Below are 72,089 nucleotides of genomic sequence, written 5' to 3'. Positions count from 1 at the left end.
CTGCTTTGCAGGTGGATTCTTTACCCACTGAGCCACCTGGGAAGCCCTGCTAATTGATTCAGTTCAGTTCAGCCACTCAGTCATGTCTGACTCTTTGCAACCCCATGAACCTCAGCACACCAGGCCTCCCTGTCCATCACCAACTCCCGGAGTCTACCCAAACCCATGTCCATCAAGTTGGTGATGCCATCCAACCATCTCATCCTCTGTCATCCCCTTCTCCTCCTGCCCTCAATCTTTCTCAGCATCAGGGTCTTTTTCAATGAGTCAGCTCTTTGCATCAGGTGGCCAAAGCATTGGAGTTTCAGCTTCAACATCAGTCCTTCCATTGAACACCCAGGACTGATCTCCTTTAGGATGGACTGGTTGGATCTCCTTGCAGTCCAAGGGACTCTCAAGAGTCTTCTCCAACACCACAGTTCAAAAGCATCAATTCTTCAGCGCTCAGCTTTCTTTACAGTCCAACTCTCACATCCATACATGACCACTGGAAAAACCACAGCCTTGACTAGACGGACCTTTGTTGACAAAGTAATGTCTCTGCTTTTTAATATGCTGTCTAGGTTGCTCATAACTTTCCTTCCAAGGAGTAAGCGTCTTTTAATTTCATGGCTGCAATCACCATCTGCAGTGATTTTAGAGCCCAGAAAAATAAAGTCAGCCACTGTTTCCACTGTTTCCCCATCTATTTGCCATGAAGTGATGGGATGGGATGCCGTGATCTTAGTTTTCTGAATGTTGAGCTTTAAGCCAACTTTTTCCCTCTCCTCTTTCACTTTCATCAAGAGGCTCTATAGTTCTTCTTCACTTTCTGCCATAAGGGTGGTGTCATCTGCATATCTGAGGTTATTGATATTTCTCCTGGCAATCTTGATTCCAGCTTGTGCTTCTTCCAACCCAGCATTTCTCATGATGTACTCTGCATATAAGTTAAATAAGCAGGGTGACAATATACAGCCTTGACATACTCCTTTTCCTATTTGGAACCAGTCTGTTGTTCCATGTCCAGTTCTAACTGTTGCTTCCTGACCTGCATATAGGTTTCTCAAGAGGCAGGTCAGGTGGTCTGGTATTCCCATTTCTTTCAGAATTTTCCACAGTTTATTGTGATCCACACAGTCAAAGGCTTTGACATAGTCAATAAAGCAGAAATAGATGTTTTTCTGGAACTCTCTTGCTTTTTCCATGATCCAACGGATGCTGGCAATTTGATCTCTGGTTCCTCTGCCTTTCCTAAAACCAGCTTGAACATCTGGAAGTTCATGAACTGCTGAAGCCTGACTTGGAGAATTTTAAGCATTACTTTACTAGCGTGTGAGATGAGTGCAATTGTGCGGTAATTTGAGAATTCTTTGGCATTGCCTTTCTTTGGGATTGGAATGAAAACTGACCTTTTCCAGTCCTGTGGCCACTGCTGAGTTTTCCAAATTTTCTGGCATATTGAGTGCAGCACTTTCACAGCATCATCTTTGAGGATTTGAAATAGCTCAACTGAAATTCCATCACCTCCACTAGCTTTGTTCATAGTGATGCTTCCTAAGGCCCACTTAACTTCATATTCCAGGATATCTGGCTCTAGGTGAGTGATCACACCATCATGATTATCTGGGTCATGAAGATCTTTTTTGTACAGTTCTTCTGTGTATTCTTGCCACCTCTTCTTAATATCTTCTGCTTCTGTTAGGTCCCTACCATTTCTGTCCTTTATTGAGCCCATCTTTGCATAAAATGTTCCCTTGGTATCTCTAATTTTCTTGAAGAGATCTCTAGCCTTTCCCATTCTATTGTTTTCCTCTATTTCTTTGGATTGATCACTGAGGAAGGCTTTCTTCTCTGTCCTTGCTATTCTTTGGAACTCTACATTCAAATGGGTATATCTCTCCTTTTCTCCTTTGCTTTTCACTTCCCTTCTTTTCACAGCTATTGGTAAGGCCTCCTCAGACAGCCATTTTGCTTTTTTGCATTTCTTTTTCTTGGGGATGGTCTTGATTCCTGTCTCCTGTACAATGTCACAAACCTCCATCCATAGTTCATCAGGCACTCTGTCTATCAGACCTAGTCCCTTAAATCTATTTCTCACTTCCACTGTATAGTCATAAGGTATCTGATTTAGGTCATACCTGAATGGTCTAGTGGTTTTCTCCACTTTCTTCAATTTAAGTCTGAATTTGGCAATAAGGAGTTCATGATCTGAGCCACAGTCAGCTCCCGGTCTTGATTTTGCTGACTGTATAGAGCTTCTCCATCTTTAGCTGCAAAGAATATAATCAATCTGATTTCGGTGTCAACCATCTGGTGATGTCCATGTGGTTAATTGATTACCAAGCCAAAAAGAAAAAAAATCACACATGATGCTATTCTGTGAAATCCTCTTTTGTAAACGCAGGTAACTGTGTCAGCAGCTGGGCGGGGGAGGGGAGACCCATGGTGAAAGTCTAGAATTCTTAAGCCATACTTTTTCTTTTGCATCCTGAGACCAGAGTCATGCTCGTGCCCCAATCCTCGTCCTCTTTTTCTATTCCAATCAGCATAACATTGTTTGGATCAATGGTCTTGGCAGTAATGTCTGCTTGGACCTGCTCCCTGCCGCCCCCCCCCCCCCACCCCCCCCCCCCACCCCCCCCCACCCCCCCCCCCCCGCCCCCGCCTAATCTTCCTGACCCCTGTTCATGGTCCAGAATTCCAGCTGGAGGAAAAAAAAGAGAACAGGGAAATCAACAAGGAAAAATATGTATGCTCATGATGAGCAGATACAATTTATTTTAACTCTTTTCACAGTTTACTTGTGATAATCTCCTGAGGCTGCCTGTACTCTAACCCAGATCTTTGCTCTTAAAATAATAAGATACCCCGTAGAGGTGGAGGAGAATGTTTAAATCCCATCTGGCCTCTTCTACATGCTGAGGGAAAATGATTTTTACTTGGCCTATGTCCAAGGATAGGCATGGGCATTAAATTAGCAAGTGAGAGTGTCTTAGTCGCTCAGTCGTGTCAGACTCTTTGCGACTGTAGCCCACCAGTCTCCTCTGTCCATGGGATTCTCCAGGCAAGAATGCTGGAGAGGGTTGCCATTTTTTCTTCCCAGGGATCTCCCCAACCCAGAGATCAAACCCAGGTCTTCTGAGTTGCAGGTGGATTCTTTGCTGTCTGAGCTACCAGGGAAGGTATGGGGTTCAATTAGCAAAGATCAGAGTTTTAATTTCCCCTGGCTTTCAGTGCATCCACCATCACTGACCTCTGGACAGGCTGGCTCTGACTTCTTATACTGGCAATGCTGTGACCTTAGAATCTCCAGACTGCTTACAGTTCCAGGGCAAAATATAAAATTAACTCTTGACTTTCTTCCAAAATCAATTAGATGCTGCCCAGCAATTGAGGAAGTTTTGTCTTTCCTTAACGGCACTCCAGTTTTGTGTTTATTTTTAAAAAGCATGCTTGTTCTGATGTTAATCTTTGGAGAGGGAACTATAATTAGTAAATTCTAAGTCTCCATGATTTAGTAGTGGAAATAGTCTATTTATGTTCACATTTTCTTAGTGGAGGGTCATGTTATGGATTCAAGTGTATTACATACTACTAAATGTTTATAAGATTCATCTTCATAGTCTAAGTTTGCATGTTAATACAACCTTGAAGAGTCAGATTCACAATAAAATGCCACTACTGAAAAACTATATACTATTAGATATAGTCCCTTTTGTGGTGCTAGTAGAATCAGTAGTGGGCTTCCCTCGTGGCTCAACAATAAAGAATCTGCCTGCAATGCAGGAGATGAGGATTAGATCCCTGGATTGGAAAGATCCCCTGGAGAAAGAAATGGCTACCCACTCCAGTATTCTTGTCTGGGAAATCCCATGGACAGAGGATCCTGACAGACTATAGTTCATGGGGTTGCGAGAGAGGGACACGACTCTCTGAGTAACTAAATCATCACCACCAAAGTGAGTAGTAGTATATTCATGGTGCATTAAATACAGGCAAATGACCTTCCCCTTGAGTATCTTGCATCCAGGAATGAACTCTAGGGTGAAAAATGCCTTTAATATATTACCTTTAAAGTTTCCCATAATCTTGTCATTTAGGCAAAATGGACCTTATTGTCATTAGAGTGTTGTCACTTAACTGGTGAGGAAGTCAGGGGTCTTCCTAGTAGCTAATCCAGGACCTGGGTCTTCTGGTTAAGTCCAGCATATTCTTAGTTCTGTAACCTCAGAGCACCAGATTTATCAACAATAATGCTACTTGCACACACTCAGCTCCTGCTGCAAAGCCCTGTGAAAGACAATTTATATACACGGTCTAGTGAATTTTATTTCATCCTCACAGCAACTCTATGCGTGGTAAATATGCTGACTCTGATTTTATAATGTCAGCACCTGAAGGTTCAGAGAGGTTAGGCAAAGTGTGCAGGACCACAGTGTGGCAGAATAGGTGGGATCTGAATCCAGAGCACCTGACCCTGAATTCTATGTGCATTTCAAAGCATCAGGCTGGCACCAAATCAGCAGCTGGAGGCTCTGAACCTGCCTGGCTGGGTTAGACTTAGGCATTCTCCTGATGTTCAGGATTCTCAGGGTCATCTTGAGAGGAATTTATTTCTTACTTGGTGAAAATAGAACCACCGAGGGGGAAGGATCTTAACCATGTCCTCCCCAAACTGTTTATTCTTATTTATACTGTAGAATGCAAAACTTGCACCTTGAACATGTTTCTTTGTAATTGGTACTAAAGACTTCAATCTGCAACAAGGGAATAAGATTATACTCACTAAACAGTTTCCTCATAAAGGAAATTGCTAGAAACGCAGCTCCCCTCCCCCACCTTATACAATCTGTTCACTGGTTTCCCCAGGCCAGCACAGGACTTTTTTCCAGGCCCCTCCCGTCCACCTCAGTATTCTCTAATAGTATCTTCTGCCTCCCCGAGCAGTGTTTAACATACTCTAATTCACACAATCGGCAGAACCATTAGTTATAATAGCTGTCATATTCAATCACTGCTATTAAGAAAATCTAACAAAATGCCTTATAAAGCTCACTTTGTTTTTCCTAATGCCTGCCATATTATAAATTTTGCACACTTCCCAAAGGCCTATATTGACGATGAAAGTGGCTGGAAAAAATTATGGTAATCAGACAAGAACGGCAGGCAGTAAGGTGGTTCCTTAATGATCCTAATAATAAATTCCTCTGCTCTGAGCTAACTAGTTGGTATTCAAGACTCAAGTTACCTTCTACAAGGTCCATTCTCAGAATTAAAGCAGTGTTAGCTGATTATTTCCTGTATGAACCTTCCAAACCTTCCTAGGTTTTCTTTAAGTCCATCAGCTTCTTCACATGCTCCTTCCCACATGACTTCTGTGCTTCAGAAGGTAAAGCCTCCCAGGTGCCCCACATTTCCTGTCTCTGGCCTTGGAGATTCTTATTTTTGTGCTGGTTCCTTTGTTCCATCCTTCCTGCCTTCTTCACTCCTGTCGCATCTTCTCCCTTCATCAAGGCTCCTTTTGGTCTTGAAACTTTCCACAGCAGTTCAGCCCATATGGGCTTCCAGACCTTAGAGGTGGTGTTTTACACATCTGTGAATTTCTAATGTCTAGCTCAGTGCCTGACACTAGCATTCCAGGTTTCATTGTTCTTTTCAGCATCAGACTTTACCTTCACCACGAGACAGATCCACAACTGAGTGTCATTTCTGCTTTGGCCCAGCTGCTTCATTCTTTCTGGAGCTATTTGTAATTGCCCTCTGCTCTTCTCCAGTAGCATACAGGACACCTTCTGACCAGAGGGATCATCTTCCGGTGTCATATATTTTTGCCTTTTCTTACTGTTTATGGGGTTCTTTAGGCAAGAATACTGGAGTGAGTTGCCATTCTCTCCTCCAGGGGACCATGTTTTGTCAGAACTCTACTCTATGACCTGTCTGTCTTTGGTGGCCCTGCACCGCGTGACTCATATCTTCATTGAGTTACGCAGGCCCCTTCACCACGACAAGGCTGTGATCTACGAAGGGGCTTATTTGTGTGTGTGTCTTACTTTCTCAAGAAGACTAGAGGCTGCTACGGAGTGAGAACTAGTCCTCATTATGCTTTTATTTTTTCTCCATTACTGTTCACTTAATAGGTTTTTAGTGAATCTTAGTTGATTGATTCAGATGCATACATTTGTTTTCCCCTGAGAGTCTCAGTGCCTTCCACTGTAAAATGAATACAAATGTTCGAGGCTTTGATTTTTGAATGGAGGTGTATGGATGCAGGCGCTTCCCCAGTAGCTCAGATGGTAAACAGTCTGCCTGCAATGTGCAATGCAGGAGATCTGAGTTCAATCCCTGGGTCCAGAAGATCCCCTGGAGAAGAGAATGGCTACCCATTCCATAAATGTAGATGTATGACAGGGCTTGGAACATAGTAGAAACTATGGAAATAATATTTATCTTCCATTTTTATAAAAATAGTTGATTTTAAAATCTACAGTTGAACCCATTCTAACTGTGTATGTGCCACACATCTTTGCATGAAACGTAGAGATTTAGTCCTTTGTTTATTTAGTCTGAACTAAAGTAAACCCCTTAAGCTGGTGAGCAGTGATCAAAACACCAAGAGACCCTGGTCCTCAGCCTGTGGAGACTGTAGTTGGACAGGAAGCCCCTGGCCACTGCCCACTTCCAGCTGGACTCTAAGGGGCCTTGTCATCCAGCCAAATATGACAGTCCTGGAGCTTTACAGTGAGAAAGGACTCAGAAGGTTATCTCAGCCAACTTCTGCACAGAGAAATAAGGACATCAGAGCCAAGAATTTAGTCGATCATTTACACTGTTACTGGTGGCAATCCCAAGCCCTCTGACCCCCAGGCATCACTCTGCTCACCGTCCCATCCCCCATCCTCTCCAGGAATTAGGATGAGGTCAGAACAGAGTTGGTTTCTGGCATATGAGTACCTGAATGAACTAACCTTGCCGTATTCAGCATCCACATAATAGCCATTGACTTTGCCCTGAATTTATCCACTGAACAAACCCTTAGAAAGGCACTGCTCCAAACTGCAGTGATACAGTAGTGGACAGAACAGACTAAACTCCTTGTCCCTGTTAAACTTTCACCTCGGGGTAAGAAAACTGCCCAGGCTGCTGAGTGATGGGATGGGGATCCAAGCTCAGGCAGGACAGCACTGGTCCCCCAGCCTGGGCGCTGGGCTGCTGCCCCCAGGGCACCAACATCAGTTCACCCAGGGAGCCGGATGAGCTCCTGGGAGTGGAGCATCTGCTGGGGCTGAAGGTGAGGACCAGGGGCCAGGGACGAGGAGAGGAACAAGACTTCCAACCCTGCAGGGAGAATATTTTCAGGAGTGAAGATGGAGAAAGGAAAGCAAAGTTAAACATAACGGAAGAGAGACTCCCAGGTTGTGATGAGTGACAGGTGATGAGAGGGGGCCTCTGGTTTCAGCAGTTCCTGAAATCTTAGGTTTCTGGAGACGGTGAGCAGATCAAGGTGATCAAGAAGAACTAAACGATTCTGTTGAATATTTGGCAAGCTGAAACTGAGCTGAGTCTGTCAAAATCAGCCCAGGGGTGTGGACAGAAGCTGACGCGATGAAAGTACCCAGATACTGAATTCTGCTCACCTCGGCTCCCCTGGCACCTTCATTACAGTCTCATATGTTTCCTAAACAAATTTACAGTCTTGCTAAAATGTGATAATATAACCAATGCATGCCTTCAAAACATCTTTAAAAATACTTTTCTGTGCTTCTTTTCATGAGGCATTTTATGATCTATTGTGGATCTCTGGATTTCTGGAATCCTGCCTTGGCTCAGGCCCTTAGCAATTAAATGTTGAGAACAGTCTGTGCTCAAGTGTCCATGGTTTATTCCATCAAGGAAATATTGGTGTTCTTGCACCCCAGAAAAACAAAACTTTGTTGCCTAAGCATCAGCAGGCATTTTTTTCTCATCTACATACTTCCTTTGGCTTTAAAATAATTGTTGTTCAGTCACCCAGTTGAGTCTGACTCTTTGTGACCCCATGGACTGCAGCACGCCAGGCTTCCCTGTCCTTCACTATCTCCCAGAGTTTGCTCAAACTCATGTCCATTGAGTCAGTGATGCCATCCAACCATCTCATCTTTGTTGCTCCCTTCTCCTCCTGCCCTCAATCTTTCCCAGCATCAGGGTCTTTTCCAGTGAGTCAGCTCTTCGTATCAGGTGGCCAAAATATTGGAGCTTAGGCATCAGTCCTTCCAATGAATATTCAGGGTTGATTTCCTTTGGGATTGACTGGTTTAGTCTCCTTGCTGTCCAAGGGGCTCTCAAGAGTCTTCTCCAACACCACAGTTTGAAAGCATCACTTCTTTGGCACTCAGTCTTCTTTAAGGTCCAACTCGTGAAATATTAACTGTTGGCACATGACTGACCTGACAATACTGCTGACCACATGCAGTAGATGCTCACAAGGCCAGAGCTGCAGTGGCTACTTCCATTGTTGTTGTTCAGTTGCCCAGTCAAGTCCAACTCTTTTCGACCCCCTGGACTGCAGCACGCCAGGCCTCCCTGTCCCACACCATCTTCTAGAGTTTGCCCAAGTTCACATTCATTCCACTGGTGAAGCTGTCCAGCCATCTCATCCTCTGACACCCTCTTTTCCTTCTGCCCTCAATCTTTCCCAGCATCAGGGACTTTTCCAATGAGTCCTGTTTTCATCAGGTGACGAAAATACTGGAGCTTCAGCTTCAGCTTCAGTCCTTCCAGTGAATATTCAGGGTTGAGCTCCCTTCAGATTGACTGGTTTGATCTCCTTTCTGTCCAAGAGTCTTTCAGGAGTCTTGTCCAGCACCACAGTTCAAAGGCATCAATTCTTTGGCGTTCTGCTTTCTTTACAGTCCAGCTCTCACAACTATATGTGACCACTGGGAAGACCATAGCCTTGACTACACGGACCTTTGTTGGCAGAGTAATGTCTCTACTTTTCAACACACTGTCTGTTTGTCATCACTTTCCTGCCAAGAAGCAATCATCTTTTGATTTCATGGCTGCAGTCACCGTCCGCAGTGATTTTGGAGCCCAAGAAGAGGAAATCTGTCACTACTTCCACTTTTTCCCCTTCCATTTTCCACGCAGTAATGGGGCCCTGGCTACTTCCATTGCCATCACGATAAAGGCCACATGCTCAGAGCAGCGTGCCAGGCTCCCCCAGCTCAGCTCCAGCCGCAGCCTCACCTCTGGTCCTGCCTTTCCTCACACAGGCAGATGCTTCACCCAGATCAGTTGACCTGCTTATTCATGTCCCCAGACGCTCCCTCCTGCATTTCGCTGTGCTCAGTCTGTGCTTTCCTCCTGCCCTCATTCCCTAGATCTCTGTGGTCCCATCCCTCACTCACCTCCCCCTTCTTTCAGAACAGACCCAGCTGCATCCTCTGCCTCCTCCCCAGCCACACAGATCCAAGCCCTCCCTCCGGTCCTCGCAAACACTTCTGTACACCCAGGTCTCTCCTCGCCCTGTGCCATCTCCAGCTCCAGGCCATCTGTAGATGCTCACAGACCCTCCCGGCCCCTGTTCCTGGAAGGCGATGTGTAGGGGAGAAGAAAGCTGGCTTTGGAGTCTGTTGACTTTGCCTCCAGACTCAGTCACTCTCCATCATCCACTCACTATGCCCTTAAGACGGGCAAGTGGTTTAACATCTCTGAGCCTTAGTTACTTGACTCATAACAAGCATCCTTGTAGAGTTTTTGTGGGAGTGAAATGCAGTTAAGTGAAATGAAGAGTCTGGGAGTCCTTAGGTGGCACCTACCTCACTCAGGCTATGTAACTGAATCTCAACAGTTTACAGAGTTTGACTTGGTATATCTCCCTGATGATGTAATAATTTTGAAAGCAACAACTATTCCTAAATAGATCTGTGGTTAATCGCACTGCTTTGTATTTTTTGAAAAGCCACTTAGTAAACTTATTTGATTTGTTTTTAAATTGCCTTTTAAAATCCTCATCAAAGTTACATAGAGCATACTGATTTCTATTCTTTTTAATTTTGTAGAATAGAACCTTGATCTTCATGGTATTGTAGAGGGAAGCTTTCAGATAGTTTGAAAATCAACTCATCTTTATAAAACTTGTAAAGTTTGAGGGAAAATACCCAACTATTTGCCAAAAAGATGTAAACAGAGCTAAAAATTGTTCTTTCTTTTCCATCTTATTCTTTGCAAAATGACTCTACTGTGCACAAGTGCCTCTGGCATCCTGTGTGGACCAGCTTTCTCTTCTAGAGGCTCCCTACTTAGGGCCAAGTCCTCTTTCTACCATCACGTTCTTTCTTAAAATAATGTAGATAAATCCTGATTTTATACAGATATATATACATATATATGTATGGAATTAATAAAAATATTCTACATAGTTCTATGCATGACCAAAGATGCATACGAGTTGACAGACTATGTTATAATATGTTGTTTCACGGATTGTTCTGAATGAACCCCATAAGGCAAGTACTGTCCGGGTTTGGCAGGTCAGGAAGCTGAGGCCTCTAGACTTTCAGCTCTTCACTATGGGCCTCCCACCCAGGGAACAGGGTGAAGACAGGGACCCAGGTTTTGGGTGTACTGATACCTGTCTGTATCACAGCAGAGTAACTACCTGGGACTAGTATGCACCACAGTGGCTGTGTGGGGGTCCTTCTTTTAAGACCCGAAGATGGGATTTCAACAGCAATTCTTTCTCAGTTAATTGCTTTTTTGATTAAAAAAAAAAGTCTTCATGGTTAAAAAAATATCTGACTAATAGAATGTATTTTTACATGACATACATGTTTTTGGAGGGCTTTCCTGGTGGCCCAGACAGTAAAGAATCTGCCTGCAATGCAGGAGACCTGGGTTGGATCCCCGGGTTGGGAAGAATCCCCTGGAGAAGGAAATAACAACCCATTCCAATATTCTTGCCTAGAGAATTCCATGAACAGAGGAACCTTGTGGACTATAGTCAAGGGGTCTGAAAGAGTCTGATATGACTGAGGGACTAACACAAACACACACACACATACACACACACGCACACACACGCATACACACACACATGTTTTTAGAACATGTAGATAAGATTGCCTCAAATTATGTACCAGTTGGCCTTCCCTGATGGCTCAGCAGTAAAGAATTCGGAGACGTGGGTTCAATCCCTGGGTCAGGAAGATCACCTGGGCAAGGAAATGTCAACCCACTCCGGTATTTTTGCCTGGGAAATCCCATGGACAGAGGAGCCTGGTGGGCTACAGTCCATGGGGTCTCAAAAGAGTCAGACACAACTAAGTAAGTGACTAAGTGATAACCATGTACTGGTCACTTAGGTTTCTGTGTAAGATTTAGTAACTGAATCCATGTCCTCATCCAAAATGGAAACTGAAATAGTACTAGAATGTCCACCTGAAAGACTTTTCAGTGAGAATAAAACAAGTGCGTGGTTATCCAAGTGCAACCAGAAAATATACCTGCAAAGCAAGGTGTTCTACTTTTCATTAAAATCTTAAATATTACAGATAAATTAATCCATCCTCTCAAGTTCTGACCACCTACAGTTAATTACTAAGTAATTAGTGACACTGGCAAAGTTTCATTTTAGAAACTTCCACATTCATTACAAACTATGAGCCTCAAGTTTTAATGAAGTTCCATGATGAAAGATTTGCAGAATTAATCCTCACTGTATCCGGGAGCATCTTAAAAGTTAATTAATTCTCTGACATTCAACAGTGTAACTAAATTACTTTGTACAGTTGTTTGAGCACAATATCTATAATCTTCTGATTAAAATAAGCACAGAAATCATCAGGAGCAATTATTATTTACCACCTACCACACCATCACCTGCGATCATTTGTAGCTCTTCCTCAGAATCTAAAGATTATTCTCCAGAGACTTTTAGAAACTTTTGGCTACAACAGAACCAGAGGCTGGGGGCTTTTCGAGTTTCAAGTTTCAAAGTTAGAGTTTCTGAAAAAAGATATATTTTTAAATCTTAAACTGGAGAAGACTTCTAACAAGGCTCCATGCTTCAGAATACCTATTTCACCATTGTTTACCTGTGATTTCTATTTAAATTTATGCTGCTGTCATGATTTATTCCTGCTTCACAGGATAATGAATCCAGGTTTTATTTTTATTTTTGTTCTCTGCCCAGACTTGTACGGCAGACAAAGTGCTTGAAAATCAAAGGAGAAGAAGATATTGACTTGGATACACTCCCCAGAGGTAAAACCAAAAGCACCAGCAAAAACACAGACTCTGATTTTTGTTCGGAAGGATGCCTTGTTTGTGTGTTCGGTTGGTGTTATTGTTCCAGAAAGGAGTGATTGGTAAAGAAGCTTTCAGATGCCAAGAGACTTGTGCTTTTGTCTTGGGAACTTATCCTAACCCTGCTTCACTGCTCTGACCTTCATCTTCTCGTTTTTAAAGCAAAAGACCCCGTCATCTGCCTCTGTGGTCCTCTCTGATGACAGGATAGATCTACACCTATAGGAACACCTGTCTCAGTGGTAGAGTCTCTCTCTGCCATCCCCACAGGGCATGGGGAGAACCAAAAGCGTGTCCTTGTATCCTTATAAGTTGGGGGATTGGGAAATGAACTTCGTGAGCAAGACAGGCAAGAAGGTTGAACAAACTTAAGCATTAAAAGCTGAGGGATTACTGATAGTGAAAATGTTAGTCACTCAGTTGTGTCCAACTCTTTGCGGCCCCATGGACTATAACCTGGCAGGCTCCTCTGTCCATGGGATTTTCCAGGCAAGAATACTGGAGTGGGTTGCCATGCCCTCCTCTAGGGGATCTTCCTGACCCAGGAATCAAACCTGCGTCTTCTACACTGCAGGCAGATTCTTTACCTCTAAGCCAAGAGGGATTATTAGACTATAAAAAAAAGAAGTGCATATTTTTACTGATTGGGTTTCTTTGCAATTAAGGCTCAATAGAGACAGATGCCCTCTGTCGTTTTGAGGTTATATAGTAGCAAGCTAAGGAATCAATTTCCCCTTGGGTGTGTTAATCTGGTGTAATAATTTCTATTTGGTCTAATGAAAATGTTAATAATTTGTAATTAGTATGTCTTCAGCTACAGTAGTTTTATGTTTGTATCTTCCAGAATGTGATAGGAGATATGTTTATCTTCTAGAGGAAAAGAAAATTAGTGAGTTTTCTTCTCATTTAACTAAAAGTTCAACAAATTAGCATAGTTTGATTGCACTGTACTTCACCTCCAATACAATTACCTGTTCAACTTTTCTTAAAAGAAAAATAGGTGCTTTGCAGTCATTGATCAAAAGGGCTGTGACTTTTGTTTTTTTTAAATGTAGTTGATGTACAGTATTATGTAAGCTACAGGTGTACAATATAGTGGTTCCCAATTTTAAAGATTTACTCCATTTATGGTTATTTTAAAATGTTGGCTATATTCCCCGTGTTGCACAACATATCCTTATAGCTTATTTTATACATTATTATGTATAATAATACACTGTACCTCTTATGCCCCTCCCTCTTCCCATTGTGTGTATACACCACATGTTCTTTATCCATTCATCTCTTGATGGACATTTAACTTGCCTTCATATCTTGGCAAATTGTAAATAATGCTGCCATGAACATTGGGGTGCATGCATCTTTTTTAATTTCTTTTTTTCTGAAGTATATCAAGGAGTGGAATTGCTGGGTCTGGTAGTTCTGTTTTTAGTTTGTTGAGAACATTGCATATTGTTGGATAAGGAAGTAGCACCCTACTCCAGTATTCTTGCCTGGGAAATCCCCTGGGCAGAGGAGCCTGTTGAGCTACAGTCCATGGGGTGGCAAAGAGTAGGACCCGACTGAGAGGCTAAGCGCACACACCCCATGCTGTTTTCCACAGTGGCTGCATTGTCTACATTCCCACCAACAGTGGAAGAGGGTCCAAAAGAGCTGTGACTGCTATGGGTTGATTTCAGGCAGAGCCCAGGCTCTGCTTGTAGCTGGAAGAACGCTGGATTTTATCGCATCCACAAAGTGGGGAGGAATCTTTTCCTAGGAAAATGGAAGGGAGTTAAGTTGCTCTATTTTGTTTATGCATCTATATGTGTCTCCCTTGCCTGAAGAATTTCCATGTACTATAACTAGATAGGGACATTACTGTAAATAAAATATCTCCTACTTCATTTCCAATGAATATTGAGGGTTGATTTCCTTTAGGATTGACTGGTTTGATTTCCTTGCAGTCTGAGGGATTCTCAAGAGTCTTCTCCAGCACCACAATTTGAAAGCATCAGTTCTTTGGCCCTCAGTCGGAGTGTGGTAATCACAGTCAACTCAAGCAGGGTGTTCTAAGTAAAAGGAAACTGGTGACCTAGTAAGAGGACATAATGAATATTCTCAGTGTTAGTGCAGAACAATTTCAGCAGCCATCTTGCATCAACAGTGCTGTAAGACAACACGAACGGAGTCCTGGTTCTTATGATAAGCAAGTCCTATAACTGTCAAACCCTCCTGCCGGCTCTCTGCTGCTTTCTGCAGGTGTGAGTCAAAATGTTAATGATAAGAACTTAGAAGATGGAATGAAATGGAACTCACGTTTCTCATTAAAAAGGAGAGTTATTAGCTTTGTGCGTGCATGCTAAGTCCCTTCAGTCACGTCCGACTCTTTGCGACCCTATGGTCTGTCGCCCGCCAGGCTCCTCTGATCATGAGATTTTCCAGGCAAGAATACTGGAGTGGGTTGCCATGCCCTCCTCCAGGGGATCTTCCAGACCCAGGGATCAAACCTGTGTCTCTTACGTCGCCTACATTGGCAGACAGGTTCTTTACCACTGGTGCCTTACTTTGCTTAAAATAACAAGTAGCAGCCCTGTATCCCAGAGTCAGAGAGGGGCTGAGATTCAGAGGGTTGAGCTGGAGATTTGGAGGTGCTGAGATTCCAGTAATTAGTTCTTTTCCCTGCCAGATGCTCCGAGACACCTACACTTGCAGGCCCGCCAGAAGCCGTCTTGGTGGGGCCAGTAAGGCTCAGAGCAGGAGGATCTGCTTTGGATCTAAGCATGGGGTCTGGACGCCTCTAGACTCCTTCCAAGGATATCGTGAGCTTTTCTTCTTTTTTTCTTAGTTGATTTTTAGTATATTCTATATTATCTTTCATAAAATTCCCTTCGTCTTTCTTTTCAGAGCAAACTCTTTTCCTGTTGAGTTCCAGAAACACGTGAAAATGAGAAGCCAGTTTTCTTGCTGAAATCAAGTCATAGTTTATAGTTTATGGATTTTAAGGAATTGTAAGCCTTATGGACAAAATATTTTGAATATTCAAATGTGGAGAAAGTTATAGTGCACGGGTGGAAAAGTCTAGTAAAAATAAATCTGCTTTAATAAGGAGATACTTATTTTTAGTTTTGAGGCTTGAGGGGCTGACAGTTCTGGAAACTCAATTCCACAGCACCACGTCTGGTGCGGTGTGGGCAGCCACGCCGTGAGCTTCCTCAGAGAACTCCAGAAATAACCCTCTGGGACTGGAATCTGCTGCTGACACCTCCTCTGCCGCATCTGGTTGTGCCAGGATGCAGCTTCACCTGTCCAAGTCACCCAGCCTGGGGGCTTCCCAGGTGGCACACTGGTAAACAATCCACATGCCAATGCCGGAGATGCAAGAGGCACAGGTTTGAATGCTGGGGTGGGAAGATTCCCTGGAGAAGGGAATGGCTACCCACTCCAGTATTCGTGCCTAGAGAATTCCATGGACAGAGGAGCCTGGTGAGCTACACTCCATGGGGTTGCAAAGAGTTAGGCACGACTGAGCAACTGAGCACATCACCTGTCCAAGTCACTCAGCCTGCAGGCATGGTGTCCCGGGATGCAATCAGACACAAGTCGCTAAGCTGAGGGCCCTCTATGTGCTCACTGTCCAGGGTTTGGGCAGAGTGGACAACCCAGTGAGCAGTGGAGAAGTGGATCTCTATTCTGGATGAGAATTACAGCTTCATGTTCCAACTCGGAACAGCTCTCCTCCTCCTGGGCTAACACGCAAGTCCTCGATTCTTAGATCCTCCACCCATCCTCCCAGGCCAGATGATTTTGTTGTTCAGTCTTTCCCAGCATCAGGGTCTTTTCCAGTGAGTCAGATCTTTGCATCAGGTATTGGCCAAAGTATTGGAGCCGCAGCTTCAGCATCAGTCCTTCCAATGAATATTCTGTGTTGATTTCCTTTAAGATTGACTGGTTTGATCTCATTATTATACACAGTAGTGTATATATGTCAGTCCCAATCTTCCAATTCATCCCACCCATCCCCTTTTTCCCTTGGAATCCACACATTTGTTTTCTATGTCTATAGTGCTTTATTTTTAATGCCTTTTTATGTAAATTCTCTCTTTTGATCCACCCAACTACCGCTTTGAGTAGGGAGATCCTCTCCACCTGACAGGCCAGGAAGCAAAGGCTCACAGTCTCAATGGCTTAGCCCTTCAGGCAGCATGTGTGTCTGGATTTGAAATCATGTCCCACCACCCTTCTGCCAGGACCCTCCCCTAAGCCACAGTCAGAAGGACAGCCCGCTGCAGGGCAAGAGATTTGGAGTGTCCAGGAAGAGCTGTGCTCGCTCTCTCTGTCCTTCAGCAGCAAGTGACCTTGGACAGGTTGCCCAGCCTACTCTCTATCACGTTAATGGAAAACGGTAACCACAGTTCCTGAGACAGAAAGCAAACATGAATCTGCTTTATGACTTGGGAAGTACTGGATGAATATGTTATTATCACCATCACTGTGATAGCCAGCATATTAAGGAAAGTGCTATTATTTCATGCTACTGCTAAGAAATGTTTTTTTTTTTTAAGTGTCTTTCCAGAGTTACAGACTAAAAACTAGGCAAAGTATGTTAATAAAAATCCACTGCCAATGGGGGAAATTTTTTTAAAGCCTTATCTTTCTAAAGGCAAATAAAAGAAATAAAAAGTCATCAGAGTAGCTACATGTAGAATAACTCAGAAATCTTTTCTTTTTTTTAGTTTAGTTTCTCGTTTCCTTAACTATGTATTATTATATTATTTACTTTATCACTGTTTTATAATCTGATTTTTTACACATCAAAACCATTAAAGGTCTGGCAGCCAAAATTTGAAGGAAATGGCATCATCTAAAATTAATAAAGGAAAACAAGAAAACAGTGAATGATGGAGAACCATGTAAATAGTAGAAAAACTGTTGTCTTTGCTAATAAATATTGTCTATGACATAAATGATATGCGATGTACCCCCACAAGGCAACAGTAGCCATGGCAACAAGAAGAGATGCAGTGCACTCGGATTGACTCAACCAGATACCCAATTGGCACCCTAAATGCATTTCAGGTATATTTTCATATGGTGCTGAAGTATTTTTTATTCTTACTTATGTAAGATAATAGCCCCCTTTAATTCATAAAGAGATTAAGTCTTCTTGTATCTCCCAACTTATGTAATAGATCAAAACAAAAGCAGCCCAAGTATACCAGGGCTGGCAGCAACACACATTCTACTTGGCAGTGGGGATTTCTAGGCCTGAAGAATTTCAGTTCAGAAATCATCTAACATAGTGACTATCCAGTGATCTAGCTAAGAATCACTTACATGCATTCAAGATGTCAAATTCTGATTCTCTCTCTATTTAGGCATGAGGTGCTTGGCATTCCTATTTGAAGTCTGCTCTCTGCAATAATGGAATGTCAGAATAGCGGTGATGTCTGGATAGAGAAACTCAGAACCATGTTTGGCTGAAGGTCTTTTAAGAAAAGAAATTACACTACCTCATTCTCTCAATTGCTCCAGGATCTCATACCTTCTGTCCTGTCTTACCATTCTGCTCTGCCCTTTAGGACAAGCTCTTCTTGTCCTAGGACTGAGCTCTTCTTCACTGGCTCTCTTTATGACGTGTAAACACCAAGTTTAGTAAACTTGTTCTCATAAAATAGGCACTTTCTCTCCAAGCAGGCTGTGTATTAGGGCAGTTTCTTTCCAAGCCCTCAGTACTTATCATGGAGGCAAAACAGCATCTCACACCCTCCACCTGATGGAGAGGCATGGGTTGTCTCTCTTTGATCCTGGAATATTTGAGAGGTGAAGATTCTTCTCTCTGTGGCCTGGAGATATTTCTCATTAGCACTGGAATTAGAGACGAGGAAAGCAGGCCTGGCAACACCCTGGGCCAAGCAATGAATAAAGGAGACAAATGCTTTGCTTTGGGGGTGTCCACTCCCCAGAGACGCCCACACAGTTCTCATGTGTTCATAGCCTCTGAGAAGGAAGATGTCCATACTGGGAGGAAGATGAAGTTATTAGAATTCCCTATCATGTATGGATGTGAGAGCTGGACTATAAAAAAGGCTGAGTGCCAAAGAATTGATGCTTTTGAATTGTGGTGCTGGAGAAGACTCTTAAAGAGTCCCTTGGATAGCAAGGAGATCAAGCCAGTCAATCCTAAAGGAAATCATCCCTGACTATTCATTGGAAGGACTGATGCTGAAGCTAAAGTTCCAATACTTTGACCACCTGATGCAAAGAGCTGACTCATTGGAAAAGACCCTGATGCTGGGAAAGACTGAAGGCAAGAGGAGAATGGGGTGGCAGAGGACTAGATGGTTGGATGGCATCACCAACTCATTGGGCATGAGTTTGAGCAAACTCCGGGAGATAGCGAAGGACAAGGAAGTCTGGTGTGTTGCAATCTTTGGGGTGGCAAAGAGTTAGAGATACGACTTAGAGACTGAACAACAGCAATGAGAACCTCCTGCATAGCACAGGGAACTCTGCTCAGTGCTCTGTGGGGACCTAAATGGGAAGGAAGTCCAAAGGGGAGGGGATATGTGTATATGTATGGCTGGTTCATTTTGCTGTAAACAGAAACTAACACAGCATTATAAAGCAACTACACTCCAATAAAAATTAACTTAAAGAAATAAAGCACTGTATTGTTGAAGGTATAACCAGTATTCAAACATGTCTTTGTAAGTTCATCAGAGTGGATTCACAGCACCTTAGATTTAACCTCTTCACCCACCTCCCAGTGGTGGGCGTGTCCTAGACACTGTGTGACTTTTGCTGCTTCTCTGACCATTTGCTCAGGTCCCCTTTCAACATAAAAGCAAACTTCTGCAGAAACTTTGGGGACTTTACTTTCTGTTGGACAGATTGGCATTGAAGTCTGAAGTGAAAAGCCATTTCAGCATCTCTTGACATTCTTATTCTGTTCAATGACAGTCTTTCCTTTCTTGTGAAGAATGCTTTCTGCTTGGCCAGAAATTTCTCCTTGGAGATGACAGAATCACTGTCTTACCATTAATGAATGTTACAGCCCAAATCCTTTTCATTTGAAAGAAATATGGACATGTCTGCCCGAAGCCTCGCTTTATGACAAACCAGAGGGAACCACTGCTGTCCCGAGACCCGAGGTCTCCTCAGCCCCGCTGGTAATGCACATTCAGACACAGTGCCTCCTGCCCACCTGGGGAAGCAGTCCCATTCACAGGTGATATTCGTATGTTTAAAAAAGAAGCTGCTGCATGTGGAGAGAAGAATAGTCCCGTCATCTGTGTTTCACACAAGTGCCCTGAAGTTTTGTGGGAGACCCTTCCCTGAGGGACGGAGAATCTGGGTCGAGTCACTCTTTCTGTGGCATCAGGCGTCTGTCACATGATGGGCTGTATTTGACTAAACTGTGGAGGTAGCCGCTGTTTATTTCTTCATGATGTTTACATCAGAATTTTTTTTTCACTTCTGTGAACATCGTTGCTTTTGTTTAGTCACTAAGTCGTGTCTGACTTTTGGCGATGCCATGGACTGTACCCCATCAGGCCCCTCTGTCCATGGGATTCTCCAGTCAAGAATACTGGAATGGGTTGCCATTACCTTCCTCCAGGGATCTTCCCAACCCAGGGCTGCAACCTGAGTCTCCTGCATTGCAGGCGGATTCTTTACCACTGAGCCACCTGGGAAACTCTCTGTGAATACAGGGGTTGAGTAGTAAGTTTCAAAGGAATCCTTGTTTGAGTGTTGTTTCACTGTTTAGCCTTAAAATGAGAACATTTCCTGAAAAATCTTTCTAAATCAGCTCTCCCCAAATCCTGCAGAACACACACACACACACACACACACACACACACAAAACAAGTTGAAGGAAAAATGAAGCTATAACAGGAAAGAAGATGAAACAGGAGGGAGCAGAAAGGGAGAACAGAACTTGTACCGCACAGAGCCAGGGACACAGAAGATTAAAAACACACACACACCATGGAAGAAACTTTACTGTCAAGTATACCTGCTTTCCAAACGTGGTCTTGACGGCCATGGCACCTGTACCCAGCACTCAGCTCCTTGTAAGCCCAGAGACTTAAAGGCATCCAGTGTGGATGAAAAGAACATAATACCAGATGTCAGTAATCAAGAGAAGTTAGTCTTGGAATGAATGCCAAAGTGTTAGAAGTTTTATTTGAGGTCTCCACGCGACCAAAGGTAGAACCTCTCTGAACACATCCAGAGAATTCCTTGGGGAAGCGCAGGAGGTGAAGTGGTCCCCGTCGTGTGTCCTGGGTGATAAGCAGGCCAGGTGTGCAGGTCCGTACAGGCGCTTCCGCAGTAACAAGCAGCGGGGAAGTACACGGCCACAGTGTCTCTCGAACCCTGAGGCAGAAGGTGTACGTCCTAGGAAAGAGCTTCAAAAGCAGAGAGAACAGCATCAAAACATGTATATTATCTAGGGTGAAACAGATCACCAGCCCAGGTTGGATGCATGAGACAAGTGCTCAGGCCTGGTGCACTGGGAAGACCCAGAGGGATCGGGTAGAGAGGGAGGTGGGAGGGGGGATCGGGATGGGGAATACATGTAAATCCATGGCTGATTCATGTCAATGTATGACAAAAACCACTACAATATTGTGAAGTAATTAGCCTCCAACTAATAAAAATAAATGGGAAAAAAAAGCAGTCAGCTTTTAGACTGTATTCTAGTGCCTTCCAGGGGCGTCGCGGTAACCCAGAAGTGAACAGATGAAGGCCCCGCTGCGGGAGGGGAAGGTAGCCACGCCCCCTGCCCGGTGCCACACCCCTAACCCTGCAGGACCCTAGCGGCCCTTCCTCGGAACCATTTCTCCTGAATCCAGTCCTGCCTCTGTTCCTGTGGTCTTTCAACACATTCTTCCTACTCATTATTATTCCGGTGTTATTCCAGGTCTGGGGAGGGCGAGGTGGACGAGGACAGAGGACAGAGGACAGAGCCACTGACAGCAGCCAGCGGAGAGGGTGCTGGGAGGCACAGGAGGGTGTCTCTGAGGAAGTGACAGGGGCCCCGCATCCATCAGAGCATCAGCAAGCAAGAGACCTGTGTGCGGAGGACAGAGCTTAGCTGACCTGGCCAGTCAGACTTTGCCCCTGCATGACCTGGGGCTTCCCAGGGGATGGTAGTAGTAAAGAACCCAGCTGCCAACGCAGGAGACGTAAGAGATGCAGGTTCAATCCTTGAGTTGGGAAGATCCCCTGGAGGAGGGCAAGGCAACCCACTCCAGTATTCTTGCCTGGAGAATCCCATGGACAGGAGCCTGGTGGGCGACAGTTCATGGGGTCACAAAGAGTTGGACATGACTGAAACAACTTAGCATGCACGCACTGCATGACCTGAGCCCTTTTGCAGTCGCTTCGTGAATAATGCCGAATGCATCTTCCTGACTGTTTATGTGTCCATGAGACCGTGAACTCATGGCGCTGGGCTCTGCTTGGTTTTGTGTCCTCTGGACCTGGCCTTGTGCCAGTCCTGCAGGGGACACTCTGTGCATTTTGTCACATTTCTGGAACTAAGTCTCTTGCCCCTTTCTCTGTAGAAGATTTGTTGCCTTATCAAATTTATATGTCAGCTATGCAAGCAGTTGTTTTACTAATACACATAATTAGATTACACATTGTCTTAACTCTCCCAGCCTGGTATATTTTAAAGAGCTAACACTTGCTGGAAATAGATAAAAAAAATCTCCTTACACCATTTGAAAATAGGAAGACATCATTAGTCAATCCTAAAGGAAATCAACCCTGACTATTCATTGGAAGGACAGATGTTAAAGCTGAAGCTCCTATATTTTGACCATCTGATACGAAGAGCTGACTCATTGGAAAATACCCTGATGCTGGGAAAGATTGAGGGCAAGAGGAGAAAGGGGCGACAGAGGATGAGATGGTTGGATGGCATCACTGATTCAATGCATGTGAGTTTGAGCAAGCTCCAGGAGATGGTGAAGGACAGAGAAGCCTGGCATGCTGCAGTCCACTGGGTTGCAAAGAGTAGGACACGACTGAATGACTGAACAACATTAACAAGGACAGAATGATGTTCGAGTCTTCAGACCCCGGCCTTGTTCTTCCAGATACTGAACTTACTGTGGGGATTGTAAATGGACAGAACTTTCTAGTAAGATTCCCTGACTGTAGTTGGTTTTTGCTAGTTGTCCAGATGTGCTATAGGATCGGATTGTGGCGTCCAATTTGCATTGTCCAATTTCCCACCTCGCCGTACATTTTCCAGTATGTTGATTGTTTCTTCCTCTAAAAACTAAAAGTGTCAGAACCCTTTATGCCCATTAACCTACTTACTTGCTGGATCTTGAAAGAGAAAATTCTTCACTATTGGTAAAGTACCAAAGAGTCAGCTATTTGCAAAACTTAAAAATGGAGATTCTCTCTTTTGCTTCAGAAGGTTAGATGGGAAAAAAAAAAAAAAAACACATGTAAGTTTTGGAACTCACTGTCCTTTCAGCTGCAAAGGTCAAACAAGGATATTTTACTTTTTCCTTGTCATTTGCTTAAATGTCTGGAAACTGATGCTTATTATTCCACAAGAGGCTGAGAAGGTACAGGAAGTCCTGCTTGTTCGTCATGACCAGCATCTGGCAGGGACTAGGCACTGATTCACAGTTATTGTAATCCAACATATTGAGTAATTGAGACTTAGGTATGTGTCAGCTGTCTGCCATACTCTGAAAATTGCAATAAATTTGATGCTGAATATATGCTTTATTGCTTTATGATTCAGACAGCCCTCCAGAGACTTTGTAAAGTTCTCAGTCATTGTTTTAACATCACTTTAAATTGAATTGTGATATGATGGCCCCCTTTAATAGGAATTCCCAGTCAATAACATAATCTTAGTATTAACCTATATCCATAATTTTTAAACTGAAACATCAAAGAGAAAGTATTTATGAAGCTGGCTTCAAGGCAGCTTTTTAGTATACTTTTGGAACTACCTCTGATCGCTTTTCAGAGAATGCTGAGATACACGTTTTATAATTGAACAGTGGAGTTGGTACAGAGAAGCCTTGAAGGAGGTCCATCGTGATCATGCAGACAGCCACTGGCTATCTGTATTGAGTGGAACATAGAAGCTCGCTGATGGGAAACATCACAGGACTTGTCCAATGCCTGTGCAGTACCTGCTTCTTCAGCCACAACTGCGCCTTTCAACCATCCTGATGATGAACTTGTGTCCTGTACAGCCAGGCATTTGTCATATCACATAATGCAAGCCACTGGGGCTTCCCAGGTGGCGCTAGTGGTAAGGAAACTGCCTGCCAATGCAGGAGATGTCAGAGATGAGGGTTCAATCCCTGGGTCAGGAAGATCCCTGGAGGAAGAAATAGCAACCCACTCCAGTATTCTTGCCTGGGAAATCCCATGGACAGAGCAGCCTGGCAGACTCCAGTCCATAGGGTCACAGAGTTAGACACCACTGAAGTGACTTAGCACACTCGAACAGTGATAGGCGTTGCTGAAAAGTCAGGCACTTAAGATGCCGATGTCCTTCACACCACGTGGTACCCTAGGGGCACCTTTCATCAGCACAAGTCCCCTGTCCTGCAGAGTTCCAGCAAAATACAGACTGGTGGGCTGGATTTCTCCACCAGACGTTGACCCTTTGATGGTCAGTGTCTCCATCAAAGTCACAGAGTGAATTCAGTCCACAACGGAAATTTTCTAGAAATGGCTGAATTCATCCACTGAGTCTGCCTGACCACAGGAATGTGCCAGGATTTCCACCCAGTTCTCCAGTGAAGACATGAATGCAGACTCTGATGGCCTCCATGGAGTCTCGTTGCCCCAAGGCCTGCAGGCTTCATCAGAATCCTCACACACTGGCAGCCTAGCCAGTTAGACCTGCATGGTGTATCCTATTGACTTGTGTATGTTGAAGTCGCAGCAGGGTGAAGACCAGAGGGAACATGACCAAGGATGTTCCCGAAGGATGCCCCGCCACATCCAGGCTGAGAGTCCCAAACCAACACCCAGGGCCCTCATGACCAGACTGAGACCCTGGAAGCAACAGCCACCATGGCCTTTGACGTTCTCTTCCCCACCAAGACCCGAGGCAGGAGGAAAACAAGCATCACATCCTGGAAGGAGACTGAAGAAGTTACCAGCTGTGTTGGTATCACACGTCTGCGATTCTCTAATAGGCAGCATGTTGAGAAAACTTTTAACAATTTAAGAGAAAAATCAGTATGAGTTCTGCAACAGAATTTGCTATGAAAAATCCTTCCCATTTTGAGCAGATCACTTACTGGGAGGAAAAAAAAAATCCTTCCCTCTACTGTCTCTGCCTCTCTCCAGAACTCATTTCAGACCCATGTTATTGCCCTAAGAGGAAAAAAAAAAAAGAAACCTCCATTAAAAACCAGAAGTTGTACCCTGCGCAGCAGCAGCCCAGAGCCTCAGGGGGACTACGTGATTCTTATTCAAACAGAGAGTCTGAGGCTGCCGTGCTCCCTGGAGTCAGGTCTTATTTGCATTTTGGAAACTGTTCGGTATTGATTTTATTGAGTTATTTAAAATTAGATACTTTAGAAATTAATGTGCACAGGTATTGGTCATGGAGAATATCACCACTTATAAACACTGAGAAAGTTTGCTCTTAATTTGCAAGAATGGCACAGCGATAGTACTGAGGTTGTTGTTCAGTCGCTCAGTCGTGTCCAGCTCTTTGTGACTCCATGGACTGCAGCACGCCAGGCTTCCCTGTCCTTCACCACCTTCTGGAGCTTTCTCAAACTCATGTCCACCGAGCTGGTGATCCCATCCAACCATCTCATCTTCTGTTGTCCCTTTCTCCTGTCTTCAGTCTTTCTCAGCATCAGGATCTTTTCCAATGAGTTGACTCTTCACATCAGGGGTACCAGAGAATTGGAGCTTCAGCTTCAGCATCAGTCCTTCCAATGAATATTCAGGGTTGATTTCCATTAGGATGAACTGGTTTGATCTCCCTGCTGTCCATGGGACTCTCATGAGTCTTCCCCAGCACCATGGTATTAATAGCTTCATCATTTTGGAGACTACAAGGTTAATTGCCTTTCAGACTGGTGAGCATAACTAGTTTTCATTTAATTTCTACCTAATGTAAGAGGCTAGGACTAGGATAGGCAGATGTTATGTGGTCCTGGAGAATTTCCCTGACACACTTTGGGGAAGTGTTGAGGAAAACAAGATTTGATGAGAAGTCAGATTATGCACAATTCTTCATCTTGAGGAAAAGCATACAGAGAATTAACAGAATTCATAGGCATACAGTCCATCTTTTGACCTCCAAATACTTTGTCACTTTTTGTAGTATTTATTGAATAAAGTCTTATCTTTCTTAGTGATTTTTTAAGAGTTTGTCCCTTAATAATTATTTTACCAAGTTGAATAGCAAGAGTGTTGTGGAAAATAGTTTTTAGTACTCAAAATATTTCATTTACTGTCTTCCCAGACTCATACCTGTGTTTTTCAACAGAGTTTTGCTAGTTCCCTTCTTGACTGGTTTTAAAAAAAAAAATAAGTACAGAACATTATGGTAGAATTCCATAGGTGTAATTACATATTAAGGGCTTCCCACGTGGCACTAGTGGTGGCCAATGCAGGAGTTGCAAGGGATGTGGGTTCGATTCCTGGGTCAGGAAAATCCCCTGGAGTAGGAAATGGCAACCCACTCCAGTATTCTTGCCTTGGAAATCCCATGGACGGAGGAGTCCGGCAGTCTACAGTCCATAGGGCCGCAAAAAGTCAGACGCAACTGAACACAGTTACAAATTGGGCTTATTGTGCAAAATTACTTTTCTGAAACTGCTTTAATAACACCAGTCAAAAAGTTCCCATTGTTTTTGCTCTCTCCTCCAAGGAATAATCAGGGGTCATGTAGAGGAAGGACCAGGGCTGGCCAAGCTGCAGTCAAGGCCACTCTCACACTGTAAGAAGAGCTCTTAAATTAACCAGAGAGCTGCTGGGGGCCCCAGGGTCTTCTGGGGCTTATCAAGACCATTATCAGGTCTTCTGGGGAGATGTAAGCTCAACTCACAGGCAAAGCTATTGTCAAGACTTAAACTGGAAAAAAAAAAAATAGGTAACTGGAAGCAAAGCCCCTCCTGTGATTTTAGGGACAACAGTGACTTGTGTGATAAACCACTTAAGGATGGGAAAAAGCCTGGGCGAAGGTGAGGGTGCTCGTCCTATGGGGTGCCAGCACCTGCTTCTCCCACTCTTCACCATAGCGAAGTTACGTTGTGTTTTCTTTCTTTTTAACTATGGAGAAACTGCAGTGCACGGAGTGTGCATAACCTCCCAGGGCACACAGCCAGTACATGGCTGGCTGGCACCAACACCACTAGTTTGTCTTCTCCAGGAAGGCAGGAGGGGGTGGGGGGGTTGTGATGCCCTGATAAGTAGTTTTGGCAGCAGAAGCTAGGGGCTCCAACCTGTGTTAAATCTGCCTGAGAAACCCCTTTCTGATTCCACTTGGAGACAAAATGAGAGTGGATTGTCCAGCTTCCCACAGTCATCTGTGGTCATAGCATGAACTCAGTCGAAGGATGTGTGTATTTTCATCAAAGTGTAATGAATCAGCAGAGTGTCCTAACTCTGCTTCAGAGAACAGGTGCCGTATGTCAATATCCACTTCCTTTCACTGCTTTCTTACAGGGATTTTTCTTAAAGCTGTCACCTGAGCGTCTACATTCCAAACACAAATCAAAATCTTGCCTCCTCCAAGCATCACCTGAAAACAAAATTGGTTGTCCCTTATGAGTGCTCTTGAGAAAACATCCATATTTAACTCCGAGTCAATGAAAGTAAGTTAGAAAATGCTAAACCTACTAAAGGATCCTTTTGCTCTAAGATTTGCCATTCACCAAACATTTTACAAGGCAATCATTGTGTTTCCAGCACTATAAACTTCAAAGAGTCAATCCAATTGTAGCTGGATCAGAGGAAAGAAATACAGAGCACAAAGATTTTTAGTTGACAAGCTCTGGAAACCTCTGGTCATTGGAAGTGAGATAAAAGAATTCATTGCTCTGTCATTTAATTCAAAAGCTTCGATCTCTATTTGTACTATGGTTAAAAGCACAAGTCCTGGATCATTCATTCATTGACTGATTCTGTTTTACAAGCACTGGGTGGACGTGGGGGTATGTTACTTCCCAAACCAGAGACAGTTCTTCGTGCTCAGTCGTTCAGTCATGTCCAACTTTTTGCAACCCCATGGACTGTAGCCCTCCAAGCTCCTCTGTCCATGGGAGTTCCCAGGCAAGAGTACAGAAGTGGGTTGATGTTTTCTTCTCCAGGGGATCTTACCCTTCCCGATCCAGAGATCAACCCTACATCTTCTGCATTGGCAGGCGGATTCTTTTCCAACTGTACCACCTGGGAAGCCCCCATCTCCAAATATCATCAACCAGGGGCTTAGGGCCTCAATATATGAACTTTGGGAGGACAGAAATATTCAGTCCATAACACCTACTTGATGAGAACATGCAAAAATGATGATAGAATTGCTTATTATTTATGAGGCATGACTGATCAAAAGCTCCTCTTTTGTATTACCCTTCTTTGGTGAGATGTCATTTTTGTTGTTGCTGCTGTTGATTTCTCTCTGTTAGATGCCCCCGCGACACTGATGTGCCCTTGCTCCCATCTTTTATGTAAGCATGCCCACTCCCCCTTCCATGTTGCTATCTCTTACTAGATGACCAAGTCAGGTTAACAGTCAAAAACTGACCTGAGACACTGATTTCTAGTATCCTCTAGGATTCTAGTATCTCTGTCAAAAACATGTTTAAGTAACTTACTTGTATCTATATTGATATTGGTTAAATCTCATTGGGGGCACACATATTCGATGCAGCAGAATTTCATTACAATGAAAGCTATTTGCTCGTCTCTTGACTCCATTGTAATGAGATCAGAAAAAGAGTATAATTCTGAAGAATTTGCATAGTGTTTGTATGTCATAGAGCTTTGTATAATACCATACGCCTTTGCACATGTCCATTCATTTACCAAGACAAAAGTAGAAAGCAGTAGAAACACAAATTACCAAAACACTGCTGGGGAGGAGAGAGAAAGCAAGTGTGACTATAGTGAGTAGAGGAAATAATTCTATAGCCAGTATTGAGGAATAGGGAGGAGGTGACAACGAAACCAAAAAAAATAAGAGAGAGATATTTTGAATCATTTCAAAAATATACTTCCCATTCTGGAAAACCTGCCTTTTCCTTGATATGCAGATGAGTCTCTCCCCCTGGAGAAACCACCTGTGGCTATGACACTCGTTGCATTTTCCTTATATAGAACTATGTTTTTCACAGAGAGCCAAGCAGCAGAATTACTTGGTCCACCCTCTAGTCTCTCTTTCCTCAAATCTGACATGATACTTGGAGTCAGTCTGGGCTGAGCTTGGGGTCCGCTTCCCCAGGCACAGAGCCCGTCACCAGCCTCTCCCGGCCTGAACAGGGTCATAACCTCCCCCCGCTTTGACCCCAGTAAGAGCTGATGCTGAATCAGCTGCAAAGTACAGTGCTTTTATTTATTTATTTATCTTTGGCTATGCTGGGTCTTTTGCCGCACTCGGGTGGCTTTCTCTAGTGTCAGCGAGCTGGGGCTACTCTCTGTTGTGGTGCATGGGCTTCTCGTTGCTTCTCTTGTTAATGTTGCGGAGCACAGGCTCTAGGCACTCGGGCTTCGGGAGTTGTGGCACACAGGCTTAGTTGCTCTCAGGCATGTGGGATCTTCCCAGACCAGGGATCGAACCAGTGTCCCTTGCATTGGTAGGTAGATTCTTAACCACTGGACCACCAGGGAAGTCCTGACTTACACTACATATATAGTGTAAATATGGTAAATCCTGAATATTCATTGGAAGGCCTGATGCTGAAGCTGAAGCTCCAATACTTTGGCCAGCTGATGCAAAGAGCCAACTCACTGGAAAAGACTGATGCTAGGAAAGATTGAGGGCAAGAGGAGAAGGGGATGACAGAGGATGAGATGGTTGGATGGCATCACTGGACTTAATGGACACAAGCTTGAGCAAACTCTGGGAGATAGTGAAGGAGAGGGGAGCCTGACGTGCTGCAGGCCATGGGGTTCACAAAAATCGGACACAATCAAGCGACTGAGCACAGCCTTCTTTGTAGCTGCATGAGGCTGGAGTTACAGATCTGTGTTCCACCAGTTATGAATTTTCACTTTGCAGGCAAGATAACTTAACCTGTTATTACAAACCTGGAATTTGTAGAAATCAAGTTTCCAGTCTTGCATTGCATCTCCAGGTGAGGCACCCTGCACAGATCTCTACGTGAAGCATAGTAACTCTATCCCAGGTAATTTCTCCACCCCAAGAATGAGATGCTCCTGATCTATGTGAATTTCTCAAGAGGCAAAGAATGGTTCCTCCCAGCAAGTTGTAAATTGCTTAGGAGTTAGAAAAGCAGGGAGAAGTAGCATTTCCTGTGTACACCCTGCCTCTCCGAAATGGGCTGATGTGAGCAATCTGTCTTCCCAAGAACACAGTGTGCTTCCTGGCAGCAGGTGGACCAGCTTCCAAAGGCCCTTTTGAAGTAGAAACTAAAATAATGCTTAATGGTCATCCTGCTCCCATGGAGGGGGCGGGGCATAAATCAGAAAGACAGCCGGGCTTAGAACTTGGATCATGTGAGGCTTTTCTCAATGGTCACCAACTTCAGCCTCCTAACAAATAGCAGTTGGATTATTAAGTACTTTTAAGGGCCAGTCTAGTGAAAGAGCAGCTGTAAAACGGAAACACATGGAACCAGCTAGGTAATAAAAAAGACAAAAAAGGTGGTGGAAATAATTGGGTTTCTTAGCACTTCGAATATTTCACAGCAATGCCATTATCGTATTTATAAAGGATAAAACACCATTGGGTTTAATGGAGCTGCCTGGCTGTTTATGGTTTACATAATGCAGTTACAGTATGTTCCTTATTTAAAACAAGTATATACTTGTTTTAAAATGTATGACCTCTTTATTATAAGATGTTTTAAGTGCAGTGAAATTCTTAGAAAATTCATAAAGTAGAAATTGAGATGGCAGTACATAAAAGAAATTTTGAAATAGTGTTTTTAATTTTAAAAAGTTGAAGTCAAGGGTAAAAGCAGATGATTTGGGGCTGCTCAGCTAGGACTACTGACTAAGTTTCATCACCCTTGACAGTTTAGAATCGAAAAGATAATTTTTCTTTTCTCCATTTTCTCTCTCTTCTTGCCAATGAACTTACAATACTTCTGACTGATGTTAAAAGAACCACAAGCAAGTCTGAGAAGGGTGACCCCTTGGAAAGTAAATTTGTGTTACCTTTTTCCCCATGAAGTCCTCTTCCTTATGGAAACAAGCTCAATACTTCACTCATTTAGTTAAAATAGTGAAAACTAATGCTTGGTAAATGGTGAGAAAAGGTACACATGTATGCGTTCTTGCTTTGTTTCCCTTAACAAGCTCATTCTCCCAGACTTAGCCTTTTTCCAGCTACAAGTCAATAACCCAGAATTCTGAGAAGGCAAAAAGAGACATTATGGATTTTTAGTAGGTAATAGATGTGCTTGGTACAGAATTCAAAAGGTATGAAGAATTCGCAGTGAAAATGTGTCCCCACCTCGTCCTGTCCTGCAGCTCCAGCTTGCACCCAGGCCAGGGCTGCTCTGTCTTCTCTTAGGGATGCCTGTGTGTGTGTGTGTGCGTGGTTACACGTGTCCCTCTGCTCACTTACACAATAAAGTGTGGCAAACAGCTCACATCAGTGCGTGTGAAGGATCCTTGCCCTTGTTCACCACATGGATGGACTCTGACTTTGTCGATGGCCATCCAGGTGGTTTTCCACATTTTTATGTAAAGAATGCTGAAGAGTGGTCCACATTCATCATTTCACACTGTGAGAAGACTCTGGGCAGGTACCAGAAGTGAAATCACAGGTCCGTGGGGACACGCATTTTAGATAATGCCAGATTTTTCTCCGTAAAACCTGTACAGTACACCCCCACCAGCAATGTGTGAGAGGAACCCCCCCCCCACTTTCCAACGATTGTATTAAGAAATTTTTTCATCTAAACCAAAAAGATAGGTTAAAAAAATAGACTCAAGTCTGAGAGTGAGCATCTTTGCATATTTCAAGAGCCATTTGTATTCATTTTTCTGTGAACACTCGTCTAAATTCTGTTCCATTTTTCGGTTTAGTTATGGCTCTGTGGGGCTTTCCAGATGGCACTAGTGGTAAAGAACCCACCTGTCAATGCAGAAGACATAAGAGACGCGGGTTCGATCCCTGGGTGGGGAAGATCCCCTGGAGGAGGCAATGACAACCCACTCCAGTATTCTTGCCTGGAGAATCCAATGGACAGAGGAGCCTGGTGGGCTAGTCCATGGAATCAGAAAGAGTCGGATATTACCTGGTGCCCATGCACATGTGACTCTATGTGTGTATATACAGGGAAATTAGCCCCTTTTATATATTGCAAGTTGGAACTACTTTTTCTTTTTTCATTTGTCTTTGAAATTGCTAATGGTACTTTTTAGGTTTTTTTAAATACAGTTTTTGGATACAAATATACCAGTCTTTTCCTATGTGGCTTCTAGTTTTGTATCACTGTTGGGCTTTTCTTTCCTTAAAAAAGAAGTCTACCATTTCTTTATTTTATTGCTTCATGGTTTTCAGTTTGAAAGCATCTCTCCCTTTAACCTCTGTATTTGTGGACAGTGAGAGGTAGAGAAGTAACTTTTACCTGTGTCCTGGCCATTGATCTAAGTGTCCACAATTTGTTAACTGAATGTTCCATCTGTTCCCCAACTGACTTAAATCTCACCTTCATCTTATACTAAATCCCTCTATGTACTTTATTTATTTGCATGGATCTACTTGTCTGCTCCTGTCTTAGTACTACATTGTTTCAAGTGCTGCAGCTTTATAGTAAGTTTTAAAATCTCAATAACAGGCTCTTCTTTGTAAAAAAATACTTATTTAGGCTGCTCAGGTCAGCGTGTGGGCTCTCTAGTTGTGGCACAGGGGCTCAGTCGTTGTGATGGGTGGGTTTAGTTGCCCTGTGGCATGTGGGCTGTTAGCTCCCCTGCCAAGGATTGAACCTGAGTCCCCTACATCCCAAGGGGGATTCTTAACCGGTGGGCCACCAGTTAAGTCCCAAGGCTCCTCTTAACATTCTTTCAGCTACTCTTGCTTGTTTTTGCAAATGAACTTCAGAATCAGCATTTCTAGTATGAAACCAAAATCCTGTTAGTCTTACTGTGCTGTGGGCTTAGTTGCTCAGTCATGTCCAGCCTCTTTGCAACCCTGTGGACTGTAGCTTGCCCGGCTCTTTGGGGATCTTCTTGAGCCAGGGATCCAGCTGGCATCTCCTACGACTCCTGTATTCACGGGTGGATTCTTTACCCCCTGAGCCTAAATTTATGGTTTAACTCTGAAAGTGCTCCTTTATGAAGTTAGACACGATAAGCCTTTCCCACACTCAAATCATTCCTGTCCCTTGATAGCATTTCTGGTTTCCTTCATGTAGAAATTGTACCCTTCTTATGAAGTTTATTCCTAAGCATTTCATCATTTTTGTTGCTACAACAAATGGATTCATTTCTTTCTTGATACCCTGGAGCTAGTGTTGATTGTGTATAAAAGCTGTCAATTTCTGTACAGCAATTTTGACTTTGTGATCAAGTCAGATTCTCTTCTATATGTAATTTTTTCATGTAATTGCTTTCCAGGTAAATAAATGGGCCATCTACAAATAATTATCATTTTACCTATTAAAAGCTGTTTGTTTTGTTTTTTCTGACTTTCCCTGAATTGACCAGCTTAGCAGTTTTTGGACAGTAGAGTAAGCCTTCTCCCTGTCAAGTAGGAAGGGGATCTCTCTGAGACCACAGACCCCCCCCCCCCCCGTCTCCTGGGGGACCAACACAGACCTCTGCTTCTATCTTAATTTTGTTTGGCTAGTCTCTTACTGGGCTTCCCAGGTGGTAAAGGACCTGCCCGCCAATGCAGGAGGCTTAAAAGATGTGGATTTGATCCCGGGGTCAGGAAGATCCCCTGGAGAAGCACATGGCAACCCCCTCTAGTATTCTTTCCTGGAGAATCCCACAGACAGAGGAATCTGCTGGGCTACGGTCCATAGGGTCGCAAAGAGTCAGACAGGACTCAGGCCACTTAGCAGCAGCAGTAGTCACTTACTGAAAGAAATGAGAGTAATTGATTTCTCCTGTTATTGAACAGTGGGGTAGGAGATGGTCACAGCTTTTGTGGTTTATTTAAACATTTACTTTATTGGTTTCCTTATAAATCCCATTTAACATGCAGTAGCTCTAAGTTACCTAGATTCAAATATTCAGAGGATGGCTATTACTGAGCAGTCTCATTATCTGGAAATTAGTAACCTTGGGAGGAGTCAGGGTCCTTCCCCCTCGAGCCTTCTCCAGGCAGCTCCAGCATCTGTGTCTCCCCAGTCTCACCAGTGGGAACCTCAGCCGTGCAATGCAGGGCATGCAGGGCAGTTAAGATCCCGGCTTGACAGACTATTGATAAGCTTAGCTGGATGGCAGTTGAATTTATCAGAAGGTGAGGAAAATTAACGCGAGAAGTTACGGATGTCATCTTAGCTCAGAACTCAGCTGGTTGTGCAACCCTGGCAAATTGTGTAACCTCTCCACTGTGATATTTTCAATCTGGGGATGTGACTATTATTAAATATTCAGTTAATTGATATTTAATATCAGTTAATAATCTTAATTAAAAGTATTCTTTCATAGTAGATATTCAGTCCTATACTTACATTTGTCCTTGCACTCTACCGTCTTTATTAGGAGACCTCACTTAACAGTCCTGTGTGTTGCTGTTATTACTCACTGTGGTTACTGCGATCCCATGTGGCATTTTAGATAAGGAAGTGGGTTGGTCTTTGGGGCTTCTCCCTTGCTGCCTCAGCAGATTGAAGGAGCAGCTGGGCCAAGAACTGGCAGCCGTAGGTTTTTAATCAGCTGCCGCCTCGAGCTCAGCATCACTCCATTGGGTGGCCTCCCTGCACAGTCCTGTCTACCACCATCATTTCAGAAAGTGGGTAAGGACGGACTCTCATCTCTTGCCAAAGTCACCAAAAGTTGGAGATGTCAAATCACAGAAATCAAAGTAGACCTCCTAGGGATAAGACATTGGCACTGAAAAGCATTGTGAAGGTGTATGAAATATTTTAATGAAGGAAAGTAAGCCTTACTTGAAATCATATTAATAGTCAAAGGGAACAGTAACCAAGATTTCCTTTAAATTATAGATGACAAGTCATTTCCTTTCCTCTAATCAAGTACACTCGTGTTTGTCTCTTGTTCAAGCTATACTTTTATCACGGTGGCCTATCTTTACATCCCTGTGTAAGACTAGAAAAGGGTCAATAGAAGGAAAAGCCACGTTTAAGAAGTCGGTAACACTGTGTGGAGTCTGAGAACTCACTGGGTTCTCCTTAATCTGTGACTGACATCGTTTAAGTGATGTGACGTAACCAGCAGTCATTGTCCTACCAGACATCAGACACAGGAGAGGCAAAATATCCACCAACACTTTTATTTTTTTTCTTTTATTTATTTATTTTGGCTGCCTTATGGCACACAGACTTCTCTAGTTGTGGTGTGAGGGCTTACTTGCCCCTCGGTGTGTGGGATCTTGGCTTCCCAGGTGGCGCTAGTGGTAAAGAACCAGCCTGTCAATGCAGGAGACATAAGAGACCTGGGTTCAGTCCCTGGGTCAGGAAGATCCCCTGGAGGCGGGCATGTCAACCCATTCTAGTATTTTTTCTTAGCAAATCCCACAGACAGAGAAGTCTGGTGGGCTACATTCCATGGGGGTCTCAAAGAATCGGACATGGCTTAGTGATTAAACAACAAGAGTACGATAGAATTTTCTTTCTCTTCTCATAAACATTATTTTTTTTATCTGTTTCTCTTTGTCTGGAAGGTAAGTTCCCTAAAGGCAAGAATCTTTGATTCTATCCCTAGATGTGTCCCAAGCATTATGTCAGGTCCCAGAAAATAGTAGGTATTACATAGACAACTGTTGGATGAATGAATGGACAAATTAATGAAGTCATTGTATGCAGCCAGTATTGACTTCTTTGAAGCTCAGCAGAACTTCCTATTTCATGAAGAAAGTGGTGGGGGCATATTAAATTTAGAGTTGAGCTATGTTTTTTTTTAATTATATATGGATGTAGGAGCCTGCTTGGCTGAGGTCCATAGGGTCACAAAGAGTCGGACATGACTAAAGTGACTAAGCATGCATGCACATATGGGATCTTAGTTCCCCAAACAGGAATCAAACCTGAGTCCCCTGCATTGGAAGATGGATTGTTAACCGCTGGACCATCAGGGAAGTCCCTCCATCAACACTTTAAAATATGGAAACCGATGAACATGTGAAACTATGCATAGTGAAGGTTTAGAAGAGAAAAAGAGTGAACATTTTTTGACATGGGAGAAACTGGAGTATGTGATCACATAAATGGTTTAATAAGACGTCAATAGTATGAAAAGATTCAGGCTTGTATTGAGGCTACAATTCGTTTTGGAAAGACCAGATGAAGCTTGGGTTCCGAGAGAGGGTGAGGGCTGCAGAATGCAGACACAGCCCTGTCTGTGTTCAGACATGCTCCCAGGAGAGGCAGAAATGTGTTTTTTCTTCACCAGGGAGCAGCCTTTAGAGTGTATCTCTTTGTCCTGTTTACCAGACGATCAATGCTGCGGGTATCTTGTGGATCTTAGCTAAGCATTCTAGTTCTGAAACATCATTTTTCCAGGATTTTGTTTTGTTTCTTACCAAAACTGAACCAGAATCCATGTTTTATGATGCCCTCCACAGATCTGTGAGCTTGCAGAGGCCTTTGGAGGGACCCCACAAATATGATTGCCCCAAGGAAGAGAGAGGTGTTGATGGGTTGTCATGAGTAAACAGGGAAAAGAAAAGAAGCTCCCCTGAAAAAAGGGCTAGAAATTATTTTTAACACCCTCTGTGATTATTTAGCTAAATGTGGGAGGCGTACCAAACTTTATTTTCAAGTATGTGACCTTTTCACAATCCTAAGCTGTGCCCTGAAATGTGCCAGAGTATGCAGTAGTTTTAATTAGCCTCCCTATCTTATAAAACCAGCAACCAAACTGAATATGAGGCTGGTTTTTTTTTTTTTTTTTAATACCCATCGATTTGAGTAATTAGAAAAAAAAAAAGAATTGCAAGAAATGTTCTTCAACTGAGTTTATCCTGGCTTTTTAAATTCTAACTAGAGCAGGGCAAAAAAGAAAAAGTAAATCACACTATTTGGTTTCACTTCTTACTTTAGAGAAATGAACGTGGCCAGTTCTGGTTAATTAGCAGAGGCACATTTATGTCATGGTGTAGTTCAGCCTGTGCACCTTGTGTCGGAAAGATAGGTGATTTGTGTTATTTTTCTCTGTGGGTTTTGGGGACTATGATTTAGCTAGGCGATATCCTGGAATACATTAGAAAATAACAATGACAGATCCATCTTGTATTTTGTGCCCTGAAAAGCTGTTAACGTAGACATAAATGCTGTGCTTATAATATAAAAATGCTTGGGAATTACTGGCCCCTTAGCCAGGCAGGGCTTGTGAGAGGAGAGGGCAAGACAGTGAAAATCAGGTTTCCCCCAACTTGGCTGCAACGGCTAACCCTCTATAAAGAATGCATAGACAGGCCCCCATCTGAAGGAATTCCACAGGTGACCATCCAGACTTCACAATAAATCACGGCAGTTGTGAACATTGCAGAAGAGCTCTGTCTAATAGGAAATAGGGAGAACTTACAGTAAAGTAGGAACAATTATCTGTCTTATGGGATATGGGACTTCCCTGGTAGTCCAATGGCTAAGATTCTGAGATCCCAATGCATGGGGCCTGGGTTCGATTTTTGGTCAGGCCACTAGACCCAGCACAGTCAAATAAATAAATATTTTAGAAAAAGAAAAATGAATTTAATATAACACCTCACTGACAAAACTGTAGGGAGAATTAAATGGAGAGACTTAAATGGCAAATACCAAGCATGGCACACAATAGGTTCCCATTGGGTAGTAGGTGTTTTATAAATGGAATGAATTTAAATGTATTTATTCAATGCTTCTTGAATAACCACACCTGAAAACAAATGAGGAGCAAAGAATCCATTTCTTGAATGTGACTAAAATAACAACTTTGGCCTGGGTCTATGAGGGGGAAGTCTCTGGACTATAGCCTCATATATAATTTATCATTTGTCTCCATTAAACCATAAGAAATTATAAAGAACCAGAGATGCAGGCTTTGTACTAGAAACCTCCTCTGAACACAACCTGAGGGGACTATTTGCACCTCCACCAGCTTCCTGCAGAGAAGCATTTGCTATTAATAACATGGGACCATCTTTATTCGTCCACGATTTCAATTCTGTAAAATATCACATAAAAGCTGCCCTTTCCTGGACTCAGCCTCTCCAGCCTGGGATACTTAGGGACACTTGAAAGGTATAAAATCCATGACTGTCTGTACAACAGCAGAGATGTATTTAAGACACGGGCTATGAGATACGTGTGTGCTGTATGCTCAGTCACTCAGACATGTCCAACTCTTTGTGATCCCATGGACTGTAGCCTACCAGGCTCTTCTGCCCATGGAATTTTTCAGGCAAGAAGACTGGAGTGGGTTGCCACTTCCTACTCCAGGGGATCTTCCTGACCTTGGGATCAAGCCTGCCTCTCTTGCATCTCATAGTTCTGGTCAAAAGCTATATCAGTAATGTGTGTGTGTGTGTGTGTGTCTGTGTGTGTCTGTGTGTGAGCTCAGTCATGTCCAACTCTTTGAGACCCCATGGACTGTTGCCCACCAGGCTCCTCTGCCCATGGTGTTTTCTAGGCAAGAACACTGGAGTGGGTTGCCATTTCCTTCTCCAGGGGATCTTCCTAACCCAGGGATCAAACCCAGTCTCCTACAGTGGCAGGCGAATTCTTTACCCATGAGCCACTGGGGAAGCCCCATGTACCAATCATAGCCACGACTTGTTGGCATTCTGAAAATGAAGCAGAAGTGGATGGCAGAAATTTCATATTATCTCTTAGTATTAAAGTGTTCAGATAATTTAGATAATCAACAACATAAAGAATACCCTTTCAGGACTCACCTCTTCTCCATGTGTTACATTATATTTCCTTGGTAGAAGAGCTGTGTCCTTTATGTTGTTGGTGATCTAAAATAACTGGGCACTTTAATCCTAAGAGATGATATGAAATTTCTGCCACCCACTTCCACATCACTTTCAGAATGCCAACGAGTTGATTGCATTTAGTTTGGGGTCCCTGAGAAAAGGTTAAATATTAATTAACTTGCATAGCTCTAGGCAACATTGCCAGAATCCTGCAGCCCTCTCTTTTTAGCATTGCTAATCAGAATCTCTGCTGTTATTTTCTAAACCTTAACTCTTAGAGTCTGGGCATACCACTGGTTTGTGTGCATGCTCAGTCACTTCAGTCCTATCCGACTCTTTTCAAGTCTGTGGACTGTAGCCCACCAGGCTCCTCTGTCCATGGGATTATCCAGGCAAGAATACTGGAGTGGGTTGCTATTTCCTTCTCCAGGGGAATCTTCCCGACCCAGGGATCAAACCTGAGTCTCTTGTGTCTCCTGTATTGCAGGCTGATTGTTTACCACTTCACCACCTGAGATGAACCAGTTACCTAAGAATCAGTGTTCCTGATTAGAAGTGGTTTGTTTACAGGACATAAAAGTTCCAGTTTGCCCTCAGAGTTTGGGTGTGGGTGGGGAGGAAATGGTAGGGCTTTTTCCTCTTTCAGTGGTTTCTATGAATCACATTGCATGCTCAGAACATATGAAACATCTCTTCTCACTTATAGATGTAACAGATGCTGCTGGATACTATGGTAAATGTGTGTGTGTGTGTGTGTGTGTGTGTGTGTGTGTGTGTGTGTACACTCAGTTGTGTTTGACTCTTTGCAACCCCATGGACTGTAACCCACAGGCTCCTCTATCCATGGGTTTCCCCAGGCTAGAATACTGGAGTGGGTTGCCATTTCCTTCTCCAGGGAATCTTCCTGACCTGGGGATCAAACCTCTGTCTCCTTCTCCTGCAGGCAGAGTCTTTACCACTAGCACCATCTGGGAAGCTCCAGAGTCGATGGTAATCGCCATGCTAGAATTCACCACTGTTGTGTATCAGGGCTTTGGTTTGGGTGATTATGGAAAGAGGACCTGGATGTGATTCTTCAGAGACTCCTGTGGTTCTCTGTGCCCTGTGCTGTGGTCCTCACTCTTCTCTACATCAGAATCTCCTATGTAACCTTTTACTAAATGCACGTACTCAGGCCCCACCCAAGCGATTATAACTTAGATATTCCAGAAATGGAGCCAGGTTCCTCTGATTTGGGGGACCTGAGGGACTGAACAGGTCGCAGTAAGGATCTCCGGTGGCCCGTGGATGGGAAGGTGGGGGGAGAAAGGAATGGGGTGGGGTGGGGCAGGAGGACGAACCTACAGAGAGTAAACGTACAGAGACCACAAGGGGCCGCACGTGCAAAACATTCTCAAGTCCTCACCACGGATCGAAGGAGAAAAGTGGTTCATCCTGTTGATTTTTGGCAAAACTGACATCAAAATCAAATGCTTGTGTACATTTTCAAGATGTATTTTCTATGGCAGGGACCTGACACCCGCAATTCTTCTTTATGACCCTTGTGACAGCTTGCCTTGTCCTGGGAGGCTCTTTTTCTCCTCCCTGATCTTTATTTCATTGACAGGCAAATAAATATAACTTTAAATTTCCCAGAGCACTCGCTGTGGCCCTGCCAGACAGTTCTTCAGGGTAGCCGTTCCTCAACCCTTCATCCTAATTCTTCGACCATCTTTACATCATATTTCTGCTTCCTTGTAATCTGTGTACAGTTTACAGAGCACACACCTGAACTAGCCCCAGAAGTGTCCAGGGGGCACTTGGGGGTAGTGACCACAAATCCTGTTGTTAAGGAAAACTGTGTTTTAATGTGCTTCAGGACAAAGGATGAAAGAAAAGTTTTCTGTCCAGCAGCAAAGCTGACTGTTGATGGGAATCAGAAAGGTAGTCAGGCCATTGTTGAAACTGGAGGTGATGGTTTTTCCTTGACTTAAAAAAAATCCCTTGAACGATTCTCCATCCCCCGTCATTCCATTCTTTGTACCTCGTGTTTGGGTTATCACAGGAATTGTGAACATGGGAGCATAGTTCAGCCTCTGTCCTCTGTGTCCAAGAGGTCACTTGCATTTCTTGAAGCCACTGCATTTATGTTGCGCCTGTCTGTCAATGGTTGGGAGGACTTGCTCTTTGGCGATAGCTGGGGGGAGCGCCCAAGGATTTAGTAAATTGCTACCTTCACGAGGGAAAATAAACGGGGAGTGGGGTGGGTTGAGTACTGAGAAATTGATGCTTTTGAACTGTGGTGCTGGAGAAGACTCTTGAGAGTCCCTTGGACAGCAGAGAGATCAAACCAGTCAATCCTAAAGGAAATCAACACTGAATATTCATTGAAAAGGCTGATGCTGAAGGTAAAGCTCCAAAACTTTGGCCTCCTGATGCAAAGAGCCTACTCATTAGAAGGTACCATGATGCTGGGAAAGATTGAAGGCAGGAGGAGAAAGGGGCGACAGAGGATGAGGTGGTTGGCTGGCATCACGGACTCAATGGTTGTAAGTTTGAGCAAACTCCCAGAGATAGTGACGGACAGGGAAGCCTGATGAGCTGCAGTTCATGGGGTCACAAAGAGTTGGAGATGACTTAGCAACTGAACAACAACAAGAAAATGAAAAGGCCTTGGTGACCTGGGAACATGGGACTGGCTTAAACAACCATTCAGACGTGGAGCAGTCAGAACACAACCGAATCTATGTCTCCGCACACTGACTTGTCACTTGGCTCTCTTGGAATCTTCACTCCAAGTCTGCCTGTCAGGTACCTGCCAGCAGAACCTTGACCTCACCAGCAAATTCTGCCGTTATTTTGAAACGACAAGAGAATCTGCTTCTACCTCTTGGTCTTTTTTTTAATGTTTACATCTTTCTCAATATGCTGTCAGGGCTGACAGACTAAATGAGGACTTGTCACATGCCACTTTAGCTTGTCTCCGTGTATTTTCAGCCCCCATTAAAAACACAGATAGTAGTAATTAAGTCTTCTTTAGAAATCATCCCTTAGTGGTGATGTGCTCTCCATTTCCTTCAGTGAGACACTGTACTTTGATAAATCACTCCATTGGCAGCAGCAGTAACAACAGAACCTGAATAATTATAAACCCTTCTTTCGCTAATACTTAGCAAAGTCATTATCCAGTGCAGTTTCCTCACACCAGAATAAGGAGACCTACATGAGTAAATTTTCAGAAACCCTCCTTCATCCTTTTCTTTCGGGAGGAGTCGCTGGTCACTCAAGAAATGAGTCAGAAGTGTTGGTGCCTCAGAGAAACGGCCTTGTTGCCTAGGGCCTCCCCTCCTGTGATATTCATCGAGTTTGGACCAGTCCTGAGGCCCTCTCCAGTGTGAGTCCCAAGAGAAGATCCTAAGAGTCCCTTTGTGATGAAAAAGTTTCCATTTATTTTATTTCCATTTTGCTTTTAAAAAAAATTAGAATTAAGCACTTACCAAACATAATAGAAAAGCTTTTGTATACATGTGTGTGTATGTTAGTGACTCAGTCCTGTCTGAATCTTTGCGATCCCATGGACTGTAGCCCGCCAGGCTCCTCTGTCCATGGAATTCTCCAGGCAAGAATATTGAGTGGCTTGCCATCCCCTTCTCCAGAGGATCTTCTCAACCCAGGGATCAAACCCTGGTCTCCTGCACTGCAGGCAGATTATTTACTGTTTGAGCTACAGGGAAGTCCTTTACTATAATATAAATATTTTAGAAAACTGATGAATTTTAAAGCTGAGTGCTAAAGAATTGATGCTTTTGAACTGTGGTGTTGGAGAAGACTTTTGAGAGTCCCTTGGACTTCAAGGAGATCCAACCAGTCCATCCTAAAGGAGATCAGTCCTGAGTGTTCATTGGAAGGACTGATGTTGAAGCTGAAACTCCAATCCTTTGGCCACCTGATGCGAAGAACTGACTCATTGGAAAAGACCCTGATGCTGGAAAAGATTGAAGGCGGGAGGAGAAGGGGACAACAGAGGACGAGATGGTTGGATGGCATCCCCGACTCAATGGACATGAGTTTGAGTAAACTCTGGGAGTTGGTGATGAACAGGGAGACCTGGTGTGCTGCAGTCCATGGGGTCGCAAAGAGATGGATATGACTGAGCGACTGAACTGAACTGAAAAAATTTATGACATTTTGATTCCACTTGTTTGACTTAGTATGAATAGAATCCTAGATCTCTAATTTATATTCACTCAACATTTTTATATAGTTTCATGTATTTTGGCATCTAGTATTACTGCTAAAAGTCTAGAAAGTTTATTATCTTCATGATTAAAAAAAAATTGAATGAGGCTTGAAACTTCTAATCCGATTCTGAGAATATAAAGAAATATTATATTGTTTAAAAAAACAGGAAATGTGATCCAATATTATTAAAGTACAGATTTTGTTCAAATCTCAAAAAAAAAACTTAGAATTATTCAGGGAAAAAATATTATAATATGTAAATAAAAGGAGACAGATGGGTTAAAGGGAGAAAAGACTATTTCCATTTTAGCTCAGCTTTGGAAATCTAGGCCAACACTGATAAAAATTGAAGAAACACAGATTGAAACCAGATCTGTCTCACCAGAGAAACCAGTGCTGCGTGAAGTCTCCCGCTCGGGCGGCTCTGGCTGGAGAAAACCACCCACCCTGACTTCAGAGACCTTGCTCTCCTATTAGACTTCTCCAGATTTGATTTTTTTTTTTTTTTAATGATTCGAGTCATCACCAATCAGAATGAATCATAAGTGATTTTTTTACGTGACATTTGGAGGATGTTTCAAAGGCAGAAAGCAGAGCCGCCGGACTCTTCCCCCTCAGCCTGTGTATTTCTTGTTAGATTAGCAGCATTTTAAAACCCAAACTCTCACTTGCTGACATTTTCATTAGCGCTTATTCCATGTTCTGGCTTTTAAATTTTAATGCCTGTCTTATAAAGAAGGAGAGAGTGGAAGCTTCCTAATCAGAAGTGTATTCCTTTCAATTTACCATCTTCCAAAAAAAAAAAAGGAAAGAACCCCTTGTTGAATAGTCACGACCAGGATGTAAAGAGTCGTGGGGAAACACGATGAGGTGGAGACAAACACTGACTCTGTGTATCTGAGGTACCAGAGTCAGATGTACGGCCCTCCTGCACCCTTTCCTCCCTTGAATATGTGATGGATGTAACTCCACTGTCCTCCAGGTTTTTTTATTGTGATAAAATATACATTTTTAAGTACCCAGTTCAGTGGCATTAAATGAATTGACATTGTATGCAATCCTCACCACTTTCCACCTCCAAACTGGAACCCTGTCCTCCTTGTCTAGTAACTCCCACCTCACCACCCCCAAGCCCCAGGTCATCACTGCTCTACTCTCTGTCTCGCTCTATTTGACTGTTCTAGGTATTTCATATAAATAGAGTCATACAATATTTATCCTTTTGTGTCTGGCTTATTTCACTTAGCATAATGTCTTCAAGGTTTATCCATGTTGCAGTATGTATCAGATTTTCATTCCTTTCTAAGGCTAAATAAATTTCCACTGTATGTATCTACCACATATTGTTTATTCACTCACCATCAGTGGGCACTGAAGTTCATGTCATTTTTGGACAGAGATCATTTCCCTGCTTCTTTTCCAATTGAGATGCCTTCCTGTGGGTTAGGAAATGTTCTCTTCTCTTCAGTTTTTGGGAAAAGTCTGAGAAGAATTTGGGCTTCCCTGGTGGCTCAGAAGGGAGAGAATCTGCCTGCCAGTGCAAGAACCACAGGAGACCTGGGTTCAATCCCTGGGTCGGGAAGATCCCCTGGAGAAGGGAACGGCTACCCACTCCAGTATTCTGGCCTGGAGAATCCCATGGACAGAGGAGGCTGGCAGGCTACAGTCCATGGGATTGCAAAGAGTCGGACACGACTGAGCAACTAACACTTTCACTTTTGAGAAGAATTTATGTAAGTTCTTTCAGTGTTTGGTAGAATTCACCCATGGAGCCATCTGGTCCAGGGATTTTTTTGTCAAGGAGTTTTTGGTTCCTGGTTCAATGTTCTTACTAATTATAGATCTATTCAGATTCTCCATTTCTTCATGATTCACTCTTGGTAGGTTTTGTGTTTTTAAGAATGTGTTCACTGCATCTGCGTTAATTTGTGGGCATACAAGGGCATATAGCTATTCATAGTGGTCTCTCATAATCTTTTTCATTTCTGTAGAGTTGGTAGTAATTCACCCACTTTCATTTCTGATTTCAATAAGTTGAGTCTTCCCTTTCTCAGTTAATCTTTTTGATTTTGTTAATTTTTCAAGAAAAAAACAACTCATGCTTTCATTGTCTTTATTGTTTTCTCTATTCTGTTAATCTCCACTCTACTTTTATTATTTCCTTCCTTCTGCTAGTTCTTAGTTTTTCTTCTTTTTCTAGATCCTTAAATTGTGAAGGAAGGCAGATTGTTGATTTGAGTTTTTTCTTTCTTTCTTTTTTTTTTTTTTTTTTTTTGATACAGCATTTACAGCCATAAATTTTCAGCACTGCTTTCATGGAATCCCCTAAGTTTTGGTATGTTGTGTTTTCATATAAATTTGTATCTTTAAGGGACAAATACTTGTATTTTCTAATTTTCTTTCTGATTTCCTCTTTGACTGATTGATTAAGAGTTTGTCATTTAATTTCCACAAATTTGTGAATTTCCCAGATTTCCTGCTGTTACTGATTTCCAGTTTTATCCTGTCATAGTCAAAAAAGATTCTTTGTATGATACATATATTTTAAAATGTATTAAGACCTGATTTGTGGCCCAACATAAGGTTTGTCTTAGAAAATGTCCCATGTGAACTTGAGAAGAATGTGTATTCTGTTGTTGGGTACACTCTTCCATATGGGTTCTCTTAGATCTAGTTAAGTTATGGTTCTAGTCCTCTATTTCTTTACTTGTCTTCATGTCTGGTTGTTCTGTCTATTGAATTATGTGTTCAGTTTTTATTACTTTCACCATGAGTGTGTTGCTGGGCCCCTGGTAACTTTCCTTGTTCTTTCTTTCCTGCAGTGGATAGTGTTCTGGGAGAGAGGGTGGGATAAACAACTTTCTTACTTGCTATACTGCAAGAAGATCAAACCATTCAATCCTAAAGGTAATTAACCCTGAATGTTCATTGGAAGGAAGGACTGATACTGAAGCTGAATCTCCAATACTTTGATCACCTTATTCAAATAGTTGACTCATCGGAAAAGACCCTGATGCTGGGAAAAATTTAAGGCAGAAGGAGAAGGGGACAACAAAGGATGAGATGGTTGGATGGCATCATCAACACAATCGACGTGAATCTGAGCAAAGTCCAGGAGATGGTAACGGACAGGGAGGCCTGGTGTGCTGCAGTCCGTGGGGTGACAGAGAACTGGACACAACTTAGCAACTAAACAACAATCCTTAAATACCTGGCTCCCAAAAGGCGAAGGGGAGAATGAAGGGAAAAAAATTTCAAGGCACTCTGATACCCTAAAAGCCACTTCAGCCAGCAGGGGTTGCAGCAGCAGCATCTGGCTCCTCCATGCCCACAGCTCCACAGTCAGCCACCAGAATACGGAGCCCTGGCATTTGGAGGACAAGTCCTGGTTGTCTACCCTGTACATCCTGCAAGTCACACGCAAACTGCTCCAGGAACATGGGCACGGCTTCCGGCCAGGGGGCTGAGAGCAGGGCCTGAGCAGCCACCTCTGTGCTGAGAGCCAGAGTTGACCAAAATTAACTCTGACTTGTCTCCCAAGCCTCCCCTGGAAGCCGCACGCCTTCAAATAGACTCCAGGTTCTAAAATAGTCGCATCAGACAGCTTCTGCCAGTGCCGTCGCTGTCTAGAGAGGAAGCAGATTCCTGGCACTTCCTACTCACCATCCTCTCTGCCATCCCCAGGCTCTGCTGCTGAAGGTCTGGGGAGAGAGCGGAGGCTTTCCTGACTGCCCACACCGGTGTTTAACTCTAAATGATGGTAACTTTACCAAGATACACCCCGATTCTGGATTCTCATTCACCTGATGGCCCTTTCAGTTATAGATGCAAGTATCTTTGAGTTTATAGATACAAAATGCTCAGGAGAATGGGTAGCTTTTACTGTATGTTTGTTAAGGGTGTTAGTTGCTCAGTCGTGTCCGACTCTTTGTGACTCCATGAACTGTAGCCCACCAGGCTCCACTGTCCATGGGGATTCTCCAGGCAAGAATACTGGAGTGGGTTGCCATGCCCTCTCCAGGGGATCTTCCCAACCCAGGGATCCACCCCAAGTCTCCCACATTGCAGACAGATTTTTTTATAGTCTGAGCCACCAGGGAAGGTTTTACAATGTGTGTATATATGTATACATGTATATATAATTTGTTTGTTTCATTGTTTTGCTTTTTCCTCAGAGACACTAACTATGCATTTGCTGGATCTCCTTCTTGAATCTTTCCTTAAAAATTCTTTTTTTTTTTAAATTTCAACTGTATTTTGCTAAGATTTTCCATTTTAACTTCTGTATCCCTTGCCCAGTGTTCAGCAAGGTCTGTTCTCCCTTCCTGCTTCCTCCAGTTTCATCTTCATTCCTGTTAAGGTTTTATTTTTCCTTCTACTTATTTTGTGTGTGTGTGTGTGTATTCTGCCTCTCTTTCTGTTAATTTGTTACCTCTTCCTCAAAAGACTGCTTTTCTACTTTGTATAGAAATGGCCAAATTCTGAATTTCTATTGTTTTTATTTTCATAAAAGAGGAAGATCATCATGTAAATAACTTTTCAGAATCAGCTCATCTGAAAAATGTTGAATTTTTTAGAGGATGAGTTTCAGATTTGGCCTCCAGCATTCACGCCCTATGACGGGAAGGCTAAAGGCAGTTGGAACACACCGTGGTGGGAAGTTGGGATTTAATCAAATTCGGGGAGCTCACCGCTGCTTTATTTTAAAGCCCTTGATTGCAGCTCTGCCTTGCACATCCTGGCGTGGTGTGGCTGCCCCTGCAGAAAGCACAGATGGTGACTGTCAGACCCATGCATCAAACCTAAGGCCCTCCTGGAGACAGCCATGTCCTCCGGCTGGCATCCTGAATGTAGCTATTTTCCAACCATTTTGAAAATTAGCCTTAAATATACTTTTGGAGAAAAAAAAAAAAAAAACACATTTCCGGATGCACCTTCTTCTGCTCCTAACAAAGTCTCAGTAAATCAGAATGATGAAAGGGAGCCTCATCTCCATTTGAGGGGAAAAGAAAACTGAGTTGTGGGCTGTTTAGAAAAGCAGATAAAGACGTGACATCTTCACGGATGACATGATCATGATTATTTTTACAGGGAAGAGAAAATGGAGTGACACACAGCAATTCCAGAGAGTTGAATGCTGGCCAGTGGACACAAGTGTAAGGAGACAGTTTTACTCCAGCCTAAGGAAAGTCTTCCCTGGTGACTGAAATGGTAAAGAATCTGCCTGCAGTGCAGGAGACCAGGGTTTGAACCCTGAATTGGGAAGATCCCCTGGAGAAGGGAATGGCTACCCACTCCAGTATTCTTGTTTGGAATTCCACGGATAGCAAAGCCTGACAGTCAACAGTCCAAGGGGCTGCAAATAGTCAGACACAACTGAGCAACTAATACTTTACTTACAGATATTTAGAAAAAAATTTCAACTTAAAACAATGAGTAAAGCGTACATAACAAGAGCCATGTAAATAGCATCATGGACCCAACGGACATGAGTTTGAGCAAACTCCAGGAGATAGTAAGGGACAGGGTGACCTGGTGTGCTGCAGTCCATGGGGTCACAAAGAGTCAGACACGACCAAGCGACTGAACAGCAGCAACTGTCTGTTAAAGATGAATAAAGGAAATATGTTCTAAGGTGTCTGAGAGACACCGGAGATCTTTTCTGAGTGCCTCTTCTCCACGAAGCATTAAACAAGGTGGACGCAGGTGCCGCCGGCACACGTCTCAGATCTCGGGCAGTCCGGAAGGTACCCAGCGTGGCCTGGAGAGGACTTCAGGCACGGGGCCTCAGGGCATTTGGAATCCGGGGGCCTGCGCTGGACAGTTCCCACCCTGATCCCCACTGCTGCAGGCACTCAGACTCCGCTGATTTCATCCGGGGCCGCGGTTCATTACAGCCCCTGACTCACACATTTATTCATTCACTTACCTTTACTAACCGGTAAGACTCTAGAGCTTCTCAGTACAAAAACATATATATTTCTATATTGCCCAAAAAAGCTTTATTCAGTTAGAAGTGTATGTTCAGTTTTTCCATTTGTTGCAAATTCCATTCTTGTGCTCTCTGAATAAAACCGTTGGGGGAGAAAACAGTATTTATTCTCGTTGTGTCCTTAAAGGGCTTCCCTGATGGCTTAGAGAGTAAAGCATCTGTCTGCAATGCGGGAGACCCGGGTTCAATCCCTGGGTCGGGAAGATCCCCTCGAGAAGGGAATGGTAACCCACTCCAGTACTCTTGCCTGGAGAATTCCATGGACTGAGGAGACTGGTAGGCTACAGTTCATGGGGTCCCAAAGAGTCGGACACGACTGAGAGACTTCACTTGTGTCCTTAAAGGAAATAATAGCTGTCCTCACAACTCCCCTTTTTCATTACTTTTACTACCCAGGTTGAAATAAGCACGGGAGCTGTATAATGATGGTGATGATTATAATGCATAATTCTGTGAAGTTTTTCTTTGAAGGATCTCTCAGTGAAACCGTCTGGTGAGCAACACATGACTGACTTCATTTCTGTTTTCTTAGGATTAGGCATCATCAGGACGCAGAGTGTATAATTACCCTCTAGGTTGAACTGATGTCTATCTCAGATGAGATGACGTTTCGTCAGGAGGCAATGTGAGGTCCAGAGAGGTTAGGTAACGTGTCTAAGGTCACACAGCTTGACTCTGGCATAGCTGGGATTAGAACCCAGATCTCTCTGACTCTAAAATCCATGCCTACTCTTTCCACAGTAGTACACGTCAGACAAAATAAAGTAATTGCTGCAGTACACACTGCTGTGGTCAAATGGGAAGGGGTTCTTCATTATAGCAAGGAAGGCAGGGGGATCCATGGATCATGTTACAGGGCCTCCATTGCAGGGAAATGAGTGGGGCAGATACATGGTGGATTAGCTCCTTCTCCCTCTAAAATGCTGCATTTCTGTGCGAGTTCTCTGTCCTATTCCAGGAAAGGTCTGTGGCTTGTGTTGTCCATGGCTTCTACCTTAGTTCCTTTTTATTTAATTGTTGTTGTTCAGTTGCTCAGTCGTGTCCAGCACTATAATTCAAAAGCATCAGTTCTTCGGCGCAAAGCCTTCATTCTGGTCCAGCTCTCACATCCATACCATACACATTGATTAATTCACGCCACCATTATTTACTGTGCTCCTAATAGGTGCCAGGCACAGTGAAAAAACACAGGGTGCCGCCTTCAGAGAGAATCAGCCTTCTTGTTTGGAAAGTTCCTGGGGTTATAACCAGCCTACGTGACTCTTACGTCTTTGCTTCTCAAAGCCTGATCCTGAGACCCATCACATGAGCATCACCAGAGAGCTTGTAGTAATGACAGAAACTCAGGTCCCCACCACCCATTCTATCAATACATTAGCAAAACCCCCAGGAGACCCGCATTGCACAGCAGAGCCTGAGAAGCCCTGCCCCGAGACTCAGAGCCAAGTCCGGGGAGGGGAGTGAGTTGGCTGGGTGGATTGTATGTTTAGTTTACAGCGGTTGTATACCTGTGGGTTTAAATTGTCCTTCACATAGCAAACTCCTTGGTACTGGAGAGCACCACTAAATTACAAGTAAGCAAATAGAGATTTATCTCTCCTGTTCGAAAAATGACAACTTTCCAGACACTGCTCATGTTTCCTTCTGCAAATATTTATCCAGTTACCCTTGCATTCAGGGGATTTGTGCTCGCTCAGACGTTGTGAATTGGTATTTGTAGGCTTGGCCAAGCACCTGCTTGTGTGGCCGGCACAGGGTTTTCGTAAATGTTTAATCCTTTGCAAGCATTTAAAAACTGAGAGATTTTCTTGTAAAAATGCAGACTTCTGGCTTCTCTTGAAAATTGGGCAGCCCCACTTTCCTGATGACACAACAGGCTGGCTCTGGGGGTCCCCCCTGCAAGTGGGGGGCATGCTCACTGGTTCACCCAGCCCCACCCACTCCGCCAGCCCCCTGGACTGGAGGCACCAGAGCTGACCCTGCCTCCTGGAATGGCCATGTTTTAGTCACCTTCAAGGTCTCCGTTCAGAAGCAGCCCCCACAGGAGGAGAGAAGAGGGCAGGACTGGTGGTGAGGATGGATATATGGCTCAAGGCTTGCGATCCTCAGCCCTGGTGCAGGAGTTTATAAAGGCATCAGTGCCCCCAGAAAGTCTGACTTAACAGGTTTGGGCATCACCAGATTTAAAAATCTCCACAGGTGACTCTAATCTGGCTTGAGAACTACCAACTGAGCCCATCTATCAATGCATTACTTGCAAAAAAAAATGAAATATACCAAAGTGAGGAATAAAATATGCATACATACGTGTGTACATGGATACGTGGGCTTTCCAGGTTGCTCAAGTGGTAAAGAATCCGCCTGCAATGCAGGAAATGCAGGTTCCATCCCTGCGTCAGGAAGAGCCCTTGGAGAAGGAAATAGCAATCTACTCCAGTATTCTTGTCTGGAGAATCCCATGGACAGAGGAGCCTGATAGGCTACACTCTGGGGGGTTGCAAAGAGTCAGACATGACTGAGCACACACACACACACAAATTGACAGAATTTACATTGAAGCCTCATTTCTCTGGACGCTGGTGATCCAAGATGTTTTGTCTAATGACCGACCATCTACTTTCCCATAGACAGAGAGTCGGCCAAGCAGATGAGTACTGTGAGCAAGATGGCTTTAAACTGCTTTATAGAAACTAGACTTTTTTTTTTTTTAGGATTTAAATTCAAATGCTGCCTTGAGCTAAATATAATTTACATTCTCGATTACAAAAACAAGAATTTGCAGGATACCAGCCAGCACTGTGAGTAGATCATCCCGGGCCCCTCTGACAATTGCTTTTACTGTAGAATTACTTTTACTGCCTTGTCTATTATCACATAGCCTAAAATTCTATTAGTACTTTAATTGCTTTAGAATAATGTTTATTACTGTTGGAATTCAGCTGCTCATGCCACAGAAGTGTCCATCTGAGGGACATCATTAGAGGATGACTTCCTGTAACGCCACAGCTTTAGTGGGACCCGTCCCCTCACCCCCATCCTGATCCCGCTCAGGTCCTGAGATTTGCAAGATTTGCGCTGCAGCGCTCTGGCAAGTGAAGTAAGTGCCTGCCGTTTCAGGCAGAGCCTCTTGATGAGGGAGTCTGACAATCACCAGAGTAATTCATGCGATGGCTTTATGCAAGAAATTTCATTATTTCTAATAGCTGATGGTGGTTTAATATTTTAATGTAATTATGCTTAATTATATATTGTAATAACGCATTGATAAGGCTTTGGACCTGGGTCTAAGTAAAATACAGCTTGTGGAAAATTTTCCTCCAGTTTTTTTTTTTTTTAAAGAATTAAGTCCTGAAGTGAAACTGGATGCAAATCCGACAAGCAATCTCTTGCCAGAGAAAATATTGGCATAATATATTTGAATGGCCTAGTTTATCAGCTTCCTTGGCTAAATCCCCAAAGCATACACTGTTTGAAAATTATTTCGGAGCTGCTGTTCCTCACCCTTGCGCTAACCTACTTTGGGTCATTTCTGTTTTGTTTTAAGAGCTTTTACCAACTGGCCGTCTGCGTGTGGGAGACACATGTCATTTACTGTGATTGTCATTAAAGTGGGGGAAGAGGGCTTGGAACTAATGGCAAGAAAAGACTGGGGTCTCGCTGGTCTGTGCTTCCCACTGTGGCCGGACACTCCAGCTGGATGCAGACAGCAAGAGCTGACATACAGCCCCCAGTGTGGGGGCCCGTTGGACCCTTCCCCACATCCCCACCAAGGCATCTCCCTCACAAGGTGTGGGACCTGGAGCCTGACAGCCAGCCAGATTCGGGCCTCAGCAAAGTCCCCAGAAACAGAGGGCCCAGCCCGCCCACTCATGAAAGGAGAGGAAGGGAAGGGAAGGGAAGGGGAAGGTAGAAACCAGGCTCCAAAAAGGAGCAGTGCCTCACATGCACACAGTACTGCCCCATCGAAGGAATCCAGTTCCCTTGAGAATCCTGCCTTGTTGCTGACTCACGCCGTCTTCCAGGGGAGAAACCTGAGGCTCCAGAAGTGAGACGTGTGGACGCGGCACACAGCGTATGTCCGGGCGGCACGTTGCCGAGTACAGGGCTCTGTCCGCATGTCCCAGCAGCCGGGCCACACCCGCAGGCAGCTCCTCACAGGGGACGGTGCTCCCTGGCTCAGAACTGTTCATTCTCTTCTTAGCAGAGTTAAACAGTGCCCGTTTTGAAATCTTTCTTCAAGAGCACATTGTAAAGTTTAGAAAAAGGAAACAACAGAAAAAAAAAAACAACAACCTTGCCACCACCAGAGGAGAGAAGGGAGTGGAAACCCCCCAGCAGAGGCTCCCAGGGAAGGTTTATTAAAGGTCACCTCATTCGTGACGGATGAGATGGTTGGATGGCATCACTGACTCAGTGGACATGAATCTGAGCAAACTTCGGGAGATAGTGAAGGACAGGGAAGCCTGGCGTGCTGCAGTTCATGGAGCTGCAAAGAGTTGGACATGACTTAGTGATGGAATAACCACAACATCTATGAAGCTGCAGGAGAACAAAGACACATAAACCTCTTGGAGATGAGAAACAGCATAAGGTCTGTGGGAAAAGGGGTGGGGATGGGGCGGGATTCTGGGGCTGGCTTTAATCCCACCTCTGCGCTTTGCTGGTCCTGGGACTGGGGACTGGGGCCGGGTCACTAGGTACCCACACATCTGGAACCCCAGCATCCCCTGGGGTGGGGCTCAGCCACATATCCTGTTAGCTGCACTTCCGGCGGGGCGGGGCCAGGGGGGTGTCCTGCAGGTGAAAGGTGTTCTCATTTCTGTGCCTTTACTGAATACGAGCTCAATTCCTCAGCTGTGTTCAAGTCTTTGCAACCCCATGAACTGTAACCCACCAGGCTCCTCTGCCATGGGATTCTCCAGGCAAGAATGCTGGCGTGGGTTGTCATGTCCTCCTTCAGGGACTATTCCCCACCCAGGGATCGAACCAGTGTCTTGTATCTCCTACACTGGCAGATAGACATGTTCTTTACCACTAACACCACCCAGCAGGCCCCTTCCATGGTCTGAACGGAGCAGGTGAAAGCCAGCTTCTCCTTCGGACTCTCACTTTGTTCTCAGGGGCCCCAGCTGCCCCACCACCACTTCTGTGACTTGACTGCTCTCTCTGACCAGGTCACTCTTCCTCACCAGACCTAAACCAGGATGGCATGATCGCACCCGGGCTGCTTGCTGGCCGCACATACGGCGGGCACATTCAGAGTCACTCTGACACTGCGTTCTTCTCTGACCCTCAGCCACACCCATCCCCCAACCCTGACTGCAGAATCTGCCTCTTGACTTTCTTAGGCTGTCTCCTGAAACATATCTGCAGCGCCCTCCCCCGCCCCCACAAGCCCCTTACTACAAACCTCCTCTCTCCTCTGTGTCCCTTACCCTGATCTCATGTGCTCTAACCTTGACCCGTAGATGTCACACCTCAGGGCCCAACTCCTACCTCCCAGGCAGGTGAGTAACTTCCTCCCCGTGGATTCTTCCTCAGACTTCATTTCCACACCAGTCTTTGCCTGTGTGTTGATAAGAGTCCTTGATTCCTTAAATGCCCATTGGTCCCTTCATAAGACTGTGTGATGTCAAGACCAAAGGCACAGACCGGGAGGCCAGACAGCCCAGCGGCAGGTCCTGACTCTGCCATTTTCTAGAAGGTTCTTGGGCAAGTTCCATTCCCTCTTTGTGCCTTAAAACAGTGCCTGGCACTTAGTGCTATGTGAGAGCTGGGCCTTGTGGGGTGGGGTCAGCTTGGGAGGCAAAGGGGAAGGGGACTGAATTGTAGCAGTTTTGAACAGGAAAAGCTGTGCATTTCGCCTAGTATCGGATAGATCATTCTTTGCCTGCATTTCCCCTCCAGGGCTGTTTCAGGTCTGTCTTCAATGGATCTATCTCTGCATACCCCCACCCCCACCCCCACCCCAGCTGCCCTGTGCCGCCGGTCACATGACTGCCTTTGGTTCAGTCCATTATGTTTTTCCTTTTTGTCTTCCCTCGTCCACCCAGCTCTCTCATTAGAACTTGTGGGTAAGAGCTTTTTACTTACATTTCGGAGCAGTTTATAAATAGCCTGCTTAGTTTCAGCCAGCAGGTAAAAGCTTTTGTCAAATCATTCTTCCTCCCCGAATCACTGTTATCTGGGGCTCCCAGGAAGGAAAAGTTAAGAATTACATGTTTTTCTAATCATTAAGGAAGCACAACTTGTGGCCCAAGCAGCAGTGTTCCGTTTCCCTACCTATAATTGACCGATATGATTTGGACCGTTCATCAACACCTATAACATTTTTTCTTCTGAGAAAAATTCTCCTAAAGACACTTAGATTATGACATAAGATTCAAGAAAACCAAAGTCCAAAAATAATTTAGAAACAAGGTTCAGATTCACTCCATGAAAATTACTTTAGCACATCACTTCTTCACCAAAAAAGAAATGAGAGCATAAGCAAAAAATAGCCAATGTTTGAAAGAATAAGGACAGATGAGGAATCAGGGTGGGAGGGGGGCTCCCTGGAATTCCCCACTCCTGTTCAAAGTCTGAAGTGGAATGGCATTTCCCCCATATAGTTATGTGGGGGATATCTGGCATTGTTACAGTTATATAATTAAATACATTAAACATTTTCTCAGGGCTTCCCCAGTAGTTCAGTGGTAAAGAATCCACTTGCGATTCAGGAGACTCAGGTTTGATGCCTGGGTCAGGAAGATCCCCTGAAGAAGGGCATGGCAACCCACTCCAGTATTCTTGCCTGGAGAATCCCATGGACAGAGGAGCCTCGGATCACAAAGAGTCGGACCTGAGTTAGCGACTAAACCACAGAAACTTCCTTCCCTAACTCATTAACATTGATCCTGTAACTGAAAAATCCATCAGCCTCAGTCCTTCAGATATAACCTCATTCTCGTGACTCCCACAGGATCTTGAGTGGAAGGCAGCCTTTCCAAAAAAATCATAGATCCTGATTGCAGTTACTTTCAACAGAGGTGAAAAGCAGGGTTTTGTGTATAAGTGTCATTTACTTGAGAAAGGGACTTCCCTGGTCATCACAGGGTCCCCTTTACATCAGAAATGAGGCTCCATTTACAACAGACTGTCTCCCTGCTGTAAGAGTGACTCAGGGCTCCCTGAACAGAGACCCACCAGTGTTTACTATTTCCGTGCCCAAGCTGAAGTAGTGACCCAAGGAAATTGCCATCTCTCTGATGAGGTGATAAAGCCCTGGCACATGTCCTCAGGTGCCCATTGTTACTGGAATGTCTGATATGGGGGGGCTTCCCAGGTGGCACTAGTGGTAAAGAAACCACCTGCCAATGTAGGAGACAAGAGAGGCAGGTTCGATCCCTGGGTCAGGAAGATCCCCTGGAGGAGGGCATGGCAACCCACTCCAGTATTCTTGCCTGGAAAATCCCATGGACAGAGGAGCCTGGCAGTCTACAGTCCATGGAATTGCAAAGAATCAGACATGACTGAAGCAACCAAGCATGCATGCACTAATATGGTAGGTTTGGAATACTTGCTTAGAAGTTACCTGGACATAGTTCCTTAGTAGGTATTTTTACTAATACTTATAAAATATGTAATCTTTAAATTGTGTATCTTATAATCATATAAATGGGAAACAATAGTCAATTAAGTAATTCCAGGAAAAATCATGCCATCTCTTATCCCACCACATAGGCACGCCAGAGCTTCCATCCAATCTCTTGTAATCTTGGAAATTAGGTAGACTGTCATTTGTGAAAGATATTGTGAATGTGTAAAAATTAGCACCTAGGTCAAAATGTGAGAGTGTGAAAATGTTGGTTGCTCAGTCGTGTCTGACTTTCTGTGACACTATATAGCCCACCAGGCTCCTCTGTCCGTGGGATTCTCCAGGCAAGGATTCTGGAGTGGATTGCCATGTCCTCCTTCAGGGGATCTTCCAGACCCAGGGATCGAACCCGTGTCTCATTTTGTCTCCTGCATTGGCCGGTGGGTTATTTACCACTAGCACCACCTGAGCTCTGCTCAACCTTCAGGAAATCCAGCCGCCACCGTCCCCCAGACAAACAGATTCATTTAGTGGGGACGCAGAGCTGAGAGCACAATGTGCTCAAGTGCGCGGCACCACGCTGGCCCCCTCCCCTGCCTTGAGTGGTGACCTCAAGGCCATCCCGCCACTTGAATTGCATCCCCATCCTCTGGGTGGGAGCCGTGGGCAGCAGCGGACGGAGGAGTCTAGGGCTGCTCAGCAGAGCTGCCAACCACACCTTGCGTTCATTTCCAAGTGGCTGCTCAGCACCCAGGGCAATCTGCTTCCCAAATGAACGTGTGGAAAATTTCCTTTTTGGGAGCCCTTTTCCTTTTTTGGTGGGGGTTTTTTGTTTTGGTTTTTTTTTTTTTTTTGCATTTCAGAGGACTTCAGGAATGTGATCACTGCCACTGGACATCTTTGTTACTCGAAAACATGAGACTCACTCCTGGTGTCTTTTCAGAATCCTGACATCTTGGAAACCACACGTGACTGGTTCATCCAGGGCATGGGTTTGAGACATATGTGATGTGTTTTTTAAGCCCGTGGCATTTCAGCGAAAGCAACCAGCTGATGGATATGGCAGTTCTTTTCCAGAATAAAGCCGGGTTTTGGCTCAGGTCTTAATCCCTAAGAGCACAGAGCTTTTAACTCCTGGCTTCCCAGGAGCAATTCCGCATGTCCGGAACTGCAGACCTCTGCTCTGTGATGCTTCCTCCCTGGCTTTCCAGGGCTTGTTTCGTATACGCTCCTGTCCAACCTGACAACTTCATTAAGGAACATTCGCACTTGTAAACCTACTGGCTTTGCGAAGAAGATGTGAAGTTTTAGCCTTACACACTGCTGGCGGAACGACTCAGAGACGATAACCTATTTACATACTAAAAAGGTCAGTGTCGGACAGTTCGCATCTAGAAATGAATTCGCCGCTGCCGGCAACTGGAGCAGAAGAATTTGGGAGAAGGCCGCAATTTTGCTGTCTGTCTCTCTGTGTAGAACGCACACGGGAGTAAAGATGGAGGATGTCTGTGCGCGGTGGTCAGGGAGAGATGGGCAGGTGGATCACTAACCAGTAGGTGACTGTGAGCATGTAGAATGCATGTAATGAGCATGTAGAGTGTCACCTACTAACAACTGTAATTGATTTGAGGTGGAAATATATGCATGATAGGGTTTTCCCAGTGACTTGGTGGTAAAGACTCTGCCTGCAGTGCAGGAGCCGAAGGAGACCTGGGTTTGATCCCTGGGTCGAGAAGATTCCCTTGAAGGAGGACATGGCAACCCACTCCAGTATTCTTGCCTGGAGAATCCCCTGGACAGAGGACCTGGCGGGCTACAGTCCATAGTGAAGACACGAAAGAATCAGACACAACTGAACGACTGAGCACTGCTTCCTGACCCTGTCTACTACATTAGTAAAGGCAGACCATGAGAGGGCTAAAGACAGTTCCTTTTGTGGTCTTCCCTTTCAGAGCCTTTTAAAATATCAACAGCTTTACTTGGCTAATTCGTGTTGAAAGAATCTTAAAAGATGTCGCTATAAAGTCTAGAGTTTTCTCTGGAATCTCTGTAGTGATTTTGTCCTTGCCTGTTTGTATATTAAAAGCAAAATAATGAGGGAATTAAGATCTGTGTGTGCTAAGTCGCTGCAGTCCTGTTGGACTCTTTGCAACCCCATGGATTATAGCCTGCCAGGCTCCTCTGTCCATGGGATTCTCCAGGCAAGAATACTGGAGTGGCTTGCCATGTCCTACCTCCAGGGGATCTTCCCCACCCAGGGATCAAGCTCACGTCTCTTATGTCTCCTGCATTGGCAGGTGGGTTCTTCACCACTAGTGCCACCTGGGAAGCCCATTGACATCCATCAGTTCAGTTCAGTTCAGTCGCTCAGTTGTGTCCGACTCTTTGCGACCCCATGAATCGCAGCACGCCAGGCCTCCCTATCCATCACCAACTCCCGGAGTCTACCCAAACCCATGCCCATTGAGTTGGTGATGCCATCCAGCCATCTCATCCTCTGTCGTCCCCTTCTCCTCCGGCCCTCAATCCTTCCCAGCATCAAGGTTTTTCCAATGAATCAACTCTTCACATGAGGTGGCCAAAGTATTGGAGTTTCAGCTTCAGCATCAGCCCTTCCAATGAACACCCAGGACTAATCTCCTTTAGGATGGACTGGTTGGATCTCCTTGCAGTCCAAGGGACTCTCAAGAGTCTTCTCCAACACCATAGTTCAAAAGCATCAATTTTTCGGAGCTCAGCTTTCTTCACAGTTCAACTCTCACATCCATACCTGACCACTGGAAACATAGCTCCATCTAAATGTCTGGATATAATAGAAGAGTAAAGTCCCTTTTGAAGGTGGAAAAGGCTGTTCAGAAAGGCTGGGGAGGAGCGTGGGCAGAAGTAGACTCTGACTCCTTGGTGAGAGTGGCCGGCACCCTTGTAGCCTTAGGGCCAAGGCCACTCAGAGCTCTGGTCCCGAGGGAGCACCCCATAAGGAGGGCCTGGCTGGGGCTCCGCTCTCAGCTGCAGCCTCTTCCCTGAGTCCCCCGAGGTCGTCGTGCCTGCAGGGACTCACAGCAGCAGCTGGCACCCAGGTGTCCCCGCGGGATCCTGAGCTGCATCCCACATCCGATGCACCCCCCACCGGGGGACCCTGGGAACCAGACATGGACCTGGGCCCATGGTGAGGAAGGCGGCGGCTTCCAGGAAGGGAGCGGGCTTTGTGTGCTGCGCATCCAGGCGGCTGGTGTGCAGTCCACTTAGGGCTGCATCCAGCGAGGCTCTGCACCTTCCCTGCCTCCGACTAAGGGAGAGAGGCCGGTGCAGGGACAAGCCAGCTCCTCCTTGCCATCAGCGGGTCACAGAGATTATTTGAACCCGCTTAGCAAATGGCCAGTCTCGGCCTTCACAACGTCTGTTTCTCACCACCGTGATTTTGAAACAGGGCAGCGGTGTGGCTGTGTTGGCGAGGGTGATGCCTGGGCGGTGATGCCGTCTTTTCCAGGGTTCCACCGGGTCAGCCCTCAGCGGGGAGGGGCCACGAGAATGCCCCCAGAGGCCGCTTCCCCTCACCCCCTTACCTCTCTTGCAGGGCATTCAGCCACACAGATGCCCCAGGCCCTGCTCCAGCCCGTCTCCACGTCGTCCTTGTCGGCCCAGCCTTTCCGGGACCCTCCACTGGGCCAGCTTGGCCGACGTGCAGGCCTGCAAGGTGGCCGGATGGGCACTGGAGGAGGTTGAGAGGCTGCTCGGGGCAGGGGTGGGGGACCTGCCTGTGGTCATGTTTCTGCTAGTTGCGGAGTCCCCATGTCAAATTGCAGGTCCACACTTGAGGGAGAAGCAGACCCTGACCTGAGGAAGCTCATGAAGCCCCTGGGTGGGCCCTGCATGCCCCCCGCCCCCAGCCTTCTCCAGTTCCGGCTCCACCACCTGCCCCCCAGGGCGGTGGTGATCGCTTCAGCCCAGCACCACAGGTTTCCTGTGAGGAAACACGTACCATGTGAGCCCCCAGGCATGTGCCCTGGCAGCCCCTGGTGAGTCCCCCGTGCACAGTGCCCAAGGGGGTCCCTCTGCCTGCCCCACCCCCAGGCCCCAGGTCCCCTGTTCTTGCTCCAGGTAGCTCCCTGCTGCCCTGTGTCCACCCACAGCCACAGGTGAGCAGGTCAGCCTCAGGTTTATTAGTAAACTAGGTCACCACGTGACGCTGGACAGAGGGGAGAATGGATTCAGTTCAGTTCAGTTGCTCAGTGGTGTCCGACTCTTTGCAACCCCATGGACTGCAGCGCACCAGGCTTTCCTGTCCATCACCAACTCCCGGAGCTTACTCAAACTCATGTCCATCGCATCAGTGATGCCATCCAACCATCTCATCCTCTGTCATCCCCTTCTCCTCCTGCCTTCAATCTTTCCCAGCATCAGGGTCTTTGCAAATGAGTCAGTTCTTCGCATCAGGTGGCCAAAGTATTGGAGTTTCAGCTTCAGTATCAGTCCTTCAATGAATATTCAGGACTTATTTCCTTTAGGATGGACTGGTTGGATCTCCTTGTATTCCAAGGAAACATTTCATGCAGAGATGGGCACAATAAAGGACAGAAATGGTATGGACCTAAGAGAAGCAGAAGATAGAAGAGGTGGCAAGAATACACAGAAATATACAAAAAGATCTTCATGACCCAGATAACCATGATGGTGTGATCACTCACCTAGAGCCAGACATCCTGGAATGTGAAGTCAAGTGGGCATTAGGAAGCATCACTATATGGCTGATTCATGTCAATGTATGGCAGAAACCACTACAATATTGTAAAGTAATTAGCCTCCAACTAATAAAAAAATAAATGAAAAAATAAAAAAAAGGAAGCATCACTATGAACAAAGCTAGTGGAGGTGACAGAATTCCAGTTGAGCTATTTCAAATCCTAAAAGATGATGCTGTGAAAGTGCTGCACTCAATATGCCAGCAAATTTGGAAAATGGATTAGATTTTAATATAAACGTGTCCATCAGCATTGTCGATGCTCACTCAACTGACTCTGAACCCTGAGAGGTGAGCAGACACCTCACTCCATTCCCTGGGCTTGTATCCCAGAGCCTCTCACTGAGCCCAGCACTGAGCAGAAGTCCCAGTAAGCATTTGTTGAGTGAATGTTGAATGACAAGGGCATTTGAGCTGGATTTTGAAACAAAAGTGGGCTATGTCCAAGCAGAGAAAAGAAGGGACTCTGTGTGCGGGAGGAAAATCAGAAGTAGGGGTGACACCAATGATAGTGAATAGTATTGACGCAATCAGGAGGCATGTATGCTTATTTGCCCATTTTACAGACAGGGAAATTGAGGCACCAGAGACTGAGCAACCTCTTAAGGTCACACAGTCAGAGCCACATCCTGAGTTGATGTCTCACCCCCAAGCACATTGCCCCCTGGGCTTCAGGAAGGTGGGCCTGGGGTGGGGAAAGGGCCAGGTCTGGACCGAGCATGCAGGCCAGCCAGGCGGTACCCATGTCTTAGGCCAAAAGTCCTATTGTGAAGCTGGTGCTTCAAGGAGGTGCAAACAGCAAAGACCCTCTAGGAGGTGAGCGTGAGAAGTGGCTGGGCTGGGCTCGGCGGGTGGAGCCGCAGCACAGGAAGTAGATGGGACACAGGATGAAAAGGTGAGACGAGCCAGGCTGATTCCTTTTATAGCCTCGGCTACCCAGCCTGGCACTTAATTAGGCTAATGATGTGTCAGCGACGCGGCCCACAGGCTTCATCGGGAAGAATGGGAAAGCAGTGGCGCCGTCAAAAATGGAACTTTGGGGACAGGATCCTGTCTGGGGGCTGGAGGATAAGATGATGAATTTATTGTGGGACCTTCTGAGTTCAGGTCCCCGCAGGGGACACCAGGGGCAGAAATACCAGATGGGGCCTCACCAGGCACAATCCCCAGAAAGCATGGCCAAGAATAGGGACCAGTGGGTCCATGATCAGGAAGCATAGGAAGCAGGGCAGGCAAAGGCCGGCAGTGAGTGTCCAGGTCACAGGGTTCCCGCTGGGCCTGTGGGACTGGGCTGCAGAGGATTTGGGAAAACTGTGCGTGTGTGTGTGTGTGTGTGAAAACTCTGTGTGTGTGTGTGTGTGTGTGTGTGTGTGTGTGTGAGTCGCTCAGTCATGTCCAACTCTTTGTGACCCCAAGGTCTGTCCATGGAATTCTCTAGGCAAGGATACTGGAGTGGGTTGCCATATGCGTGTATTTTTTTCCCTTAAGAGGAGGGCCACAGCTTTTGTTAACTTCTTGAGGGTGGGAGGAGCATTATCCCAGAGCAGGAATCACTCTTACGGAATATCGGAATGTTTAGAATTTAGAATTCTTGTTTCAGAACATTAGAGTTTCTTTAGGAAATTTGTGTTTGGCGGGGGTGGGGGTGGCGAGGAGGGGGTTCTGATCTGACAAGTTTCAAGTCTGACACTGAACGAAGTGGAGTTTGGGGGGTGATTAAAGGAAAATAGCTGGCCCAGCACAAGTCTCCCCAGGCTGGGGCACGTCTCAGAAGGGAGCTGAAGAGGGAGGACCAAAGATGCCATGGAAAATGATCAGGAAGCCACAGTCACAGTTCTGGGCTCTCTGTAATGGGTACACGCGGGATCCCAGCCTTTCATTGCTGAGAGAGGTTTTGTACATTTTCTAGATTAAAGATATAGCAGGTATTGGAGAGGCTTCTGTGACTATGGCCACCCATAAGGAGGCATCTCAGAGACAACAGCCCGCGATATTCCCTAACATTGACATACCTTTGACTTGATAACTACCATTAGATGCCCCTGAGGACAAGGACCACATCCTAAATATCCCTCTGAATTCTCACATTCCGTAGCACATTTTTCTGGCACCAAAATTGGTCCCCAAGAAGAGTCTTTGGAAGTTCAAAATGTGGGTGTTGTGATGGTTTTGTCTGTATAGTTGAAAACGAGGAGGCTCCCTAGGGTGCATCTTGATCTCATCCACTGAGGCCCAGTGTCTGTTCTGTGTGCATGCATGCTCAGATGCTCAGTCGTGTCCGACTCTGTGACCCCATGGGCCGTAGCTCATCGGACTCCTCTGTCCATGAAATTTTCCAGGCCAGTATACTCGAGTGGGTTGTCACACCCTCCTCCAGGGAATCTTCCCAACCCAAGGATCGAACCTGCATCTCCAGCATTGGCAGGTGGACTCTTTACCACTGAGCCGCCTGGGATGCCTGAGTCTTCACTAAGAGTGGGGAGTGAGGGAGTGAGGACTTGAGCTGAGCGGGCTGGGGGGAGCACTATTCCTTTGCTCTTTGTTCCCATGGGGCAGAGACTGGAGCAGGGCTCAGTGGCTGGGAGGATGGGGAGACTTTAGGCAGGTTGTTGTCTCTGGCAGGAGATGCAGTACAGGATAGTCCCTCGTTTGCTTTCCTGGCTAAAAGGATACCTCCACTCCAAACTCTGTTACCTGCCTGGGCCTTTGGCACCTCGCCCGGAGGTGGGGGCTGGCTTTGAACTCCTTTCCTGTTTCTCTGGCTCTTTCTGCCAGAGCAGATTCTTTCAGAGCACAGGCAGGCCATGAAGTCAATGCAGTGGTTCTAAACAGAGAGACGAGACCAGATAACAGCACATCATCCCGTCGCAGAGGTTACTGTTCTGTGAAACCTTCGTTAGGAACGTGTGGGTGAGGACACACGGGAGGGGTAGTCCCTGGGGAGCACGTTTCTTACTCTGGTCATGGAAATGTTCTATAGATGGGTGCGAGCATTTAAGAGTAGGGGCTAAATTAGTCTTGTATCTTTTCACATCTTTATAGCAAGTGTGTTGCCAGAGCAGGTGTGAGACAGATGTGCAAGCACGTGGGTGAATTAGGGGAATTTTCAGCAGCCCTTCCTGCCAGGTGTCCGTGGGCACAGGCAGGCGGATGTGACGCGTACACTCATCACAGGGCGCCACTCGGGGGTGCCCGGTGTCTATGAGGTCACTTTTATTTCTTACATTCAAAAACGTGCAAATCGCCCCGGCCTCATCCAAGGGCTCCCTACATGTCCATTAGCTCTGAAAGATGGTGGTCACTTCCACACAATCTTTGCACAGGAGGGAGTGTTGAGAAAAAGTCAGGATGGTGCTGCCTAAGCAGAGCAGCCTTATACAGTCAGGCCACGAAAAAGGGCAACTAACCAACTCCATTGTTGACAAAAGAGACCTAGGCTGGAGACACAGTCCCTAGTGGACCTGGAGCCAGGACAATCAGGCGCACGGCGGCGCTGGCTCAGTGAGATGGGAACACGGACATCAAGAGAGACTGAAGGGAGCAGCAGCCCCACTGAAGGAAATGGGCCTGCTGGTCTGCACGAGGTTGCCTGGGAGGGAAGTCAGGTGGGGCAAAGGGCCCAGCTCAGAGCCTGCACAATATCATCTCTCTTAGTCTTTCCAAACTGCTGCGTCATCCTCGGAACTCACTGACTCAGTGTCCTTCCAAAGCAAAACCAGGGGTGTCTGCTGTGTGATGCCACACCCCCGAGAACTCGGGGAACCAGGTATGCTGCCCCCGTCAAGACCAAGGTCAAGGTCAGCCACCCTGGGCTACAACAGGGCCGCCATCACCTCAGGAAAGCAGCTGCATCCACACAGCGGTCCTGGGCAGAGACAAAGGACAGGACAACAGCCTCCTTCTCTGTGGACTTGGCGCCATCTGACCAGTTCTCTGCGCTGACCTCAACATGAAGACAGAGACACGTGCCAAAGGGAAGCATGAAAAGGAAACCTTCCGATGCTGCCCTGCGGCCCAGTGAAGTTCACCTAGTGTACGCTGAGAAGATCTGTAGCAAATGGGCTTTCTCCCGAAGCTCAACATAGAATGAATTTCTCAGGGGGAGGAAATCCTGACTAGCAATATTGAGTGATGATGCCAAACGATGATCCAGGCCTTTGGATATTTTAAATTCTAGTCAGAAAAGTCTGCCTCATTAGATTTCGTTGAACTTGTTCTTTACTTTGGAAAAAGGTAGATTGAAAGGAATCACAATCTCTGTCCAGAAAGACAGAGAATTTCAGACCCAAGGAAGGCAGAAAGGAGAGTGTGAGGCTGTGCAGGCTGGACCAGCTGCCCGCAGTGTGGCTCCATTTACCCTTCAGTTTAGCACGTTATTTATCCCCATTTAAAAACCCAATCTACCTCTGACATGGACAGTAATTTCTTGGCTCACAGTACTAAGAAGAGGGAATGTGATCCTTTTTTTAAAATTTGTATTTGTTTGTCCAGAAGAGGCCATTTTAACCTCTGAAAACCATCAAAGCAATACTTCAGCTCTTTTTGGAGAACAGTAGTTGCCGGAGCGTGTGTTTACAAGAGACCATCTCCGGAGCATGTCCCTGAGCCTGGGCCGAGGGCCCAGGGACCCTGGTGCTGGCGTGGCTTCCCCAGGCAGCCAGGGATTGAGACACAACCAGGGCGTGTCTTAGCTAATTCCTGGTCCCACTTTTCTATGTGAATTTCCCTACTGTGACCCCAGCCCTCGCCTGGCACAGAGCCCTCCCAGGAGAGCCCTCCTTCCTTGCCACGGCTCTTACCCACTGACATCGGCAACACCTGGACTCATTTCTCGTTGTCACGGTTATGTGTGTTGGGGGTGTTCCTGGCACTTAGCAGAAAGAAAGCAGGGATGTCACTGAACATCCTGCAGTTGGCAGGGCAGCCCCACAGCAGGAAGGATCAGCCCAGCGTGGAGTAACGCTGGGGTAGGAAGACTGTCCTTGAGCATTGTCCCTGAGGTCAGCATCCTCTAATTTGGCCCCACCCCCAGCCCATGGGCAGAGCCTCAGGATTCACCCCCAGCATCTCCTGCCTCCAGCTCTGGGCTCAGCCCCAGTGGAGCATCCAGCCCCTAGAACTCTCTGAAGGGGAGAGGCTGCAGGCTGCCCCCCAGAGACACCCAGGTCTCCTCCTCCCAGGCGTCCTCTCACCCCGGGTCCCTGGCCCTGACTGCACATTAGGGCAGTGTCAACCTGGGAGTCCAATCCGTGTGCAACTCTCGGGCAGATCCAGCACCGCTGATTCGGAATCTGCAGCGTGAGCCTGGCCTGAGATGGTGTTTAAAGCTCTCCAAGTGCTTCTGCAAGCTCCAGGAGTTGGAGATGGACAGGGAGGCCTGGTGTGCTGCAGTCCATGGGGTCGGAAAGAGTCGGACATGACTGAGTGACTGAACTGACTGACTGGGCTTCAGCTTCTTCATCATTTTCCTGGGAATTCCCTCAGCAGAGAGTTCCCAAGTCCCTGTTGCTGGCCAGCCCCCAGGGGAGGCCCTGGGGGCTCAGGTGAGAGAGAGGGGTCTGGAAAGGGCAGGCACGAAGCCCTCAGCTCCTGACTGTCCCTTCATTACTGCTGTGTGTGGTCACTGCCCCCTGCCCTCCTGACCCTGCAGGTCAGGTGATAGAAGGTTCTAGAATGCCAGGGCCCCACCAAGACAGAGGCTGCCAATGCACCATGGCGACTGTCACCCTCCGTAAGTCGGCCTAGAACAAAAGGCCAGAAAAGACAGCAGGAGCCGGTGTCATTTCCGAGCTGGCATGTACTAATGTGGCTGGATGGTTACTGTTTAAACCCCCAGCGTGTGAGGGATGTAAAGTGTGTTTTACTCAAACATTGAAGGACTACAACCCAAGGTGTTATTTCCAGTGAGTGTTTTGAATCAGGCTTTTCACGTCACGCCGCGGGTGGCTGAGTTTGTGGCGTCTCTGCTGGGCGGTGAGGAGCGTGCCAAGTGCTTCAGGAGGGACGTAGGAAACAGGAAAATTATATGTATCCAGTCCAAATTCAGGGAGTGCTCTGCTTCCGTTTACTTAAGTGTAAATAAGAGCGGTTTGGGGGTGGGGGGGCAAGAGGAGGAGGTGTAGGCAGGAGGGGGTCCCAAGGCAGCCTCTGTCTGGGCTGCTGACATGAGCTGTGATTTGTGACTTGTAACTGGAGCTGGTGGCCTCAGCTCTGCAGTCCCTCGAGGAAGGGACAGTTGGAACACGTCACTCCCTGGGGTGCCCCTGAGCCCCTGTACTGTGACTACCCTGGGGTCAGGGGGGACCTGCAATGGACCTGCACCCAGGAAAGGGGATATACTTTTCTGCTCCAAAGTGGAAGAAGGGCCGTCCCATCTGTCCTGGCCCTGCCCCTGCTCAGATGGTCACAGAAGCCACAAGTTCTGTCTACAGGGCTTCCCCTTCCAGACCCAGAGGGCAGGGCAGTTTGCTGATGGGTGAGCTGGGGCCTCATGAGCAACGGTTCATCCCGTACCAGTCTGATCACTGAGCCTCTGCCATTGGTCTAGAACTCTTGAGAAAACCGTGCTCATGGACAGGGTGCAGCTCACACTCCCAGTTTCTGGCTTCAGGGCACGCGTGGGGCAGGGGAGGTGCTCTCTGAGTTGTGGGTCCCCGGCCCCTCTGAGCCTGCCAGGCCCTCCGTCTGCAAGGAGCTGGTCTGGAGCTGCTGATGGGAACCTGGTGAGGGGAACCCCTACCCCTCAGTCCAGCCTCACATGAACGATGTCCTCTGTGTCTGCCACATCCAGGACCCCCTTGTCCACAGTCTCCTTGAGGTCCGGCTGCTCCAGTGTGGCTGTTAAGACCTGCAGAGTCACCATGGGCGGCTTGCCTCGCTTCTCTCCTCCCCGCTCTGGAAACACGGACTGATGTGAGAGGACCTGCAAGGGTTACGGTTAGTGTGTCTACAGCGGCTGGCCCAGGCTTGTCCCAGGGCAGGGGCTCCATGATGGGCAGCCATGCGGAGCAGAGGGGCCCCTGCTGGAGGTCAGCAACCTGCCGGCAGCCACAGTGTTGCCCCCTGTGACCTGCGGCAGGTTGTGCAGGTCACTTCAATCAAGTCTGACTCTTTGTGACCCTGTGGACTATAGCCCACCAGGCTCCTCTGTCCCTGGGATTCTCCAGGCAAGAACACTGGAGTGGGTTGCCATGCCCTCCTCCAGGGGATCTTCCTGACCCAGGGATCGAACCCATGTCTCTTATGTCTTCTGCATTGGCAAGCAGATTCTTTACCATCTGAACCACCAGGGAAGCCCGTGGAGGCTTTTAAAACGAACACCCCATCTGGGGTCCCCAGGGATCTCGCCTTCTTCATGGGGACACTGTCACGGGGGTTGTGCTGTGAACCAAAAGGGTTAGAACCACAGGGCTGGGTTCCTGGATGGGTGTTACTCCAGCAAACTCCATTCTGTCTTCTTGGTTCTGGACCCAGGACTCCTCCTGGGCCCGCCCATGTGAATAGGTGGTGTGGCTATGGGCCTGTCCACGTCCCTGAGACTCGAACTCTGAAACCATCCTGGGGCTTCTAGAAGTTGGAAACAACCTGCACGGTGGCTACTGGCCATCACATAACCTCAGGATAGCCAAGACATTCCAGACCACGACACGTTTACAAAGTTAATAAATAACACATTCATTTTGAATGTACTTCTGCTTATAATGGTGTCTGTCACAGAAAGCATTTTAAGTAAGGTTAAAGGAGAAAACATAAACCAAACATCTGGCCAAAGGTCACTTCACATTTGCTGTAAAGACTTCAAATATTTCAACTCCATGTGTGTTTACAGCAATCACACACATTTAATTTTACAAATGAAAACAAATCTTTCTAGGTCATCAGCTCATGTTCCCTTGCTTCACAACCCACGAAAAGTGTCCCAAGTCATGACCTATTTCATTGAGACGTGAATTTTGGTGACTGCCGGTCTCCATCCTCAGTGACACCCTCATTTCCTTCCTTCTGCTGTTCCTGGCATGTCCAGTTGTTTGCAGTATTTCACTGCTATAAATAAAACCAGCACATCCTCACCGCTCATCATTTTCATGAGCGTTCCTGGAGATTCACTTGGTATATGAGAGTGGGTTATTGTTAAGGCCCTTGATACAAATTCAGTCCAAAAATTTTAAAATGTAACAGTAGAAATTTAGCCTACTTCATGTACGTTGAGTTCACATTTAACAGAATGAACAGCTTTTAATGTAACTTAGCTTCAGGGTTCTGGGGAGAACTTACTGTCGAGAGCAGTTGGACTAAGATGCTGCTGTGCTCCATGGTCCCCCGAGCTCTGGGAACCCATGGCGTCCGGGTCGCAGCTCAGCACCCAGGGGCTCCTGGCAGTGGGGGGTTCAGCGGGGTGCAAACAGACCGGAGAAGCAGGCTGTGTTTGTTTGTGTGCATTTGTTTACTGACAGCACATCGGTGGCAGAGTCTTCCTGCTGCTGACACAGACAGACACTGCCCAGGTGATGAAGATCGAGCTGGGTCCAGCCCTGAAGGTTTACAACTCCATCCTCATGTTCAGGCGCTCCCAGGACCTCGCCGGGGAGGATGCTGTCTCAGGCCAGGAGGCCATGGGGGGGACGCTGTACCTGAGGGACCATGGCCACCACCATGCCTTATTCTCTCAACAGGAACCTCAGCCACAGAAACTTGATTTCCGTGTCCCCATGGTCATGCCCAAGTATGAAGGGGACCTTGTAAAGCGGCCGTGGCTTTTACGTTTGGAAGATTTGATGGCTGATCCAGCGCCAGCGATGGAGAAGCCCCCAGGCCCAGCAGGATCCTGACCGTCACCACTGCGGCTCTGATGCGTGGCAGGAATAGATCCAAGAAGCCCACGGGATGCATCTTTATCCTTGTCCCTTGCTGTCCAAGAAGCTGCTTCTCATTTTGCAAGGAAGAAACTCTCTAGGGTGGGATATGAGGAACACGGTTTTCAGACACACACTGTTAATGTTCTCGCCAGCACAGTGTCTGAGCTTGGCTGTGATTTACCCTCTGGGTGCAAGGAGTCTGAGAGGCAGAGGCCTGGTGCTTTAATGACTTCATGTGAGATGTGTGCGCTTTACTCAGGAAAGTGCGGCTCTTTAGAAAAACAAATTAGTAATAAGCACATGTTTTCATGATCCATTAATTCTCATCTAGGTTCCACGAACCATTTCTCAGCTGTGCCACCGGGTCTCCGGGAGCATCCCTGGGGGTCCCGTGAGAACAGCCAGCTGGACACTTGGCAGAAACTGGGAGGACCCTCCTGAGCTCCGCCTGTGGTGCCCTTACTGCCAGGGACCCAAGTCCTGACACAAACGCCCCCATCCCTCTACCCACATCCTCACAGCTTCCACTCTGGGGGCCACCTGGGAGGCTGACATCCCGCGGGCCATCTGCCTGTGTGTCAGGAGGAGCCGTGTTCACCGGGGCCCTGGGTACCTGTCTACAGACAAGAGGCTTCATCAAGGGAAGAGGTCTAGAGCTGGGTGTCTAGTACTCATTTAAACAAGTCTTTTTTGTTATGAGCTTGTATTTGTTTTGTGTAAGTGACTATATTTGAGACTGAAGCTATGCAAAGTCAGCCCCACAGTTTTGAAAGACAAGCACCTCCTTTCTTATTCCAAACAGTAAGAGTCACCAACGTCCTGTGGAATGGGGGCGCCATTGTTTTGGTTGGGTTTGGGGGTGGGATGCGGTTTGTTTTTTATTTTTGCCAGTGGGAGAGAAAAGAAATAAATAGAATCAATCCTACGGTACCCATTTGCTTCAGTTAAGAATCTTAGGGTTTAAGAAAGTTGCTTGGAGAGTTTACCAAACTTCAAGTCACTGAGGAAAAGAGAACTTCTCCTCTCAGAGGTGTGCTTAGATTCCATTCTTTAGAGTCTTACTTTGCCTACATGGCATTTCACTATATTTTTGGTTGATATGCGTTTTTTTCTGTTTGGCTTTTCTTTTTTAAACTGCCACATACAATTAAAATTCCTGCTTCTGCTTCATTACAATTGTAATGTATTTTAAACAATAATAAACAGATAAAATAAAAACCTCTGCCTCACTGCCTTCATGAATATGATAGCCTGGAGGCTGTCCTCCCCACCATCCCCTGAAGGACCACAGAGAGTAACCCTGCACCCCTGAGTCAGCAGAGAAGTCAGCCCTTACTGAATGCTGGAGGTGTGTTTCCTCAGGGAAAGTGTTAATGATTTGAGAGGTTTATTATTTAAAAAGCATCTCAAAATGGCTTTTATGTAGGTTCCACGGAAGACAGGAGATTTGCAGTTTGTGTATTTAATATGTGTCATTTCCACAGAAGAATCAAGAACAGGACAGAAGATTCCAAGCCACATTAGGGTTGAACTTTGTGTCCCTCTACTGATGCTGAAGCTGAAACTCCAGTACTTTGGCCACCTCATGTGAAGAGTTGACTCACTGGAAAAGACCCTGATGCTGGGAGGAATTGGGAGCAGGAGGAGAAGGGGACGACAGAGGATGAGATGGCTGGATGGCATCACCGACTCGATGGGCATGAGTTTGAGCAAACTCTGGGAGTTTGTGATGGACAGGGAGGCCTGGCGTGCTGCGATTCATGGAGTCGCAAAGAGTCGGACACGACTGAGCAACTGAACTGAACTGAACTAAAGACAGAACGATCAGACAGACAGAAACTGATCCAAGCTCAGCTTGAATCAAGCTGTTTTAAATTTGGCTTTGAGCATGTGTGCATGCGTGAATGTAACCGACGCAACACATGTGTAAGGTGCTGGACACCTAACAATAGCCATTGAATAGGTCTCAGAAAAGCAATAGTAATCCATTTTCTGAACAATCCTGCAGGAATCTCCCACATATATACTCAAATTTGCATCAAGCTTGACCCCCAGGGGCCCACTCTTAGTGTGGCTCATCTCAGGGGCCCAGGAACAGGTGGGCAGACCCTAGGATCTTTTTGAACATGAGTCCACCACGCCCAGAACCAGCTCTAGCCAGCTCCCTCCCCTGTCCCTGTGGTCCCCCGAAGGGCTTGGAACTGGAATGTTAGGAGGTG

At 45.7% G+C, this 72,089-nt stretch overlaps 1 long non-coding RNA gene across 2 annotated transcripts; it reads right to left on the bottom strand.

The window, feature by feature from the left end:
• Window positions 1-20,437: 20,437 nt before the first annotated feature.
• LOC122684922 lies at window positions 20,438-52,764 on the bottom strand. 2 transcript variants are annotated; one of them, XR_006338195.1, is made up of 4 exons: window positions 52,644-52,764; window positions 51,009-51,108; window positions 47,401-47,467; window positions 20,438-20,660 (listed from the first exon to the last, which is right to left on the bottom strand). It is a non-coding gene; the product is annotated as an uncharacterized LOC122684922 (long non-coding RNA). The 2 variants fall into 2 exon arrangements; XR_006338196.1 differs by lacking the exon at window positions 51,009-51,108 and having other exon boundaries at window positions 52,644-52,709.
• Between the last annotated feature and the right edge of the window lie 19,325 nt (window positions 52,765-72,089).

Source organism: Cervus elaphus, chromosome 27, assembly GCF_910594005.1.
Source record: "Cervus elaphus chromosome 27, mCerEla1.1, whole genome shotgun sequence".
In the NCBI taxonomy this organism is placed as follows: Eukaryota; Metazoa; Chordata; class Mammalia; order Artiodactyla; family Cervidae; genus Cervus; species Cervus elaphus.
Note: the sequence above shows the minus strand (reverse complement) of the source record. Positions and strands in the feature narration are given on the sequence as shown.